Source organism: Odontesthes bonariensis, chromosome 6, assembly GCF_027942865.1.
Source record: "Odontesthes bonariensis isolate fOdoBon6 chromosome 6, fOdoBon6.hap1, whole genome shotgun sequence".
Taxonomy (NCBI): Eukaryota; Metazoa; Chordata; class Actinopteri; order Atheriniformes; family Atherinopsidae; genus Odontesthes; species Odontesthes bonariensis.
The window spans coordinates 37,290,362-37,345,022 of NC_134511.1; the positions used below are offsets into that span (position 1 = coordinate 37,290,362).

The 54,661-nt window shown below is 40.6% G+C and overlaps 2 protein-coding genes across 7 annotated transcripts; both read left to right on the forward strand.

Moving 5' to 3' along the window:
* Window positions 1-3,763: 3,763 nt before the first annotated feature.
* Window positions 3,764-19,619, forward strand: kansl3 (KAT8 regulatory NSL complex subunit 3). Of its 5 annotated transcripts, none has more exons than XM_075468663.1 (20): window positions 3,764-3,955; window positions 4,642-4,914; window positions 5,060-5,230; window positions 5,349-5,439; window positions 6,149-6,334; window positions 6,453-6,581; window positions 6,701-6,817; window positions 6,922-7,020; window positions 7,984-8,055; window positions 8,165-8,239; window positions 8,365-8,522; window positions 8,625-8,688; window positions 8,807-8,995; window positions 12,909-13,065; window positions 13,358-13,435; window positions 13,777-13,950; window positions 16,612-16,699; window positions 16,918-17,045; window positions 17,436-17,542; window positions 18,781-19,619. In XM_075468663.1, the coding sequence occupies exons 2-20, from the start codon at window positions 4,706-4,708 to the stop codon at window positions 19,015-19,017; spliced, it is 2,529 nt and encodes an 842-aa protein (XP_075324778.1). In that variant the 5' UTR covers window positions 3,764-3,955; window positions 4,642-4,705; the 3' UTR covers window positions 19,018-19,619. The 5 variants fall into 5 exon arrangements, with proteins under 5 accessions (XP_075324778.1, XP_075324779.1, XP_075324781.1 ...); XM_075468664.1 differs by having other exon boundaries at window positions 4,647-4,914; XM_075468666.1 differs by having other exon boundaries at window positions 16,959-17,045; window positions 18,781-18,869.
* A 3,967-nt stretch (window positions 19,620-23,586) lies between these two features.
* bmp1a (bone morphogenetic protein 1a) lies at window positions 23,587-53,817 on the forward strand. Of its 2 annotated transcripts, XM_075468668.1 has the most exons (20): window positions 23,590-23,853; window positions 31,524-31,637; window positions 35,677-35,802; window positions 36,935-37,052; window positions 38,336-38,514; window positions 38,812-38,917; window positions 43,240-43,364; window positions 45,027-45,142; window positions 46,168-46,270; window positions 46,619-46,735; window positions 47,099-47,244; window positions 47,349-47,544; window positions 47,766-47,891; window positions 48,856-49,016; window positions 49,182-49,362; window positions 49,465-49,590; window positions 49,767-49,894; window positions 50,291-50,504; window positions 50,700-50,950; window positions 52,342-53,817. In XM_075468668.1, exons 1-20 carry the CDS (start codon window positions 23,709-23,711, stop codon window positions 52,474-52,476), a joined length of 2,913 nt encoding a protein of 970 aa, XP_075324783.1. In that variant the 5' UTR covers window positions 23,590-23,708; the 3' UTR covers window positions 52,477-53,817. The 2 variants fall into 2 exon arrangements, with proteins under 2 accessions (XP_075324785.1, XP_075324783.1); XM_075468670.1 differs by having other exon boundaries at window positions 23,587-23,853; window positions 49,182-49,590.
* Window positions 53,818-54,661: the final 844 nt, after the last annotated feature.

Sequence of the window (54,661 nt, forward strand, 5' to 3'; positions counted from 1 at the left end):
TTTGATCACTGTACAACACAAGAATATGCATTTTGTTTGGCTGAACTCTGTTGTGGTTTACACTGACCTTCATCAGATTCAAATTTCAACAATGAGTAATAATTTAACCCTCCTGTTATGATGCGGGTCAAATTGACCCATTTTAAAGTTAAAATACCTATCAAAAAAAAAAAATTGTTGAAAGTATTTTTTTCTGTATGAAACTTCTTCTGCTTGGCTTAATAAGTATAATCAACATACAAAATGAAAATGGTTCATTTCATATATTTGCAGCCCCCCTTATTCAAGATTCAGAGAACCCATGACAATGACTCCATCACTTCAATACTCCTTTAGACAGAGCTCAGATGGGTTATTTTTCTTGTGCACAATGTATTCGCATGCCTTCGAGTCAAACACCGACACACAGTCGCTAGGGAAGCTCTGTGGAGTGCTGTACCTGCGGTCACACAGTAAACACATACAATAGAAGATGTCAAAGCAAAGAAATAAGGCTCTTTTTTCATATTGACATTGTAATGTAGTGATCCGTCTACTTACGCAATACAGCATCCCTCGCAACTACAATCCATACAGGCACTGTTTCTCTATGTAGACCCCACTGCATGCCATGTGTTATCCACGTCGTCGTGGCAATGGGTCTGGCCTGTAGGTACAACAAAAAAAAAAGGCCCAGTAACCCATTCTTCCAACAAAAGACTTCCAGTTATGACAGATTCTTGGATGGGCATTAATCATCTAAATTTCAGACTACTGTAGGTTTGAGGAGTACTTTTATGCATGAATCAAACAGAACTTTATACCATGGTTGGCACAAAAATGATTATTCAAGAGTCACATTCGATTACCAATGACACTAGATTTTTGAGGGCCCAGTGGGGGAAGGATTTATGGCTGGCACATGGCTCTGAACGCTCCGCTGGTGTTGCTACTTTAAAACACTCATTTTCTGGAACTGTTCTACAATCTGTCTATAATAAAGCAGGTTATTTTTGTTTTACAAGTCATTAATTCTGATGATGTCAATATAATAATTACCACTATATATGGGTATCTCCAGTTTTGAGAACGATAATCTTCATGAAATGTTAGAGAATCAGATTCAACACACTCTTAATAACTTTCCAAATTCGGGGATAGTAATAGGTGGGAATTTCAATATGGTTTTAGACCATAACCTAGATTGTTGGCCTCCAAGAGAACCCACTTCGATAAATGAAAACTTAAAGATATTTATGCAAAAATTGAACTTAATTGATATATGCCGGTATGAAAACCCTAACGTAAATGCCTTCACCTGGCGCAATAGAAATGCCTCCAGACAGTCTGACATAGACTTTTGGCAAGTTTCTCAACATATGAACATTGACTTGATATCAGTTAATATTATAACAACACCCTTAACAGACCATAGGGCAGTCTCTGTTTCCATGTGCTTACTAGAAGCTAAAAAGCTCTCTGCTACAGCTTAAAACTGTCAAAACAGGTATCAGAAAATAAATTATGCAATGTTGGAATAAAGCAGAAGCTGAAAATTCATTTTGCAGCAACTGAGAATTACTCAAATTTGAAGTTGGTCAATACCTGAGGGCACATGGCAGTAACAAGCTCGTAGAACTGAAGAAGAGATTTCTGGTATACTAGCTTTGCTGCAAAAGAAAAAAACTGCAAATATGTCAGATGAGGATAAACTAGAATTGAATACAGAACAACTGAAGCTAAATGAAATATATTTAAATAAAGCAAAAGGTGCCTTTTGTGAGATCATGTAAAAGATGGATTGAAGAAGGTGAATAAAATTTGACCTACTTCTTCAACTTAGAAACATATCATGGCAAAATTACTTTAATCCAACAACTGAATGTTAATGGCATCATGACTGATGATCCCAAAAAAATAGCTGAATATTGCTCTAACTTCTATAACTTCTGTACAACTCAAAATACTGTCAGTTATCAACAACTTTCCTGAACTCCCTTAACAAAGTTACACAGATTGATCAATCTGACAAGGAACTATGTGATGGAACTTTTACATGGAAGAAGTCGTTTATACCATTGAACATTTAAAAGTTAACAAGTCCCCTGGAGTTGATGGCCTCACAGCAGAATTTCACCAGACCTTTATTAAGTACTTAGCTCCGTTTCTGTTTCAAGTTTTTCTAGAAAGTATTGAAAAAGACCATCTTCCCCCTTCACAAGGTTTGATTACTTTAATTCCAAAACCCCAAAAGGGTCTTCTTCTTATTGATAATTGGAGGCCTATCTCTCTTTTGAATAATAATTATAAAATGTTTGCCTCCATAATTGCTAAACATAATTAAAACGGTTCTGGATCCAATTATTGACAAAGTTCAGTCAGGTTTCATGAGAAACAGACATATAATATCAGGCTTATTTTAGATTTGATTGATTATTCATTCTTATGCCCTGATGATGGCCTCATCATGTTTCTGGATTTTTCTAAAGCATTCGATACGGTAGAACACAATTAAAAAATTAAAAAATGAACTTGGCTCATGTCTTTAACATCCCGATTCGCCACAGTTATGAGAGCTGTTCCCTCTGGAATTTTGTCCCTATTAAAGAAGGCATCAGGACGAATATCTTTACCAAATCTAGACCCTAAACAAACCTCAGTAGGTGATGTTTGTCTGACTACCTCTTCAAGAGACAATCGTGATATACGATCCTTGTTTCAAAATGATATTACCACTAGTCATTTGTGTTTCCTATTGGTGGAGGTTTGTTGATTAACTGAACTGGAAAGAGGCCTTCTTACCAATAAAGTAAGGGAAGGTTCTTTTAAAATCTTACATAAATTTTATCCTGCAAGTCATTACCTTCTTAAGTTTAAAAAAAGACACATGTGTAGATTGCTCCTTCTGTAACATGTCTCCTGAAACGATGGTACACCTATTTTGGCAATGCCCCTACACTAACAAATTCTGGAAAGATGTGTCCCGATATATAATTGATAATATTGACTGTTTTTTCTCTGTGTTGGAAAAATGTATTGTTTGGTTTCACTGATGACAATAGTAACAAAGCTAAACAACTGTGTGCGATTAATTTGATAATTATAATAGCAAAATTCCACATTCACAAAGCCAAATATAGTCAGTCTAAACCGTTATTCTTGATTTTTGATGATGAAGCCAAGCATAAATTGCTGACTCAAAAAACAAAAAAGTAGCTAAAATGATTGAGTTTTTTTTTTAAAATTTTATTTGGTATTATCAGTTAAAGGAAATCCCCCTGGCTATCTTTTTGTTGTATGTAGTATGTATTGATAACTGCTTTTCTCTGCGATTTTTCTGTACTTGTTGAGAAGTATTAATAAAAAATAATTAAGATAATTAAAAAAGCTTGTTTCCACTCAGTGAAGGCAGTTGAATTCAGTATTGGATCAACTGAACTGAACTGTCTTTTTAACAGAAGCTCAATTTTAATTGTCTTTCCTTCCACAGCAAGGCAAGGTGCCTTTAAACGAGTTTGATTTTTATCTGAACCAAGGGTGCTATTCATACGCTAAATGACCATTTTAAAGACAGTAACGACGATTACTTTTCGGGAGTAATTTTATGTATAGATCACGGACTAAAAAAAAAAGAAGACACGGTATAATACATAAATGCCTATGGGCGCATGATCCAGACTGCGCGAATCCAGTCCATATTTTGTATATCTCGCTGAGGCGCCACAAACAGGGTTGCCAGTTTAGTTGAAATAAAGCCCTTACTCTCTTTCTTGTTTTTATTCCACGAAAAGCGGGTGCTTTGAGCATGACATGGCAACAAATCACACAACAAAAGGAAGTGTGGCTTAACTCATAAATACATCTATGTTTTATATAGCCTTCAGAACCTAGAAGTAAATACCTTCTACTTTGGGTTTTATATTGCTTTCGGAGAAGAGCTGGCGTTGCGATGAACACTGAGTAATCAAGAGAAGAGGTAATCAGCACAAAACAGCGATAACGCCATTCGTGTAGCTCGTAGCTTGCTGTGCTAGCATTAGCATGCTAGGCCAGCCCACAGCCCTCATTCGTTTTAAAACACGTATCGTTTCTTTCGATACCAAATGTTGGACTTCAACAGGCTATAAAGATCAATTGATATGCTCGTGTTTGGTATAAGGTTAAAGACAACCAAAAACTGCCATATGGTTATTACAGTGTTTCTCTAAAATCCCGTCAAAGTACTTCGGTGTGCAGACGTATCTGTGGGTGCAACTTAACATGTTTTTCTTTGTTTCTTATTTTTTTATCTGTTTTCGTGATGCGTATTTTCTGAACAAAATGAGTAGGCTTTTAGTCTGTGTGTGTGTGTGTTTTTTGTTTTGTTTTTTTTAAGTAGCGAAAACGAACATGGTCTGGTGATCTCAATCCACCGAGACCGAGGGAACATACGCACTAAATATATAGCCTACACAGACAACCGGACTAAACATCTTATCCTATTTAACGACACTATCTCCTTGTAAACATGTAACAAACACACCAGCAAACAATTTTGCCATGAGAGAAGTAGATATGATAAGTATATTGATCCTCATTGATAAGCTGATTATCAGCTTCGCTGTTTGACCATTAAGGTTCCTGGTATATCTCTTGAAAATTCCCCCTTTTTTTCTTTGACAGTTTAGATCAAATCAACACAAGCTGCTGAGTCCTTCCCGTGGGCCCTTTGGGGCCCAGGAAGACGATGCACCGTGGGGAAAAGGACTTGCAGACATTGGCACGCAAGATGGGTACATCCTTGCTTTTCCAGCTGTCAGCTCACGAGAGAGAGCTAGATTTGGTATTTCTGGACCACAGTTATGCCAAACCGTGGAATGCTCATCCAGATGCCAGCAGCGCTCGACCCACCAGGACGCTGTTTGTCACCCCCCGCCGCCAGCCCGAAGCCAAGTCGTGAGTTTAAAAGATTCCGAAGTAGATATCGGAACACTTAAAATGTGGTGTTTCTGCTCTTTAGCAAACTAATCTTATCGTACTTGGTTTAATCACCAAACATTTTTTTTTTTTTATGTTTCATTGTTGTTTTCTCTGCTTGCAGAGACTCTGATTCTCTAATCGACGTGGAAACAGTCACACCAACACCTGTGCCTCTATATGATAACCAGAAAGCTCTTAGTGTGATGAAGGAGTGTGAGCGACATGTCTTGTTTGCTCGGACAGTTGCTGAGAGCCCCCCACCCCCCGATGACTGGGAGGAACATATAAACAAGTAACCTAAGACACTGACTGATCCACTTATATAATGGGCTGTACTTGTTATTAATCCTGAATACAAGGAATAAGTCAAGTGTCACAGTTGTTTTGACATTATTTTTGTTCTGTTTCAGGGTGGGATGGTCAGTGGCTCAGAACAAATTGTTCAACAAAGTCCTGAAAGCTCTACAGGCTGAAAGACTAGCCCGTCTGGCCAATGAAAATGTAATGTGTTTTATTCACTTTCATTTTATTAAAGGTTGTTTTTGATATACACTGTGTAGGTTCTGTATGGACATGTATAACTCTAGAATCACATTGTTACTTCACATGGAAAAGCTAAATGTAGATTTATACAATAATGCGAGTGCTTTTCCCCACTGATTAATAATATCCTAAATCAAAATGTACTGTTTGTCAAAGTGAAAGCATTGTGTTGGGATTTGGCCTTTTTCACAACTGCCTCGATTACGGCTCAGTACTGACACACGAGACGTGGCTTTCTAATTTGACACGTTTCACCAAAAAACTAAGAAAAACCTGCTTCCCACTTGGTTAAAAAGGGCCGTCACTGTTGTTGGCAGTTAATTTGTGCACACGCATGCTTGCATCTCAGCCATGCAGCAATGGAAGAGTCTCAGAAACAGCTAGAGCACCGTCTGTGTATTATCCCAGCTGCACACTGTATACATGTCTGTTCTATTCTATTATTTTTGAAGAAATCTGTTTTGGAAAGCATTGATTAATCAGGATTTAGCATAATTTAAATAAGCATCTGTTTCTCTTTCTTTTTTCTTTTTTTTCCAACATTGTAGACAAAGTATTAGTGAAGCAATTTGTCTAGTTGTGTTCTTTGAGGCTAAATTACAGCATGGCTGTTAATACTCTTGAATGAGTTTAGAAATGATTGCTGCTGTGATCTTCTTCCTCTCAGGCTTCCAATGAGCCAATTTTGCGGAGGATAGCCGTTGACAAGTGTGCCAGGAAAGTGCGACATGCGCTTGCTAGTGTGAACTGGGACATCAAACTGACGCAGTGGTTACACATCACCATGATAGAATCTTTAAGTCTCGCCATGCTTGCTGCTTACCTAGATGTGCTGCAGACTCTTAAGAGCAAGGTATGATCTTAGAGATTAAGTGAACGGCAACATCTTGTGGACATATTTTCTTTGCCAGATACCTGTTCAAGATCTTTAATTCTTAATTCATTATTACCCCCTATCTGTGTCTGGCTAGCTTCCCACGCTAATCGACAGAATGCTACTGCCGTCTGCAAAGACTGGAGCTCCAAGTGCAGAGGCTCTGTCGCTGCTGCTGAAACGCCCTTGGGATCCAGCTGTTGGGGTTTTGTCTCAAAATAAACCGGTAAAAGCCTTTACCTGTAGTTGCTAATGGAAAAGCCTTTTTATGCAACTTGTCTGGAGCTCTACAAGATCTGTTACTTGCAAACACCGGTTTCCATTCTGTGTTCTTGCATCTTTCAGAGCAAGCTTCCTGGATCCCCCCTCATCCTTATTGCACCATCAAGCCCAACCAATCCCACGCTCTCCACTTCACGGCGAATGAGATTCTGGCAGTCGCAGCTCTCCTGTTTGGGAAAGGTCTAAAATTTCTCACAATAGAATATTATTGTAATGAAGGTTTTTTTTATTATTATTATTTTTAGCCCTCAGAAAAGAGCTTTTAACAACTATTTTTACATCAGGTCATCCCAGTGCACACTCATGTGAACAGCGGGGCCAATATTGGCATCACACAGTGTTTGGAGCACATGCTGGGAACGGTCAGGGCCAAGGTCATGGAGGTAGGATGTTCTGTTTTTTATGTGGTGCTTATGTCGCAGTAATTGTTATGTTGATTGTGATATTTATGTGGTTGAATGCAGCTGCTTTGTTTTATAAATGTGCATTTAAAAACAAAGTTGACCACATAAATTGTGGACGTAGACAATGACTGTGGTCATACTTGGAAGCAGCGCTCTTTTCCTGGTTGCAGATTTTTGTTGGCCTCTTTTAATCAGTTTCTTCTTTTCACCAACTATGTATACTACTCAATCAGTGGGGTTACATGGCACTGAAATGATCAGATAATTGGCTAAATTACAATAAGACTGAGTTATTAAATTCATGTATACACCTTAATCTGACAAGAAACTGGATCGGATCGAGTTACTCGCGATCGGATTAAGATCCCGAGATAACTCGGTTGAAAGTCAAATTAAACATGTTTGCAGACGGGTGAAGCACGTGGTGAATTAAACTTTGCGTTCTGCACATGCTCAAGATTTTTTCCCGGGGTCGTGAACCGGAAGTCGGAAGAGACGTTATTACTGTTGTCGCCGCCGTCGGAAAGAAACAAATACTGCGATGGAGAATTCTCCGTTGTGCATCGTGTTTGTGCATAAGCAGCTCATCACAGACCAAATGTAGAGGGACGTAGCTTCATCTTGCTCTTCATTCGCCATTTTCTCGAATGCCTGCGTTTGGTGTTGAAGCGGTCAACCGGAAGTGGCTCTATTAGCAATAGTTGAAATGGGTACAGCACCACCTATCGTACCGGGGTGTGACATGCTTTGTGCCTCTGATCCGATTCATTCACCGTCATATATCCAAGGCTAATTAACCTTGCTCAACTCAGTCTTATTGTAATTTAGCCAGTTATCTGATCCTTTCAGTGCCATGTAATTGTTGAGTGTTATGCTTGATTTATTTTTTTTATACTCCTGTTTGCAGCTTTATTAATCATGTATTGTGAATTTTGCCTACAGGTTCACAGTCACTTCCCTCACAAGCCCATTATCCTGGTCGGCTGGAACGCTGGGGCTCTTATCGCTTGTCATGTAAGACTTTTAAACACTTTTATAATCTGTCACGGTTATCTAATGTGAGGCTGCGTATGTTATGACTCATGAGAGCTACAAAAGGCTGTAAAATTCCATTTAATTATAGGTATCCCTTATGGAGTATCTCACTGCTGTGGTGTGTCTTGGCTTCCCCCTGCTAACAGTCAACGGGCCGAGAGGGGTAAGGGTTGTTCTCCTTCCATACTCTATTTCCAGGGTGTTAAAATCTGTTGTTTCATTATTTCTTTATAGAACCTGAACTTCAGCTTGTAGTCGGTTTCTATGATGATTGTCGGTGGTTTTCAGGATGTGGATGACCCACTGCTGGACATGAAGACTCCCGTGTTGTTTGTGGTTGGACATAATGCTCTCCAATGTAGCACAGAAGGAATGGAGGAGTTCAGAGAGAAGCTGAGGGCCGACAACAGCATGGTGGTCGTGGGAGGGGCAGACGACAACCTCAGGTTTGTCAGCACTTCAAGGGGCGAGAAGTTCTATAAAATGCATTATATAGCCAAGTTTTTTTTTTTTTATTATTGTCAACACAAAAATCAATCCCTCGACAGAATCAATTCGGCAAAGATGAAATGTGAAGGGCTGACTCAGACGATGGTGGACCGCTGCGTTCAGGTTGGTCTTCAGAACTTGAAACGGTTTGCTGAAAATTGACTTTCTTATCTGCCACTGTACATTTTGAAAACGTTTATTTATTTATTTTTTTAAGCATTCCTTCTTTGCTGGTTTACAGGATGAGATAGCCGACTTCCTGTCAGGTGTCCTTGCGCGGGCAGAGGGCCACAGTCATGGCTCAGGGGAGATGAGGGACTTGGACACAGAGAAGAAAAAAAGGCCTCGACGGGAGCTTCCCTTTGACATGGAGAGAGGACGACCTTCCTCCCCCGCGCTTAGAGTTCCCATCTCGCCATCAGGTTCTGAGGTTAGAAACCTCTTTATTTTCATGCTATGAACCACATTCATTTACTGTAAGAACCGTTTCTTATATTATATTTCTAATGTTGCTGTTGGATGTCTTTTTGAAATGCCCATAAATTCATTAAATCAGAGAGATTAGTTATCACTGTATTACATATTGTCTTTACTATCACGTATAACACTGACACCAACATAGTTAGTCCTGGTTGTGTGTGACACACTATGCTCAGCATTCCTTTGTAAAAAAAAAACAAAAAACAGGAATACATCAAACTCTAGTAAAATCAACGATGGTGAATCATTTACCCATATAATATCAAATTCTGTAATATTTCCAAAATGTGAGTCTCTTAAGACAAGCCTCGCTTGTTGGTGCTAACTTGCTTCAAGTCTTTCGACTAATAGCACATCAAAGAAAAATAGAGAGATTTTTAACTTGACTTCAACGAGGTCTTTATTTCCATATATGAAAAACTGAACATGGCGAACAATATTTAGATGAAATTTATCCTGCAACTTGGCCATCTCTGGACACCGAATGACTGAGTAATCTAATCACCCCTCACAATGACATTTCTCAACTGCAGCCAGGTTGTGCTCTGCTGTGTCCATCTGCTCTTTTCCATCCCTTCCTTCTTACGACAGACATAGACTCGTCATATTTCTCAAATTTGTGCCTCTTTCCTTCATTGTCCTGTATGTGACCTGTGATCTTTACGGATGACTTAATTTCTAAAATCCCCTCTACAAAGAAGCGCTAATAAGAGAAGAAGTTTGCTGGCGCGAAGACACACGTGCGTATCGTTGCATTTGTGATGTCTAAAGTGGACACAACATGATAATACTACATTGTAAAATATGTTTAAAGAACATTATTACACTATCATTTATACCTTTTCATTCTCATCTGAGAAAAGATGTAATACCTTGGTAGGCTGTCACAAATCATTGGACAGATATTGCAGCTGTGTCACATGTCACATCTCATTGACACTGGTTTGAAAATGACAGCTGCAAAGAAAGGAAGTCTCATTTTGTTAAACATATGTTACCTTGACTCCTCTCTCCTTGTGTCTCTTGCTTGGATCCTGCACTCGCATCTCGTGGAGCAGACTCAGATATGAAGAGTTTAAAAGAAAAGGGTTCGTCACCCCCAGAGTTTTTAAAGACTACGTCTGTAATAGTAAATTAGTGTTAAACAAACCATCTGTTGGCTTGAATCACAAAATTACGTTTGTGATTTATTTGCCGTTGACCACTCGGAGTGCCACGAACAGGACTTACTTTAATTACTTGACAGCCCTTGTTTGTAAATTTCACGTAAAAGTCGAACACAACTGAATACAGTTCAATCACATGTAATGTTTACTTTACATGTTACGCATGTCAAGAATCTGTTTATGTATTTAGAGTCTCTTATACGGCAATGATGATGCGTCTCCTTGCTTGGTCATCAGTGTCTAGACAAACAAAATAGCACCAAGATTTTGTCCAATCACCTGTGCAAAAAGATAAAACAGAAGGGGGCTGTAGTACATATGTTATAAGATAAGAGAAACTTAGAAACTACTCTAAAGCAGCAGGGGGGCTGTCTGTACCACGAAGCAGGATCAGTGATGTAACTTTAGGTCCAGCTCTGAATTTCAGTATCACAAAGCTGGTTCTCCTCTTACCGACCATAGTATAGCTTGAGATGGTAGATGAACACATGCAAGCACATGTAAAAGCACCGCCTCCTCACCTGTAAATTCTCTCAGACACACGGAGACAAAAGAAAAAACTAAACAAGGCATCGTTTCATGGACTCTCCAAATCAGAGTAAAAGAACCACAACAAGGTTTTTACTGAGAAGCATCTTGGTGAGATACGTATGGGAATGTTTATGTAGCTTTAAACAGAGGCCGATTAGTTTAAAGCTCTTTACTGCTGGCTTTTAAAGATGGTTATGAATTCTAATTAACACTGAATTGTCATCATCATCATCATCATCATCATCATCAACTTTATTATATAGCCTTTTAACACAGCTGTGGCTGAAACAAAATGCTGTACAACACAAAATAAAAGAAGGCTTTAAACACAAGAACAATGTAAAAACAACAATAAACAACAACAATATTAAAATAATAAAAACAATAAAACAATACTAGAAACAGGGTTAAAAGCCAGGGAATAAAAATGGGTCTTAAGACGGGTTTTAAAAATGGGCAGTGAAGGGGCCTGTCTGATGTGAAACGGGAGGTCATTCCAGTTTCGGACCGGCAGTGGAAAAGGCTCTGTCTCCTCTGAGCTTCCGCTTGGCCCTCGGTACCTCCAGGAGCAGCTGATCAGCTGACCTGAGGCACCGGGCAGGAGCATAAGCATGGAGCAGCTCAGAGAGGTAAGGCGGGGCGAGTCCATTTAAAGATTTAAAAACAAATAAAAGAATCTTAAAATGGACTCTAAAATGCACAGGCAGCCAGTGGAGGGAGGCTAAAATGGGAGTGATGTGCTCCCTCTTACGTGTTCCAGTTAGGAGGCGAGCGGCAGCGTTTTGGACCAACTGGAGACGTGTGAGGGAGGACTGGCTGACTCCAAGATAAAGTGCAGTGCAGTAATCCAGCCGAGATGTGATGAAGGCGTGGATTACTGTCTCAAAGTGCGTGCGTGCGAGGAAGGGCTTCACCTTTGCCAGCTGCCTGAGATAAAAAAAGCTGGACTTCACTACTGCACAAATTTGCCGGTCCAATTTAAAATCACTGTCCATCTTAAAACCCAAGTCCTCACATCGGCAGGCTACCAAGTAGCTAGCAGGCTTGCACTAAAAAATGGTTAGTCTCAGGAACAAACACGTTTTATTTGGTCTTCATTGACCATGGCTTTCAGTCCACCTTTCGTGTAGAACTACAGACACGTTCACTTTTCCATGTGGGGGTTTAAAAATGACTGTATACTATGCTGAGACTGCTGTATGGACAACCGTTTCAGTGAGGAGTATTCGCCGTCATTCTGGTTATCCTTACGTGAGCTAAAGGTTTGCGTCGTTACACAGATCAAATGGACCATTTTCACTAGTTGTATACACTAATAAAGACGTTGTGGTGCTGTGCTTTTGCAACGTTGGTGTGTTTGTGACTTATTGCAGGGGATAAGGCTTCATATATGCTTACCTTGAAGGGAGTTTGTTCTCTCTGCTTCCAGTAGTACTGCCACCACCGCGGCCCCACTTGCAGCCGCCTTGAAACCGCTCACAGCATTCAGTAGCCACCCCGCCCCCAACTTCCGCCACGGCCGCCTTGAAACCGTTCGCAGCCTTGCGTGTTGATTGGTTGTATTCCGTGTGCCAAACAAATCAGATGCTGTGACGGACGGGGCAATGCTCATGAACTCAAGTGGCGAGAGCAGAAGACACGTTCAGAACGAAACGGCTGCAAAATTGGTTGTGAAAATGATATAAACTTATCGGTGGAAATTTATGGAAAGAATGGCCGATGCCGATATCCACAAAATGCTAAATATCGGCCCGATATATCGGTCGGGCCTTAGTATGAAGGTTGTGTCTGTATGTTCATAGTCTGCTTTTCTTTCTTTCTTTTTTGTCAGCTTTTCTCATCATGTGTCAGTGATGGCACTTTGCTTTCAGTCAGGCTTTCATTTGAAGAATTAAGGATTAATTGACCTTTTTTTTTTTTTCTTTTTTTTTTTTTTTTTAAATGAGAATTTTGTATGTATATACCTGTCTTTCATATGTTTCTGCAATACCACTTTTCTATCACTGAAACTGTTTTGAGGCTCCGGGAGCTTATTTGAGAGAATGAGTTTTGAGTTCAAAGTGCATTGAAGCATTTCAATTAACATACTTTGTTACAGTCATTTGAAAACACTGATGGAATAGTGAATCATACCTCATCAGGTATTATTCATGACTGTCTTCTCAGGATCTGTCCAGTGTGTGTAGCAGTCCCACATCGAGTCCCAAACCCAAGACTTCTGGCCTTTCTCCAGCACAGAAGTCCAGTCTCATCACAGCTACGCAGCTCCTCAAAACTCACATGCAACGCTCTGGCACCGTGCTCACTCACAAACAGGCTCAAGGTTAGTGAACCGCATTCCTGTATAGTTCCCGTATTTTGCCCCTATTTGTTTGTTTAAACAATGAGTCATTCACCTCAACTTCTGCTGAGTTTTGGCCAAGCTGTGGAAGCTGAGCAGACGTGGTGGTATGTGAGATGTGAAAATGATTGTACATCTTTTCTTAAGAGCTTATCACGTCACGACATCTGACTGGGTGAGATGGAAGGTGACTGAAATACTCTCCTCTCATCCTCTTGTCTCTCTTCTCCTTCTACAACTTTCCTTTCTGGCTTCTTTTTCCAATTCATTCCAGCTCAGTTTGCTGCTTTTATGAAACAAAACATGCTTGTGAGGAAAAATCTTCCTCCTGGCACCCCTCCTTGTATTTTTGGTAAGTGTCTATCCCTCTTCCTTTCTTTCTTTCCTCTATCTCTGTCTCTCTTATGTCTTTGTTGCCACTGCTTTAATGCCATGTGAATGCTGCGTATTAAATGTCTGCCCTGCACTTAAACACCCACTGTCATGCTTGAATCCAGACTTTCTTCATAAATTGTGTATATCGGACCAAGAAAGGTTACATTACAGACAACAGAAAGTTTGGTACAAATGTTGCACACAATCTGAATGGTAGGTCACATAAGTATAAACCCATTGAAGACCACATGACACTTAAATACTTCTTTCATCGTGTGTTTGTGTGTGTGATTGTCTGTATTTGTCTATGTGGTGCAGTGCCAGTGACCAGTGATCAGATGGAAGGCCTGGACAGAGATGAACTGCGGCCTCATGGCAAGAGGAGGCAGACACCCAGTCCCACACCAAGTAAAGCTTCCAAAAGGGCAAAGATCAAGGTCACCATTGTGTCCCAGAGTGAGTCATCAGGTAGCGCCATCAACCCTGCTGAAGGTACAAAACCTCGTCATCTAATATACTTAACCACGAAATGGTAGAAGTTGGTTTTCACTGCTTTAACATATCATTTCTTAATTTTTTTTTTGTTTATTTTAATAAAGCCAGACTCATACTAATAGACTCCCTTAATAATCTCTCTGAGGATATTTAAACAAAAGTTTAATGTTTAATGGAAATATTCTGAATATTGAATGTTTTATTCGATTCATTTCAACTGGTGTAAACTGTGTTTATGTGATTCTGCTTCACTTCACCATCAGCGTTGCAGAGAAAGCTTTCTTACAAGCCAAAGGAATACTTTAGCAACACAGTTCAATGGAACATCCAGCTGTAATTGTTGTCAGAGCTACTTTTCCCTTAAGGATGTGACAGTGAAATTACATATGTTTATTCCATTCACGCAGCTGGTTGTGTCCTTCCCGGGTTTGGCTGCAGAAACCGTCCTGCATTTAATCTGGCTTAAAGGAGAAGTTCCTTATTTCTGGCACAAAATACGTTTATCTACTCACCGATAACAGTTTGGTGAAAGTCTGTGTCCTTCTGAAGACCTTCTGAACACCAAACTGTTTTTATGCCAGAAATAAGGTCCAGGTTTAAAAAAGCCGAACTTCTCCTTTAAATCATCGAAGCAGAACTTGGTAACCTGTAGATGAAGGTGGATTTGGTTCTCTGTGCTTCAGCTCTGCCGCCCAGTACGCAATACCCCTCAGAGCAGAGGAAGCTGGCATGCAGACACAGGCTAGTAACCATGGCAACTGCAGAGCCAGAAGTGATTGACACCAGTGAAACTTCTTATTGCTCTCTCTGTTTGCCACTCGGGCGCATTGATTGATTGATTGATTGATTAACAGGCTGTCTAATGCATCGCTTTGAGAGCACAGCAACAGTTTTATTAAACATGACAAAAAGTTAGTTTTTGTTCAGTTTACTGAGTCCCTCTTGTGGGAGATATCTGGCTTCAGATTGATGTTATTGATCGGTGCCAACACCGCCTCCTTTTTACATTTGACGCACTCCCAGCCAGAGTCAGAAAACCAGTGTTAACATAGGGAGTCGGTAACACGCAGTGTGTTATCGCCTAGCGTGATTGTGGCTTTGTGAAGCCAAATAATGAAGAAACATCCTTTGTATGTAGAACACGCTTTTTACTTCTTCTACAAGTTTTTATTTGGACAAATTGAAATAACTTGTTTTGAGTGTTGTTTGAAGTGATTCATCCTTCAATTGAAAATGTTCTGAAACCTTGTATGCTTATTGGCTTTTGGTTGTATACAGCTTGTTCTGCTTGATGGAAGCATTACATCATTTCTGGAGGCTTTTGTTTGACATCAGTTGCATTAGAACTGTTGCTACATCAGTCCAGATGATGATGTTGTTCTTGTTGAGTTTATCCAGTACTGACAGGATTTACAGTGATCCCTTTGGTACATCATGTACCATGGGGAAAATATGTATTTGACCCAAGTCTGTATCAACCAAAGGATGGCTGATACAGACTTTGGATGGTTCTTCCAGCACTGAGAAAACATGCCCGAGTTATTTATTTGGTTAGTGTGATCAAAGTAAACTGATAATGTCGTTTGTGGACTGTTAAAATCACCAGTTTGAAGACGCGAGGTTTGAGCACCGTATCGTCATTCACGTCTCCAGTTAGAATGATAAGGTGGGGGGTGTGTTTTAGCTTGGTATACAATACTGAAAAAGTGAAAATGGGACTTATCTAAGACAATAATTACTAGGGGTGGGAATCTTTTGACACCTCACGATTCGATTACGATTCACGGGCTATGATTCGCTAATTTATGTATATTGATGCACTTTTTCACAAGATTTCTTTTTGTCTCACTGAATAAGCATTAATAACTTGCTGATACGTTTCAATTCTAATCAGTGATTGTGCTTCCATCGGCTCCGTCACAGCTGCGGCGCTCCGGAACCTCCGCAGCAGATATAGAGCTTCTATTTTTGCCCAACGCCTAAGCACAACACAGCAGCACAGGGCAGATCGTGCGGGACAGGAAGTCGCCCGCAGAAACAAGATGAAAGACAACGTGTTCATGGAGGATCATATTTCCCTGCACTACACCTTGAAAACGTCATAATAACGTGGCTCTTGTTCAGTTCGCTTCCGCCGCTGACATCTTTTGCCTACCGATGTTGAACGCACTTATTGTAAGTCGCTTTGGTTAAAAGCGTCTGCAAAATGACCGTAATGACGTTGTGGAAGCCGAAGTGTTTCCAAACGTCTGCTTTTCAGTTAGAAAGAGCTGTTAGGATCTCACAGCGAGATGGGTAGCTGCGGTCAGCCATGTTTGTTTTCCTCCGTGCGGGCGTGTCCGCTCCTGGTGCGCTCCCCATATTGTCCCGGAGACGACCCGTACCGCGCTTCTTGGTTTCACATTTTAGAACCGATAATCAAAATTTGGACGTTTGTGAATCGATTCAGAATCGTCCACGTCCGAATAGAGATGCATCTGAGAATCGGAAATTTCTCCCCACCCCTACTAGTTACTCGGACCACATTGTATTGTGTCGTGCAATGCAAGACTGCCCATGTGTTGGCCTCTTTCCAGAAGTAACCATTTTAAGTTATTTTATTTATTCATTTCTATTTAACCCTCATTTTGAATAAATCACTGTACTCTTTTCATACAGTGGGTGTCTCAGGGAAACCCTTAACTGTGGCAGTGGGTCAGACTGTGGCTGGTGCCAAAGAGCTGTCTGGACTTCTGACAGGCCAGCGGTAAGCTTGCCAGCACTGCTACACACAGGCTCATTGAGAGTAGATTGCTCCTATACATACCTACACTCATGTCCACAGCCTTACTAATGGGCAATAATGTGTCTGGAGCAGAGGGATTTCTGAGCGGTGGTACTCTGAGTTTGGGAGCAGAGTGATGGCCAAACAGCACTTGCTGGGGTAGCTCCTGAGTAGATTGGTGGTTATGTGTGTCACTGCAGGTCTGGTAGTCTCTCAGAGGTGTCTGGTGCCCTGTCCCCAGGCTCCAGCTCATTCAACAGCGTGCAGCCTTGCATGGTGTCAGGGTCCTCCACACCAGCCCAGGTGCAAGCTCCAGCTGCTGCCCAAGGTATCTCTGTCTTGTCCTGCTTTGCAAGCTTTTTGTGCACTGTGCAGATAATCTCAGCACAATAGCTTCAACACACAGCAGTTCTGTTGGCCTTACTAAGATTCAAGTTCTGAACTCTGAATTAGAACAGTGTGTGAGGACAAAATATTTTGCGCAAGCATCATCATTGATCACCTCTTGCACCGTTGCTGCTTGTCAGCGATCCAGACCTTATCTTTTGGACAAGACTTGTTTTGTGTTTTTGTATTGGGCGGGGGGGTCCATTTACTTTAGGAATGGGACGAATGAACAGTTTGCAACGGTACAGGTTTAAGGCTCATGTTTGCTTGACATTGATGTTACCAAATTTCACCTTCATTGATTTGTTGGCTTTTTGTTTTTTTTGTGCAGCACCTTCCGCCAGCAGTCTTCTACAAGGCCTAAGTTTCAGTCTTCAGGAGATCGTCACCAAAGCTCCTAACTTGCCCTCTGCAGCAGCAAACACAGTCAGCACAAAGGTACCCAGGTTTGCAGTATGTTTGAAAGACACAATGATTTTTAATGGTACATTTTTTTTTTTTTTATAAAGTGTATAGGTGTAAACCTCTTGTAGCTGGTGAAACACACCATGGAAGAACACTGATATGAGCCTGTATTTAATTTGTATGGTAGTGTGAATACATTGCAGCAGCAGTTGTTCACTTTAGGGGTGCTTCAAGAGGTGGAATGATAAAAGTTCAAATTAAACTGAAAGCAGAAAGCTACAAGCTCTACACACTTTTTTTTATCTGTAAATATAGAATTGGGGCAGGCCTCCCCTCTCTGGTAAAGCCCAGTCTGCTCTGGCATAAAGCAACACTTTGCTTTCTGATTTGATTTTATCAAAAAACTGCAGCATTCATGGTTTCATACTAGGGCTGCTCGATAATGGGAAAAATCAATATCACGATATTTTCAGTCAATATTGATATCACGATATTTTAAACGATATATATATGGGTTTTTTTTGCCAGCGGCAAAAAATAACCCATGGGCTGCCCTCTGCTGGCCTAGGTCTACCTCTACTAGAGCTACACCTTGTTGAGTGCTAAGCACATACAGTATAATTATTATAGGCTTCAGTAGTACCTTTTTGTTAACACTGTATATTTTGTATTATGAGTCATAATTATGACTATATTTTATTCTTTTCCAAACGACCCCTACTAAAACACCTAGACATATCCATACAGAAAAGGGTGTATAAGCTCACATTTTGAAACACACACTTATATCTTTTTCTTCAAATCTAAAGTGGTCCCAGATCACCGAACTTTTTCTCCCTTTTTTCTCAATTAACTGAGCCTGCCCTATATCTTCCATTTCCAGTGTTGTTGTTGCTCATCTCTCTTCAGCGGTATTTAAAAAAAATATATATATATATATATTTTTTTTTTATAAATAATATCGTTTATATTCGATATTATTAATTTTGAGATCGTTTGACACCAATATCGTTATCGCGATCGAAATTCGATATATTGCACAGCCCTATTTCATACCGATCTCTGCTCTTGACTTTTATTTAAAGTTAAGCTATTTATTTTTAGAATTAAGATTGTTATTTTTTATTGTTTTGAGAAACTGGGGTGTGTTACATTGGTAGATCCGAACTATGTCATAAAGGTTGCCTTATGGGTGTGAAAGGTGAAATTCATCCACAGTTTGCGCTTGTACATGTCTATGAGTACATATTTCTCTTCTTCTCCACCCTCAGGTGGTTTGCACCAAGTCCCAGGGTCCGGTCCTGAGCTCCGTCGGTACCAGTGGCAGCACTCTGCTCCGGGCAGTGCCTGTGGTCACTACAGGAGGAGTGGCTAAAAACACCGCCATCCATCAGCTGCTCACCAATGGTGGGCTGGCCAAACTGGCAAGCAGTCTGCCCGGCTTGGCACACATCACCAATCAGACCACTGGTATGTGTCGAACTGCCAAAACACGACGGCCACGTTGAATGCCGAGGGTTCGTTCATCCTTTGTTTTGGAAACAGTAGTTCAGGACATCTGTAGGCCAGGGAGGATTACTGCATTAGAGGACAGCTCTGTGGACCTGTGTGGAGATAGTTTGCTGGGAAGAATGGGACTGATGTAAGGTTTGCAGTCAGATGAGCAGCTGTATGGCATCTGAGGGCAGATCAGTGGCACACAAGTTGGGTTTTTGTGTTCATCAAGAGCCACATAGCAAATGTAAAGTCACAAATTTGAAACCTCATCATAGTTAGAGACATTTTTACGTGGAAACAAATTTGATTTGAGACTATTGTTAATTAAGTTATAATGGATGTTGGAAACATTGACCAAATCTGAAGAAACTCAGATGTTTAGTCCTGCCTGCTTTCTGTCAGTTATTTTTGTTATTACTGTCATTACTTGTTTGTTTGTTTGCCTCTTCATCTTGTAACATGCTGTAAACCCTTTCATTAAATCACCTGCTAATAATATCCATGAATGGGAATGCTGACCTCTTGGAGACTTGTTAGAAAGACAGTAACATTGACACATTGCATTATCCAAGCTCTACTCCTGTTGTTACAATAAAGACTGGAATCAAACTCATGTTTTCATTGTTCTTGGTTGTTTTTGCCCCCACCCCTACCTCCCCTTATTTTCTCTTTCTTTTGGTGCGAATTGAATTTCTGGTTTTCCATGTTTTTCCTCAACCTCCAGATATTCATATTCACCATTCAACACCCGGGTTTTATTGGACTCTGACGTCAACGCTCAAATTCATTTTAGTATATCCTGAGGGCTAGTGTGTCTGACTTGTTATAGTTGAGCATTTTTGTGTGTTGTCAGGAGGGCAGAAAGCACCAACTTCTATAACAGTGACCCTACGAGGAGCACAGCCGAGTAGAGCGGGATCTCTCAGCCAAGCTGGTGAAATTGTGACAGCGGCTCGTACACATGAGTCCAAGGTGTGTCACTTTAGCGCCCAATAGACACATTTTACCTGGAGCTTTTTGTTTGGTAGCTTGTCTCATACGCGATGGCACATATTGGCTTCTGTATCATCTCTTTTTATTGCACTCGTCCAAACAACATGGAAACGTCTCTTGTGTAGCACAAGAGTATTGTTGCTGTGGTAACCACCCTTTTTAATTTGTTCACTGGCTGTGAGTTAGTGTGGAGACCGTCAACAATCAATTCCATGATCAGCAACACAACTTTTACCCCAAATTTTTGGGTGTCATGTAGAATAATGTGCATTTTAGGTATGCAAATAAGGCTTTTAAGTACTTACCCGAAACCAAATTGCTTCATAAAGATTTTTGTATTTTATTCTACTTTAATCTACTTTAAATTATATAGGCAAATTGCATAAAATCTTTCCATAACCACAAAAGTGTTCTGTTAGTGAAGCGAAACACAAGGCCCTGTCTTGCTTTCATTAGTCTAATATGGCTGAAAATATTCTCACATCCACCCTAAAGTTTGTTGGCAATCACTTCACTAGTCAAACTAGTAAAGGTTTAGTTGCGCTTAAAGATTGAATAAGAATAGGGTTATCATTTAATTAATCTCACTGTGCCCTTTTACAGCAGTGAAAGTCTGTGGCTCACTTCCCATGTGGGGATGCACCTGATGCAAGATGGTGCTGTGTTCGAATAATCTTGATGCGACAGCCAGCAGAAGAGACTACCCCTGTAGTGACTGACACTATGCCACATGCAGAGAAGCTGCTTCACATCCTCCAGAGGGCTCCGCTGTGGGGAAGGTGGAAAAAGTCTGCTCGTTGCTGACACCCCAGTCCTGGTCTTCATCTTACAGCTGCAGCTATCTTTAAGGTGCAAACCCAATGGCAAGAAAAACAAAATGATCGTGTATTTTCCTCTATAAAGGAAGTTATTTTGGGAGGTGAAACCTATTACCTGGACTATGATAAAGCAGCTCTGGCAAAGCCAATAACAGAGCAAACGTGCAACATATGGAGCTACGTCACAACCTCCATCACAACTAAAGGAAAAAAAAAAGCTATTTCTGAGTATATTTTCTATGTTGAGTTTGATTTCTTCTGTCATCATCTCTGATGTAGGATTTTTCATAGGCCTACATTAGTGTGGTAAACAGGAATGCTGCCAGCTTGTGCGCTGAACCATTCATGAACATGTCTGTCACATTTCTAAATTTAAGTGAGTAATGGTTTTAGTATTATTCATTACAGCACAGCATTCATTCACATCAATACAACAAGTCATTATGATTTTAACAAAAACGCACCACTCAGATTAACTAATGTGCACTGTACTCTCATGTAGCTCAAAGATCGGAGGCATTCCATAGTCTAAACCAATGTTTAGAGCAATATCTCCAAACTGTACTGTGTCATTGTATATATTGTAGATGGGCTTTTTGTTTAAAGTACACTAATTTGCCTGTGGACGCTTGCTTTGCTTTACTTTACTAATCCAAACATTTGTTTCTCGTGTATCCAGCACTCGCAGCAAGCTGAGAAACTCCTTCTAAATATTGCGAGACAGCTTATTCATGGAAGATAGTTACATTGTTGTGTTTATAGTGGCAGAATAAATACAGCCCACTCGTTGCAGCAGACTTCCTGGCTTAAATTCCATGCAGCAGAGAAGAGTGTGTCTCTTCCTTGTTATGTAAGCCTTTGTGTGTATTAGACAGGGGCAGGAAAACTGATGTCTGCTGGCCAGAGAGCACAAGAGATGCTGGCATTTCCTCTCATCACCAGCACCAGTGGATATTCAAGCAATCCTCAACACGTCAGGTTTTTATTATTCTTGGAAATAAGATTGATGTGTGAAGTCTAGTGACAAACGAGGAGGTCCTTGGTGACATGAAAATCATTCAAACTGGATCTTTCTCTGACAAAAGAATAACGAGACCCTATGTCGCTTAGATTTGTGGAAATGCAGATATTTTATTAACAATTAGCAGCGCAGAAAGTATAAAAACCAGTTGGTTAGTAATGTGGCAGATATAATGAACAGTGTGCTCAGTCTAGATATTTAAAGGAGCTGATATAGGTAAGAGGTTTTTTTTTGTCAAATACAAATGATAAAAGATTCCCCAGCCGGTTATTTCAATGAAAGATTATCAAGTTTTGGGTTTTTTGTTTTTGTAGTTTTATGCAAATAAGGTATTATCCTTAAAAATATACCAGGACCTCATTTGAATAAATTTAGTCTATTTAAAAGGTTTAAATAGCCACAGCGTAGGAGAGGATGCTGGCCACCACAGACTGGTAAAACATCCACAGGAGATTCTTGCAGATGTTAAAGGATCGCAGTCTCCTCAGAAAATACAGTCTGCTCTGGGCCTTCTTATACAGCTGCCTTGTGTTGCTTGCCCTGTCCAGCTTGTTTTCCATCCCCAGCCCAAAGTATTTATAGGTCTCCACGACCTTCATGCTAAGAATGTGATATTCACATCCACCTCTGTAATACCCGGAATATAGGCGGGAATAGAACTGGAAACTGTTGTCAAATGCATCTTAACCGTAGATTTCCGAGTAAGTGCATGAAAAACATTATATCAATATATTTAATTCAAGTAATCAAATGTAAAATTCCAAACATTATAACTTGAAAATGTCACTAATAGGTGTCACCATGAAGCCTGGCCAACTTTATTTTTTTTTTTTTTTAAACTTCTCTCGTAATGTGTAATCATATATCTGCATAAATGCCCAACAAATCAAACAAACTCCAAGGTTTTAAACAAATAAATAAACAAGGGATTAATAAATAAACAGATCAAATTTGATGTTTATTTGAAAGAATCTCGTCGTGTAATGCTCAGCAAGCACCAACAGGGGGCGCGCAAATCGCATCGGTTTGCTCGTAACTCTTCAATTAAAGCCTGGAAGGTCAAGCTGTCTGCGCGCGTGCGTGTGATGGCACGAGTGGGCGATGGTTGGAGCCCACTGCGCACGTGTGAATAATCGTATGCGTGTGCAAATAGTGCGCGTGTTCTCCAGACAGTGTCGTGAGCTCGTGCGCCGAAGTAAACAAGGGAAATTGAAGGGGATCGTTTGCCTTCAACTTCAGTTAAAGTTTGAAGAAAAGAAAAACAAAAGATGGAAAATTTGATGAAAAATAGTTTTACACACTTTTTAATGAGCAATATAAGATCCAAAGCTGAAGCTTTTTTCAGTTGATGGCTTTACTTAAGTTGATTTCTACTGACCGCTTGTACAAACAGAGGTTTGTGCAGGCAGCAGAGAGGAGCCACCAACGCAATGTCAATTATTCATCAAGCGATAAATACAAATTACAGCCCTTTGAGCGCTCTTCAGGGATCCCTGATGGGACCGACAAGGGAGCGGTAAAAAACACACACGGGCATCAGCGGCTGAAAGGGCATTTTCCCCGCTTCAGTGGCGCTTCCATGTCATCAAAGTTTCTGGGGCAGTAACCTCCTCTGCACTCGCCTGGAGCTCCAGCTGGAGGAGAGAAATCACTGCCCCCAGAGCCAGGAAGACACCGGAGAGAGGCTGGATTTAAAACCCGCCCTCCAGCGGGTTCTCGTTCCCCCCTCAAAAAAAAAAAAAAAAAAAACCTCCCATTTTTCTACCTCACTGTTTCTCTTTCTCACTCACTCTTCTTCTCTGTCTTTCCCTCTGTCTCTCTTCCTTTACCTTTATCCCTCGCCTTTCGCCATCTCCCCCCCACTACAAACATGGATCTCTCGGCGAGGTGTTTGCTTCTTCTATCATGTCTTGGCGTGATATTGGCGATCGATTTGGAAGCAATTGATCCAGGCTACTATGTGGAGCCCACTGCCACATCAGAGACAATCGACTACAAGGATCCCTGTAAAGCTGGTGAGATTTCTCTCCCCCCCTCCCTTGTTTTTGTAGTACGCTGTGTGATTTACCTCATTTTTGTGGAGACACAAACATGCCACGAATCCGTGCGTCTCGCGCAGATCGACCGGGGAAACGCTTTTAGAGAGATGACAGCAGTGGATGTAGTTTCCAAAAGGCTCGAGAGAACACTGTGTGCAGTTGTTTTATAAGTGACATAGTTTCTGCAGTTTGAAACATTTGAAGCACACACGGTCGCCTGGGAGAATCCTGCTGCAGGGATGAAAAGACGAGGATGAAAAAGGCTTCAGCACACATTTCTGGGAACCTGAAAAGTTTTGGTTTCAGGGCTAGTTGAGAAGTTTCTGCCTGTTTACACTTATCTTTCAAAATATGCACTTCCTGCCGCGTGTTTTGTGTGTAACATTAAAAAAGGAATAAAACAACGGAGCTATTGCAAAAGTAAAAATATTTCTGCAGTTTATGTTAAAACTTCTCCTCCCTCTCCTTTTTTTCCCCCTTTTTGCTTTTTGTTACTGCACAAATAGTCTCTTTTTCTTTTCTTTTTCCACCGACTGTTCACAGGCCACTAAAACAAAGTGGAGGAGGGGAAGAGAAGAGAGTACAGTGGAGAAATTATGCACACATAATTCTGTGGACTGATGTGGGTCAGCTTTATAAATGTCTGTTTCTTTTCTGCTGCGGTGAGACCTGCATAATTTCCCGTCATTTGGCCAAAGGCTGTTTGAGTTGTCATTGTAAGCTTTAATCTGAACTCACTGTCTTGCCAAATCCCTTTGGGGGACTTTGAACAGATTGCATTTTCCATCTGGTAAAAGTATTCAGGTTACAGATACATAGAGCTGGCTTGAATCAGAATGACCTCTAAAGTCCTGGAAGTGCTTCCCAGTTGGGAATTTTTTCGGATGCGTCGGCCTATCGTGGAGCACAGCTCACTGCCCTAACTGTGTTACCAGACTGACTCTTTTCCTCATCTTTCCCAGAGTGATTGCTGAAGACATAAAGCTTTAGTTGTGTTGTGACAGTGCGTAAACACCACAAAGGTCAGCTTGTGTCTCATGTACAAGTCATTGAGAAGTTGCTTCCTGTTTTTGCTGTCCTGTTTATGGTGACTCATTTAAGTGTTCATTGCACATCTCTAAAATGGATTTACAGGACACTGGTGACTGATTTTATACTGAATCTGACAAATGGTTCATGACGCTGGGTGTTGAAGGGGATTTTCTGACGTGGCTCTCATGAAAATGGTTGATGTTCCCGCTGCAGTGTCTGCAGGGACGTTTCCATTTGATAATCAGCAGACATGACTGGTGTTTATCTTGGCGAGGATGTTATCATTATTAGTAGTCAAGTTTGTCCAAACTGCCTTTTCAGCAAAGTGCGGCGTGGTTCACCGTTTCCTCTGGCACGTCTGCAGACAGGTGGTTGGAAGATGGTCACAACTCCCACAGCCCATCTCTTCTGACACTCACCTGCTTTTCTCCTTCTTACTGAGCAGCAAAATGTCCAGTCTGCCAGCTCTCCCTTATCCTCCTCACTCCAGCTCCACTCAGGATGAGACGATCTTTTTCACTGGAGTCACCTTCAGACCAGTGTGTGCAGGGACTGCTTTAGAGTTGATGATTCTTGAATTATTGATTTATTTATTTTTTATTTTTTTTATTTTTTTCCTTATTTGTCAGGCATATCAGTGCACACGGTCTATTTGATCGCTTTCTGTGGCTAGAGGTCAGCATTTTTATGCCATGCTGCTTCTGCCCATAAAGCGCTTATAGCCTTATGAAGGCTAATGCAATGATGCTCTGTGAAGTGGTATTTTATGCTTGTCCTCTGTCAGTCTGCCCCGGTTTAACACAATTCTCCAATATCTGGAATTTGATGTATACATGTTTAATTGTGTAACTGTTGTCCTCTGGGAAGTGACCGTAATGGCTCCCATTCAGGTGTTTTTTATAAAGCAAAAAAGAGACTTGAAAGTATTGCTATACTGATTTGTGATGGCTGCTTACCTTACAACAAGCTTTGACTAATTCACTTAATTACCTTGTATTGTTTTAAGTGCATTAGTTAAATTCTTAATTGTGTAAATGCTCTCTAGAATAAAAGAAATGAGTATTTGCATTTACCAAGATTAAAACAAATGATTCGTCACTCCACCAGGTATGAAAGATGCACGCTGGTTGAAGCAAGCGGTGCGATAAGACTGAACTAATTCAGACTATTTAGGACATAACCAGTGGAAAATTCCTCAGTTCGCACAACCCCAAACTTGGCAGCATCCCAGGAAGCCATTTAAGACTCTAAAAAGCCTCTAAGATTAAATCCACTCATTTTCACAATAAAAAATGGATGAGAACCAGAGACGCTCATTGTCCCCTCTGCTCAGACGATAATCACTAAAGTCGTCACTGGTTTGACTTTTGCCTTCATTCAAGGCACATACATCAGAATCTACTTAAGACTCATGTGTCGGCGTTGGCTGACTATGCCGTGCACTATGTGCATGTTAAAGCTTTGAATATACACATCTACATTGGAGCGTCTGTGGCCTCGGTTACAGACAGGTCAACCTGTGAACCCCTCTGTTCTGTGGTCCTCTCTTATGCGACTGATTTCTCCACGAGCCCCCAGTTTTTTTTTTTCCACTGACAGCTTCAAACACACTCGGTCATTCACCTTGTGCCAAGGAAATGCTCGGCTAGAAGATCTGGAGCAGGCTCTCTCCCACGCCAGCTCAGGTGAGGTGAGTGCAGGCCATTCATGAGGGAGCCTCCTCGGTTAGCCACTGGCTGTGTGCTGCCTCCCTGTCAACAGGGAGTTATGTCATGCATGTCACCACTCACTGCTGGTCATTTACTGTGATTTGGTTATTCGTGGATATTTTTGAAAACCTTTATATTACTGAACAGCTCACCCACTACATTATAATTACTCACCAGATCTTGCAACCATGCATGTGTTAAGTGAAGTTTTCAGTTCATCGTGACATCTGCTATAAAGATGTAAAACAGCTCTGTCCTGAAGAATCTACTTGAGGCTTTTTGTAACAACTTGAATTATGTGCTATTGTCAGATCAGTGGGTAATGTTGACGTCCTGCTTCAAAGTCTTACTTTTTTTTTATTTAGATCTCCGATAATGGCAGCCAGAAACCATGCCACTCATTATCCAGCTCCATTATCAGTTCTTCTCTCACAATGTGATGGGGCTGTGTGTTGAACTTCAGGAATGGGCCTTTAAGCGACACTTAAGCAGACACTTTTCTTTTATCATGGAATTAAGACTGTGTAGCCGAGCCCACACTGGGTGTTTTTTTTACATTACAGGACCCCTGCCAGTTCTCTCTCAGCAGGGTTCAGGTGATTAGGGAGCTGATCTACTGGCATGATATCAGTTTAGTTATCTTTAGTTAGAGCTATATGTTTGCAGCCTGAGCTAAGTTTTAACTAAGCTTGCATTGCTTAATACCTAGTCTAGGTGCAGAGCTGAAGAGAAAACAACTGTTTTGGGAGGGTTCAATGAAATGATTCAGAGAGTGCCCTGTTAGTTTGCTGTAATCAGCAGTTTAACAGTATTTTTTTCAGTGTGTGTGATTCATCTGTTCTATGCTGCTCCACGTGGAAGATTTTTTACCTTTTTTTTTTTTTTTTTTTTTTTCTCCACCCTTAGTAAATATTTAGGGTGTTTCCTTCAATGGTTATTTATGGATTTGAAGATTACTTCCAGATTCATACCTCACATCGGACATCTGTTTGGAGAAAGTTCTTTACTCACATCAGACTTTGCAAATATGTGTTAGTCTGCTTTTTTTTTTAACCGGAAATGGTTTGTAAATGGTGACAGTCCTTACAGTGTGATGCTGAATTCTTCATCTATGGAAAAAAAACTCAGATACTGTGCAACATTAGAAGAAAAAGACAAATGTTTGGTGAGCTGATGAATCATTAGAGGGAGTTTGACTGGCAGTAGGATATATCAGTAGTCAACGGCAGGGATGAGCTGGGAAATCCAATCTGCTAATGGTCTTGATGGAGTGTGAAATGTTAAAGGTGAGGCAGTCTCTTGCTGTGTGCCCTTTGCAGCTGAAGCTGCACTGTGGTGGCAGCAAAGCGCTCTTGATCCCAGCTGTGGGTGATGAGATGTCAGGCTTTTATTAGAGAATAATTACTTCACTCTCAAGCTGTTGTTTTTGACTTTGTCAGAACCTCTCTTCTAATTATACTATAACTACGTTTTTAAGATGAGCAGATATGCAGACTTTTTTCCCCCTCCCGCCTCGGGCTTAAATTGCAGTGTTAGGAAATGTCAAGGTAAGCATTTGCTGAAAAAATACCAGCTGGTGTTGTTTTTACAAAGGAGAATGGTACCATATTAACACGACAACGGCCGTGCATAATGCAATTCATCATTCCTAAATTAGAATTATGCTTCCATGCTTCAAGAAAGTTTGTCTTGATATTCTTGCTGCACAGTCTTTGCTGCTGTACTAATTCAGGACAATTCTGAACAATGTCTAGAGGGTCTGTGGCTGCACTGACCTGTCTGAAAGACTTGTGCCCCATGAAAACCTGAAAAGTGATACTTACACTGTAATCAGATGGTAATTACCTTAATGCAATAAACTATTGGCCTCTATAGGAATTCAAATTGCAGCGTTTGTTGCCAAACACAGGCTGTGAAAGCCGGTGCCAGGGTATTGTGATGCATTTCATGATTCCATAGCGGCCCGGCTTTTCTATCTCTCATTATTAGGTCGTGTATGGGGAAGGCTGTCTAAATGTCTCTATAAGCACAGCAAAGAGTAAACTGTGGCCGCCCAGTGGAGCTGGCCTCATAAATATAGGCTGATATTAGTGTCTATATAGGCTTAGTATTGATGTTGGTGCAGGTTTCAGTGGCAGATGTCATGGCCTGGGATTCACTGAAGGAGATTTATTGGGATGGTGCAGAAATATTTGAGACCGCAGAGGTCGAGGCTAGGACATCACACAAATCAATGGGATTAATAGGACTGTGGTCTCATGTGTAATCTGACTGGTTATGGTGGTTGACAGGGGTCAGACTGAGATGATAAGGATTACAATGGGTTAGATTAACTAAAAAAAAAAGAGAGATAAGCGGTGGGGGAGGCTGGACTTAAGCGGAACAGTTTTTCAATTCAGAATTTCAACAAATCTCAATGTTATACAGAATATTTTAGGAAAGGGGCATGGATTTTAGAAAAAATACGCACACAGTTAAATGCAAACTATTGTGCTTTTATTTAGTTAGTTTTTCTGTCTAAATAGTGACAAGCCAACTAGAATTTAGACCTTTCTGCTGTTGCCTCATATTCTGCACAGACAGTATTATCAGACCTGCAGCTGTTGTCATTTAGGAGATGAATAATGTTTGGAAAGAGATACAGCACTGCACTCTGTGGTGATCACTTGCCATCTGCCACATTCACCGGGCTGTAATCTACTGTACGACACACGTCACTATGTTTGCTATTCGTGATATTGCAGCACTCTGTATCTAGTTTATCACTTTTCTCCATAGCCTGGCCTCAATCCCAGCCGTGAGTTGTATACGAAAGGTTCTTAAAACCTTGTGTGTGTGTGTGTGTGTGTGTGTGTGTGTGTGTGTGGATAATTAAAGCCAGGAGACAAGGGGATTAATTCAAAATCCCTGTGAGTCTTTCCATAAACCTGCTACAGTGTCTCCAGGACGACTGCTGTGCCTGGGGGAAATGGGTCCTAATGCCACCGGGTAGTGCATTTGCTCACTTCAATCTCCACTCTTGTCTGAGAACAATGACTCTGCGGATTAACCAGCTTCCCTGCAGAACAGTGGTGGATGTTAGGAATCAGAAGTTGTGGACTTCGTGGGGATGGAAGAAAGCCTGCACATCATTATTTGGTCACAGCTTGTGCATATTATTCCTGATAGGCAGAAACAGTAACAAACATCCTTTAGTTTTTTTTCATTTCCAGCAGTTAACATTCAGGGATTTATTTATTTTTTTTCAACGGACTGCTTGAAATTTAAGACTTTTCCTCAGTACTTATCGTACAAGTGCGGTCTGTTCTTTTCACCACTTCTTGGAATCCAAAAAAAAAAGAAGATAAAAGTAAAAAATGTCATTCCGTAGTCAGTTCATCCATTCTAAACAGAGCAACATCTGGTAGTTCCTCCATATCTGTAATGTTTTTGCCAATTGCTGTCAGTATGAGTGCTGACTGTAAGCACTCTGTTTTGTGTCTCATACTTGGTCAGAGTCAGATGTTTTGCAAGAACAAATTAGAGGATCCCTTTGACCTCTGGAATTCACACCTTTCCTCTTTGCATGTCCTGTCTTGCCAGCACTGATACACACATTTCCTCATTGCTACCATTAGCCTTTAATCCAGTCATTCTGCTGTGCATCCTCTGCACCCTGCGGGGTGTGAAACTGGCCTGATTTTACCAGAGCCACCTCCAGATTTAATCATTTTTTAATTTTTTTTTTCTTTTTAGCTTTGTTTTTATTGTGTGCTTTTCATCCTTTTCTTTCTTATCTTGGACCTCCGTAAAACTTTTATACATGTGCCAGTGCTTCTTTTTGTCGTGTTGAAACTGAATAATTCCGTGCATGTTTTGCAGTAAGTTTATGTCGAATTGACACCTTGAAAATGATGAACACAGATACTGTAAAGCATCTCATTATCCCACATTATAGTGGCTCCCCCAGCTTCTTGGTCAGCCCTCTGTCCACCACACCAACCTACCAAGCACGCATGCAGAGCACTGTCATTTTCTCTCTGCCTTCCCTATTCAGAGCTGTGATATGGGCAGAGGGGATATGTATCCTTCCTCTCTCCGCTTCTCTGGTTGTCATCTCCTATTAAAGATGAATTACTGTATCACTCCTTTGCCCCACCCCCATTCTACCCATTTCTCCAGGAACACCCCCACCTTCTGAAACTCCTCCATACAAGCTGAGCCATAAATTCTGGAAACCTGCTGGTGTTAAAAGCTTGTAAAAGTGAGCACCCCTCTCTGTGGAGAGGACTTCTAGCAAAGGGGCATTTAGTCTGAAATCTAATAAAGTACATTCCTCATAAATGGGACTATTTGGTTATTTTCCATCTCCTTGGCCTCATTTAAGGGCTATTACTCGTTCAAGGTGCCCCACATTACTCAATGTAGTCAGTGTCAGCATCTCATTGTATCATATCTGATAGTTCTCATTTATCTAAAAGTGTCAAAGGACATAATGTGAGTATTGTTATTGGTTAATGTGTGGACTAAGCTGAATTTAATCATGGCAACAGTTTGCTCAGTTTATATACCATCTGCACTGCATAGATCTTTACAAGCCATGTGTAATGTGTTGTTTTGTTTTTTTTCTATCTTGTAACTGAATTGAGACAAGGTTGACCTGTAAACCAAATCAACATACTTCTGCCCCAGAACACAAATTTTTATTTCACTGCAAGGAAAGGGCAAACAGAGAAGGAGCATATATACTTTTCACAAGTGTTTTACACACTATAGACCTGCCTCGAGTGCTTCAACTGGGCCTCCATGCAGCCTACTCAGTCTGAGCAGTAGGAAAAGCTTGAGGCTACGGCACAGTGCAAACCGATTCTTTGTAATGTGGAACTCTCGTGTCTTACATGTGCCATTTCTGTTTGTCTCTTTCAGTTGCCTTTTGGGGAGACATTGCTCTGGATGAGGAGGATATGCAATCTTTTAAAGTGGACAGAATAATAGATTTGTCGCAGAGAACCGTCCACACCGTTAATCGCACAGATACAGGTAACAGCAACAGAAACAACAACTGCTCTAAAAGTGCCAACTTGAGGTAACAATTTGTCATTGCAGCACAAGGACAAGGTGTTTTTGATTGTCGCACGAGAATAAAATTTCAGCAAAGACCTACAACAACATTATGTAAAACCACTCCCATCCTCTCCATCTGGGAGTCGGATGGCAGCTGTGTGTTTTTTTTTTTTTTTTTTCATGAGACCACTTTAATGCGAGTGCCTGCAACTATGTAATCAGTACACATTACTGCACCTGTAACACCATGTTTGAGAATAATTGCTGGGCTTTGTCTGGCTGAATGTTACTCTCAAATTGAAAACCGTTGTTTGAGCAGCAGCTGTGAGTCAGCAGGGCCGAGTAGCCTCACAATCCTCGAAACTATAGGTGAGCAGGAACCAACAAGCAAGTGCACGTTTCTGTTTGTTCTTGAGCAGTGACAGTTTTCTGGCTTTTCTTTTCTTTACTCAGTAAGCACATACAAGGAAAGATACATTGTGGAGGATTAAAAACACATTCCAGCTGCTTAAAACATCCACTGTGTATTGATTTTCAGACTAAATGGGGATCTCTCAGGTAAACGACTGCAACGGAGACAGACTGTGTGTGTTCATTCTCACCTTTGAATATTTTAATATCAATTTATCCACTTCAGTGAGTTAGTCATTGCACATGTAATTGTTAGGTTGCATGAAAGCTGCTCTAGCGTTCAAAATCAACACCACCTTAACGGTGGTATTGCATAAGACACATATAAAACACATCAAGCCTGTTTCCACAGGGATGTTTTGTTCCCCAGGGGTGTTAAAAGTAATACTCTCTAAAAATCTCAAGTGCAGGAAAGAAGACTCAGGTTTTTAATTTACTACAGGATAAAATTAGATGTGGACTGAAAACCTTTGAAACATACAACGAGTGTGACAGCTTCCCTCTTTGGAATGTGAATTTTCTCAATTATAACCACAGTAGCCGCAGCTGAGGGCATATCTCTACATTCATCCCACAGCATTACATAAATGAAATTTCAGGGACCTTTGGCTCAATATTGTTGAGAAAGTCTAAAATTTAAAACAATATATATAACAAAATCTCTATCTACAAGAGAATGTGGTGTATTTAATCATAGCATAATTAACACATATTCTGAGTTTAGTCTCTCCAGCACTTCTTATCAGTTAACTGTGCAGATTTGGCTGTTATCAGCATTTTTCCACAACACATGAACAAGTGTACGTGTGAATTGTTCTCGCAAGGCTGCTAATATTTACTCCTGCAGACTAATCTTCAACAGAACACATTACCCCAGCAAATTTGATCCCTTTCTGCAAACAGCGCATGCTAATGAAATTTAGTACAAGTAATCATTATAAAAAGAGCTTCTAAGTATTGTCATGATGTTGATATTTTTCGTCATCTTCAGACAAGTTTCTCCTCCCCATACATCTTAAAAGTAGTCGAAGTGGTGCCAGAAACCCCCACTTTATTGTTCTTACGGCAAACATAGTGCACAGAAATCAGAAAAAATATTAGAAAAAAAGGGGCACGGGGGAGAGAAATAGCAATAGTAAAACTTAAGTTGATGACATTTTCCTGCCGCCCCTTTGAATTCACATGCTGCAGAGATGTCAGGGTCTTTCTCAGCAATTTTTCAGTCTTGTTCACCAGACTGCTGAAGTTTTGCCTCCTACGCAGATTTACTGATAGCCCTTATAAGGCAAGTATTCACTTCTGCTATCTCAACAGTATATTTGTGTCTTATGTTGCAATGGAGTGTAAGTCATTCAGAGTCAACATTTACGATTTATTCATTCAAAATTCTCAGAACCACAATTATATCATATCCCAATCTGTTAAAATTTCAACATGTTACACATGAATAATTTCCTCAAGTAAAACAGTCATCGTCAAACTAGACATTTTATTGTTACGGGAAAACTGTCAGCCAATCTTGATTATGATGGCAGCAACGTGTCTCAAAAAAGACGGGGACAATGAAAGGCTGGAAAAGTAAGCAGTGCTAAAAGAAACGGGTGAGGCAATGTGTTTCAAGTAATTAGTTTAATTGGTTAGATTAAAAAAAGAGCACCTAAAGATGCAGAGTCTCATCTGTACAGGTGGTTACAGATAGTTTTTCATGTTTCATAATGTTATATTACCTATAGTATATAATATCCTCAAAAGATTCAAAGAATCTTTGAGTACAAGGGACACAGCAAAAAAATCAGTACTGGATGTCCATTGCATATGGTCCCTCAGGCAACGTTGCATTAAAATCAGACAAATCACTGCATTGGCTCAGGAACATTTCCAGCAATCATTATCTGTGAACACAGTTCACCGTGCCATCCACAAATGTAGGTTAAAACATTGTCATGCCAAGAAGAAGCCATGTGTAAATGTAATCCAGAAAAGCTGTGGAAAACTGTTCTGGAAAATTCTTCTGTTTTGGGGGTTCAGGTTGTTATCAGACCTCAGTTCAAAAGCCTGCACCTCTGATGGTATGGGCTGTCTGTGGAACAGGCAACTTGTTCACCTGGAGAGACACCATTAATTCTGTAAGATATATATATATATATATAGGTTTTAGAGAAACGTAGGTTCCCATCCATATGTATTTCCAGGGATGGTCTTCCATATTTCAGCAAGACCGTGCTGGGTGCTGGACTGGCCTGCCTGCAGTCCAGACCTTCCACCAATTGAAAACATTTGGTGCAACACAGACGACTCAGGAGTGTTGAGCAGGTAGAATTCTCTATCAGACAAGAAGGGGGCAACATTCTCCTCCTAAATGTCTGAGATGTTTAGACAATTGCTATTAAATTTAAGAGGATCTTTTTATTTTTCACAAAATATTAATCTCATTTAATCATTTAATGTGTTTCCATGCCTTACCCAATTTTCTCTGTGAATATGATATTGGTTTAGGAGATTTCCAAATAATTTCAATCTGTTTTTAGTTACATTTTACACTGTGTCCCAACATTTTTTAACTTGGGTTGTAGACTAGAAATATATAGTAAAGTAAGAGTCCTCGTGGGTACTGTATTCCCACCTACGCAGAAATGTACGTAATTATCAGACACATTCACACACACACACACACACACACACACACACACACACACACACACCAGTGGCATCCCTCATAAGACAAATTGATGCACCTACAGGGACACACACATATACCCTAAAGACAAATCAAATTAGATAACAGGGTTCTTTTTTGCTCAAGTTTTGCAACTTTATTCAGTCAGCAGAGCCTCATAAATTCTGCTCCATGTGTTGTAGAAGTATTTGTCTTTGTTCCTTTGATGATGATTATTCCTCACTTTAAAGCTTGTTTATATTCTGTTGAAAAGGGATGTTGCTGCGGGAAATAATTTTTTTGCCTGATTTAAAAACCGGCTCATAATTGGCACCTCTTGATATTTTTATCGGTTTAATTCTTATTCTAAAACACAACATAGGTTTCCATTTTTTTTCTTACTTCAAATAAAAACTTTGCATTTGTTTTCCATGTAGCTGAATAATTTACTAAATCAATTTATTATGATGAGAAGCAAAAATCCAATCATTTACAATACCAGACACTAATTACTTTCTACTGTTTTAGAACCAAAATCAAGCACAGCCAACATATGAATGTTTCTTCTTTTTGTCACCAGGTTCAGGTGGGGGCTTAATCTTCATGGTAACATTTATGCATGATTGAGTGACAGTAAAATGCTGAAATGAATTTGCAAGAAGAAAGTGCTCATCATCTATAAAATCCTTTCAAAAAGAAAAGAGAAGAACAATGTAGTTTGAAGAAAGTTCCCTTTGAGGGAGTAAATGCAATAACTCAAATGAGAAATGTGATTTATAAATGTTTGAATGACATCAGAAGACTCTTAAAGACTCATTTGACATCCAATTAACTATCTAGAGCTATTGTCTCTGCTTGCAAATATGGGAGAAACAGTTCTTCTGTTGTTAAGAAATGAACAGAATCATTCATGTTGTCTTTGTTTCCTTGCTTTGTTGAAATTTTCAGGATCTGCCAATCGCAGATATCAAAATAGGCAAGGTTCACAGCGCGGGAAAAGGGCTGCCACCTCCAGACCAGAGCGTGTTTGGCCCGAAGGCGTTATTCCCTATGTCATCAGTGGTAACTTCAGTGGTAGGTAACAGCAATTTACTATGACAGAATATGACATATGCAATCAAATAGTTTAATGTATTCCTTCTGGAGGTCACTAACGTTTCCCCAGCATTTAACTAATGAAGATAATTCCTGGTTTTATATGGTCGCTTGAGTTTTTGTTCTGCTTTCTTGTTTCAAAGAATGATTGATGCGCATAAGGGGGTATGGAAACACCTTTGCAAATCTCATCTGACTTGGAAAAGATTCATATGATGTTACTCACAAGGTGTTTCTGGTCTGAGGCAGCATACAACTGCCATGACTGAGTGGCATCTTCCCAGATTCAACAAAATATCCCAAACATTCATACAGATTAAGATAATTGCTAGAGAAGAGCTCTCTACATCTTCCGCTTTTTCGGATGTCCACCGCAGTTGTTTTTTTTTCCTCTTCGAGATTTGTTCCGGGTTAGGACAACAACTTCTACTTACAGCCACTTCTACTTACAGCCACAACAACATAGCCTATACAACCTATACACACTCTGGCAACAGTGCGCAGCCTATTTTATTTGCTACAAACTACTCAATGGAAATGTGTCTAATTCACATTTTTATTTTGGGGCTTCAAAAGATCACCTCAGATTTGCTTTCGCAGTGAATAGAAATCTATTGACTATTGACTAAGAATATTCCCATTTTTTGAAATAAAAACAAATACTGTTCTTATGTATGGTCTAGTTATTACATCTTTCTTATTTCAGAAGAAGTGATATGTGATTATTAAAAAGAAAAGTTATCTAATACTATATATATATATATATATATATATATATATATAGTATTAATATATATATATATGTGTATATATATGTGTGTATATATATATATATATATATATAGTATTAAGACATATATATATATATGTGTATATATATATATATATATATATATATATATATATATATATATATATATGAAAAATAAAAGAATCTTGAAAAGTTTATTCACAATTTTTTCCATTCTGGGTGTTTATGAGAAAAAGCTTCATTCAAATAGCTCTTAATCCAAGAGCAACATCTTTTGTCAGCTGTGCATTTCTCTATTCATCTTGTTCTTTCTATGAAGTTCTGTGGGTGTTTTCTTGCCCTCTCTGAAAACCCATTTAGGCAGCCAGCGGGCTATATTCCGCCAAGCCATGCGGCACTGGGAGAAGCACACCTGTGTGACCTTTATAGAGAGGACCCAGGAGGAGAGCTATATTGTCTTCACTTACCGACCATGTGGGTAAGTCAGTGGGGTTTTTAGCTCCAACATTTAAGAACTGAATAATGGTCAGCCTCTGTTGAGCCTTCTTTATCCACAGCTAATTATTTAGTGCTTGAGTACTCTTCCTAGTCTTGTGCTCAGCAGCCTTTTCACCATTGTTCATCCATTCTGTTCGCAGTCTCTGAGATGAGTCAGTGCAGTCAGGGAGGTGCTACTTAACCCAGTTTACCCAGTTTTGAAAGAGGCTTCCTTTCAGTGGACTGGAATTTTCTGTGCCTCATCCTTTCACTGCATCAGTCACTGAGATCCTGTGTCATGCATGGCATACAGGGCAGCACACAAGGGGGAGACTTCCCCAGCCTCTCCACAACCTTGTTTACCGCACTCCACTGAAGTTAGGCTCAGTGTCCACTCAGCATTTCTCTTTAAACATATTCTCAGGGGAAGCGCTGTTTGAGGCTCTTGTTGTTGCTAAGCGACTGTTGACAATCTTTTTGGACATGTAGTGTCCTTTTTTTAAAATTTCATGATGAAATATTTTTAATTAAAACATTTGGTGCTCTTGGAAACACAAACCAAAGCAACCTATTAATTTGAGTTTTTGAGATGAGATCAAAACTGTAGCTGAGATATTGGAGATATTTCCAGACAACACACCAACCTCACACAGATTTAGCCTCACACAAACCAGATACCATTTCACAATTGACCTCTTAAACGGATTTGTGTCATTGAAGACAAATGGCCTAACAAGAATTGGCTGAAACTCACGAAACTGAACTTTTAGCAGTCGACTATTAATAGCCATTTTTAGCCTGTTAACTGACCTGTAGAGCAACAAGGATGACATTATCCACAGGCAACGGTGGTTAGCAGTGGGAAAGCTTGACTCTGCTGCATATTCAGCAGGCCCCCATCTGTCCTGTGCAAAGTTCAAGGCGTGTCTCAAGAGAGCCTGAGTTGGCTCGCAGTAATTAGAGAGCGGCTGTCTGGCCCACAGGGCCATTATGTGTATGCCCGTCTTACAGACTCCCACACTGAACCTTTCATACCACATGGAGGTTGGGCGCTGCAGCCAGCTTCCAGCATCACTCTCAGGATTTGCACTGGCATACAGATGAATGAATGTCAATCCTGGGTGTGTGGATGATAGGCCGCCTCAAATGACTCTCATGAAACAGAACAGAGGCTGCTGGTATTGATATTTTTGTTATAATCTTTTTTCCACTGAGTTCTTAGTAATTTATTCACCACTACTGCTTTCTGTGTTTCCACACATGTGCACGGCTGCTGATTCATAGGTGTTGTTCCTATGTGGGTCGCCGCGGAGGGGGCCCCCAGGCCATATCCATCGGCAAAAATTGTGACAAATTTGGCATTGTGGTGCACGAGTTGGGTCATGTGATTGGCTTCTGGCACGAACACACGCGACCTGATCGAGATGAGCATGTCAGCATTATCAGGGACAACATTCAACCAGGTAAGATCACAGGGCTAGCAGCAATCCCTCAGCAATAATGTGTGAGAAATACAGTGTACATGGAGAGACAAAATTTTATTTGCACATAGATTCTGGGTAAGATTGAAGAAACGGGAGAGAAAAAAAACACCCGGAGGACATAAACTCGTCTCCAGCCTTCACTGAAGTGTTTTTAGATCTCTTGAACCACATAAAGTTAATCATGACCATCGGTATTCACCTTTAACACACATAAGGTTTCACAGTATGACTCAGTTTCATATTTCAATTGTGATTTCCCCTTTTTCTGCCCCTCAGGACAGGAGTATAACTTTCTAAAGATGGAGCCGGGGGAGGTGGACTCTTTGGGAGAAGTCTATGATTTTGATAGTATCATGCACTATGCCAGGAATACATTCTCCAGGTACGCACCAGGCCAAGAGAACATCTATAAGCCTCAAATATGAATGATAATCCTACATTAGGTCAGACCGAGGCGTTTCCCCTCACTGTTGAGACCTTTTTGACCCATCACCTTGTTTTTCATTTCTGCTCATAATGTGAATGTCTAGATCTGTATTGCACAAGGACTGTTTCAGCAAGCTACTGATGAGTAAAATGGCTCAAATCCCAAATCTTGGTAAAAGCAAAGAATGGAACTCAGAGTTCTTCCCTACTAATAAATCACTTGAAGACTGTTGCCTGAGGTAATCAGGTTTTAAAATTCCATGCTGTTAGTCTGATTTTACTCTGAATAGTTTTCTTACTGTTTGACTTTAGGTGCGAAGAGGCGCAAAGTGGCTTACTGGGAGCAGAAGGGTCTTAGGTGGATCATCAAACTACTAAAGCTTTCATTCCTGAACAAGGATCTCTCTTGCTTTTTCTGACTTTATTTTGGCAGGGCTGCTTTTTATTGCAACACTCAGTCTTAACATTGAATAGACAATGGGGGAAAGTGAAGAGGCAGAATGTAATTTATGTCATATTTGAACAAGATTAAGTTTCCTATTGCTGTTTTGGAATTTCTGAGGGTCAAACGATAATATACTTGGTGTATGAAGTAAGTTTTAACTAGAAATTGGATGTGTCTGGATCTAGTTAGCCTCTTCCTGTCAGACCCTAAATGGATGTCTCTAAATTGATCTGCTGTCTTTGTTTAAGTAGTTTTACTTGTGGTATTGCCTAAAATGGCTCAGCAATATCCTTTTACACTTTGTAAGATTAGCATTAAAAGAAAAAAAGTCAAATTGTTTGTCTGGGTTGTACTAGCTCCTTCCCACATCATGTTCAAATTAAGACTCCTCACCTCAGGCCCTGCTGCAGCAGCAGCAGCAGCTGTTCCAGTAAAGCAGTGTTCCTTCCATGTTGCTGAGCTAGCCCAGAAACAGTAGCCCTGCTTAATCATAAGAAAAAATATTTTGTGCCACTTTCAAGGCTCTGGGAAGTTTCTTGTAAAAGTTGTGCCATAAACCACCTCGTTATGGTCCTGTAAAGCTCTTTGAAGAGGCTTCTGTGATGAGTTGATGTCACCCTGGGCTACTGCAAGGACTTTCTTGTGAGTTATTTCTTGCGAAGCATTTTTGCACCCTCATATGCTCAGGTCTTGTAATAAATGTGTTGCTGCTAATTGTGTTTTGTACACCATGCACAATTTATTGCATTTTTACATGCCTAAAGGGTAAATTGGTTCACATTATTGTTCTGACACAAACTGTTGGATACTGATAACATGTTGCTTAGAAAACCTCTGCTTGTACAAGCAGAACTGTTTGTGTCATACTTCAGATAGCACAGCCTCATTCACTACTCCCTGATGGATGCTACAGGAAGCCCTGCCCAACGTGGTGCTGTCATTCAGCACCGTATAGGGGTGTTATGCTGTTAGATGATGGACCTTACTAGAAAAATCCACATAAAAAGCAACAGACAGGGCGCCTGACTCTAGTAATATAAAAGTGTGGTTATTTGCCAGCTGGGTGACTGCAAAGCCTAAATAAAACTCTGGAGAGATGTTGACTCTTGATTTGTAATTACAAAAGCTTCACTGCAATCACGGTAAAGTGGACTCTTGGCAGCTTGGCCACATACAAGCTGTGATAACTGCACTTCAAATGATTATTAGGGTTGCCTGCTGATGTTACATTCAAAACTTAAGTTTTGTTTATGAAAACTGCATTTTTGCTCCTGGCTTTGTTGGTTGAATTAGCAGTAGCAGCTGCAGGAACAGTCGCTCCAAATTTGCACTGTTCTGCCTATGGCAGTTACGCTGTGACAGCACTCAGTAAGTCAGAGCTGGTGTAATGTGATCTCTGGGCACACAAACGTCGAAGCAAAAAAACAAGTAAGCCCAGACTATGATCATTACTACCTCAGTCTGATATAGGAACCAGCTGTTTGCTGTTCCAACTCGGCCTTCTTTGTCAGCTGAATATATATATATTCCACACCACTGGTTCTCCTGGTTTACCCTCTCAGTGTTGTGGCCTCTTCCCAGATCTACTGCGACGTCTGGTGGCAAAAAGATTCTGGGAAGCAGAGAGGGAATCTTTGTGTAAAAGGAGTCTGAGGCTGGATGTAGGCCAAAGCACAGAAATTCCTGTCTGGCCCCGTGTATCTAAACTGCAGGTTGAGAATGCAGTTCACGCAGAATAGAGCCAAAATAATCCTCGCTTTTCACAGAGTTTGATTTTGTTTAATTTTAGTGTTGATTTCTGCACAGGAAAATGAAAGAACAGGGCTGTAGGAACATCTGGTGTATATATAGACCACGAAACATTATACTCCGCTGCAACTGATCATTGTTGTTTTAAGGAGTGTTGTAGAGAAAGATTTTAGCTCATATTGGATTTCACTCAGTTCAGCCCATGTAGTGTTGCCTGTCATAGGCCACGATCTGGACTTAACCTTTTAATCTTTTTGGTTTTCACTATGCTTTACAGCTTGCTGCACAATAGGGCAGTCCGGTCTTTTTTGTTATCCACCCTGCTCTGTTTTCAGTCCAGCTCTGTTCCTATCCTAATTTGTGGAACTGTACTGATCAATACGACTGCTTAGAAATAGAAGAATGGCCGCCACTGTTGGAGAATGTTTCACACAGCTGTATTAGCAGACGTGGGGCTCCTGTTAGCTTTTCTCAAGTCACTCCAAGCACTTTTTCTCTAGCGCTGATTGGCTGATTTACCTGTGCCAATGTCACTCTTTGTTGCGCCGTTGTTAGTCAGGGTATTTGCTCTGTGTTTTACAGTAAATCACCGTGGGAAGCAAGGGCCTTTGCCGCGGGTGTTGTTCGGAAGATTTCATGGCTTGTCTTGATGTTGTGCTGTCTCCTGGGGACGCGCAGGATTGATCCCATGCGTTTTGTCTGGCTTGTGTTACCAAACTCACAGCTCAGCCTGCCCCCCCCCCCCCCCCCCCAAGATTTTTTTTTGGGACGGGTGCATGGAGCATTGCCAACTCAAATAGAGACTTGCCAGTGGATCCTTTGTTTGTTCTGACACCGTCTTGAGTGGCATTTTTTATTTTTTTTTTCTTCCAGCATCCACCATACAGGCTCCTGGAGGCTCACAGACATACAGGCAGGCAGAGTCTGAACTGTTAGCTCAGGCTGCTCTGTTTGCACATGCTTGGAGTTGATAGGCATGTCACCATGGGAACAGCCAGGGAGCCAGGTCATTTCTCTCTGATACTTTGAAAAATGAAGATGATAAACTGGCAAAGTGCCAAATGAGGCAGCGCTAAGGAGCAGAGACTTTTGACTATTTTATAGCCATCAGATTTTTAACCCATCACTTACCTAGTTTTCATTTTGAGCAATAATGTTGCCAGTGTTCACAGATCATGCAATTTGTTTTGATCGCTCAGTAACTTTGGAGAAGGACTCTTAGTTCAAGTCCACGTGTCTTGCAAACGTGTGAGTGAAGAACGATCACTCTCAAATCAACCATGTGACCTCAAAGGAAGATTGTGAGAGACCACAACTATCTGCCAGATGTGCAGATTTAAAAGAATATCAAAATAGACATTAAATGAAAATGATTATGTATGATACATTATGAGATTCCCAGTTTACACACACAAATTTAAAATATTATCAAACTTCATTTGATTTAAATTATAATGAAACTTTGTAGAGAATTAGAGGTGATAGGTGGAAAAGTGTATCAAGCATATTTTTACTGGCTACACACATTACCAGAAGTTTATTGCAAGAAAAGAGTTTTCTGGGTGTTGTTAGATTACGAGCAGCTGGGTTTGTGTCCTTAGCACGCATTTATCCAGATGTGCATTATAGAAGAAGCTAGATGACGTACCTTTTGTTTCCTTGGTATTGATATCAGAAGTTTCACACGTATAGTATTTAGACTTTGTAATTGCAAATGTGTATTGGTGTTCTGGAGCTTTGTTTAGATGCCAATCCAAAGACAATATGAGTGTGCGCTTTCTGTGTCTCTCTCGTGTGGTTGTTGCATTGACTGAATTTTTCTACAGACCACATTTTTTTTTGCTTTTTCATAATGGACGTTGTTCTTTTGAATCTTGGTATTTAGAAACCTTAATCCTTAAGAAACAGTTGATACTGGTGAAGATTACTGTGATTTATTGCACTAATTGATGGTATAATAAGTTAATCCCTTAGCACACGTGTTTTGCATCATGTGTGCATGTTGGAATGTCTTGCAGGATTGTGAGCATGCAGTCTGGTTTTCATGCAGTATTAACACCTATCTCTCTCTCTCTGAATAACAGAGGCATTTTCCTGGACACCATCCTGCCACGTTACGACGTGAACGGAGTGCGCCCATCCATTGGCCAGAGAACCAGGCTTAGCAAAGGGGATATTGCACAGGCGCGCAAACTCTACAAATGCTCCAGTAAGACCAAAATGACAGATCCTGTCTGCTATGGGTTTTCCTGTCTATTTTTGCAATTGTGCACAACATAACCCTGAGAGAGGTCCATAGCTCCTCCTGCCTTCCCCAGATGCGGCTCACACTGTTTGCATCTACTATTGATGTGGTGTGGTTCCTTGGCTACAGCGTCCGAGTCTCCCAAGCTGGGAGGAGTGTAAACACAACCCAAGGACAGGAAGTTTTCATCACTCTTTCCCAGATAAATGCAAAAGAACAGCTTGTCTTGTGAATGCAATGGTTAAAGGAATTTCTATTGAGACGGCAGTCATGTCTACAAATCATTGTTTGTACAATGTAAACTGTGTAGCCATGCTCACAGCCTGATGCTTTTCTGGATCACACAGTTTGTTTTTGCTTTCAGAGAGGAGGGGGGGATTAAATGCTGATGAGATAAACAGAATATCTGATATCAACAGATGCACATTAAAGAATAGCCTCCTTCCTAATACATCTGATGTCAGACAGTTGATTTCAAGTTGAGTCACAGTAGCTGAGCCGCCAGCCTCATATAAAACACAACAAATAAACTGTGGCATGTCACCAAAGATAGACCAGTAAGTATGCTTTTAGAGTAGAACTTAAATTTTTTTACTGTAAATAGATACGTGTGTGTCAGTGCCAGGGTTCTGTCTTTTTAATCACAGCTATCTTAGCCTCCTGGGGAAGAGTGGATGATGTGGCGCACGTTGTGTGGGATGAGGTAGTGAGTTTCTCCACGTATTGTAGGAAAAAAAGATCCTTAAAGAGCCACAGATCTCCTATTCAAGCAGCACTCCTGGGAGCTTTTGTCATACCTGTTGTGTGCCTGTGTGCTGGATATTGGTTTAAGATTGTCAGATCTCTGCCAAGCATTATCACACACTGCTGGTAGCTCAGGGCTCCTTGCTTTGTTGCTTACACACAATCCTAAAGAGAAACAATTAATCCAAACGGGCCACAAGATGTTTTCGTAACTCCTGCTAAATGCAGCCCAAGGTAAAAATAGCCCAGAGGTAATTGTGAATGCATAAACGGTTCTGAAGAATGACAACTGAAGCTACCCGAGTCGTTTCTGTTATTTCCTCTGTGACTTAATTAAACACATCTTTCCCCCACTTGGCAGGAGCCTCCCTCTATCCCTCTTTGAGGCAGTGTATTTGTGTTTGGATCCTCACACACTTGAACACTTAAGTTTTCCAGTCATACTAAGGGCTTTTTTCTTCTTTTTTTTCATTCTTTTTTTTCTTTTTCTCTGACAACTCATACATAATGCATCACATCATCAAGGGGGCTGGGTTATTTATAGAGGGCCAGGTTTATTTTCAGAGGACGCTCGGAGATCGTGTCTCGCACTCTATTCCATTTTGTGTGATCATCATCTGGAGTTGGTGGGGGAGGGGATGTTGAGATGCAGGGTTGTGGGTAATAATATCAGCAGATGTGCCTTTGAACATAGAAGAGCTGCCCTTTGTTTCACATCCAGTGTTATAATTCCAGCATCCAACATCTGTGTCTGTAGCGAGCTTTTATGGAGTTCAGTTCAGAGCTTGAAAAGTTGTTTTCTGGAAGAGACTGATTGGCAGTGTGTCGCACTGATGGCTCAGGCCTGACATGCTGCTCTGTGTGTGTTGTGTCCGTGGATAGGATGTGGGGACAGTCTCCAGGACAGCAGTGGGAACTTCTCCTCTCCTGGCTTCCCTAACGGATACTCAGCCTACATGCACTGCATCTGGAGAATATCAGTCACACCAGGGGAAAAGGTACGAGCATATGGAAAGTGGCAGATCAGCTTTGAGATTCTTGAAAGCAACAACCACTGACTGCCTATGTGGCCTAATTTCTCTTACTAGACATTACAGGAAAGTTTCAGGAAGAAAAAAAAAACTTCAATCCTAAAATTCCTCTACAAATACTGTACTTCTTTAGTTATCATATTTTAAAGTTTTGCAATAAGAGAAGAAATTTATTATTTTTATCATTTTTTTCCAAAACGGATTGGATTATTTTATGAATAATTATGATTACAATGAATTGAATTCCAATTGGCTTGAATTGGACTTTATTTTCTAAGTGCCTTGATATGACATTTGTTGTATTTGGCGCTATATAAATAAAAATGAATTGAATTGAATTGAATTGAATTTTTCCAAGCATCCTCAATATCTGATGTCTTGCTGGATATTTTATCAATGCATATTCCTTCGGCTTTTGTGTTTTACTGCAGTTGAGTAAAATTTGTCTTCTCTCGACCATTTCTAAAAAGATCACGTGTCCACCAGTTTTCATTTACTTGCAACAAAACTTTGATTACGTATTATTCTTCTAAATCTATTTTGCCCACCACAAGGAAATTACATCATAAAATACATGTTACAAAATATAGCTGAATTTCCCCTTTTTTTTTTATGGCATTCAATTAATTGAAATGATTTCAAAGTGAAAATTATTTTTATGGAAAAGTGTGGCTCTTTTCTTTGTCTCTCTTTGTCTGCTATAAATAGCAACACTTTTTTTATTTCAAGGAATTATGAAATTTCTTTTTTATTTTACATACATTCAAAAACAATAATAATAGGAGAGCATAACATCTAGTTTTGAGCTATACTAATACTACATAGACCAAACGGTTATGGAGAATAACTTTTTTTTTTTTATCATTATTTTTCGTTGAGTTCTGCATTGTGGCCAAGTTGGCGTGGAACAACTGTAATATTTATCTGAACATCTCTCGTATATGACTTTTGGCCCTTACTGTGTCAGTAATCACGTTTTCTTCCTTTTTAAGATCATTTTGAACTTCACCTCCATGGATTTGTACAGGAGTCACTTGTGTTGGTATGACCATGTGGAGATCCGAGATGGATACTGGAGGAAGGCGCCTCTTAAAGGTCAGTTTAACTGCAGACGGATACCCCCCTCATACACTTTGTCATACAAGGACTGACAGTATTGACAGGGGAAGAAGGGTTTATGTATATTTGATAAGTGTACAGAGCAGCACTTTGATCTCGGGTTTTCACTCTAAATCATATAATCTATTAATTTCACAATCATTAAATCAGAATACATTGTACATTGTACATTTAGTTCTTGTCTTTTTTTAATACTATTGAGCACGGCTTCTCACTTCCTGTTTCATCATCGCATAATACGTTTCTGTGAGCATTTAGAGCTATTGCAGGTGTCATGATGATCTAATCTTTGATTACGTTTGTGTGTCCTCACCTGTGACCCAGGCCGTTTCTGTGGTGATAAGCTGCCTGAGCCAATCATCTCCACTGACAGTCGACTGTGGATTGAGTTCCGCAGCAGCAGTAACTGGGTGGGAAAAGGTTTCTCCGCCGTTTATGAGGGTAAGCACCCATACACTACTCTCCCTGCACCCAGTCCCAGCATGTTACTCAGCTGACTGAATTCATAACCAGTCACACATCCAGCAATGTGCCTAGGCGCTGAAGCAATATGCACAGTTTTTGGCTCTTGTGCTGCCGCTGTGTCAGGCGCTTTACGCTGCATTAATCAGGTTTTGGCTGGCCCTCACATTCAGCCCCATTGTTTCCAGACCAAGCAAGGAATGATGTGTATATATGTGTGCAGGCATTTGCGTAAATCAATGAATCAGCTGTAAGGGCGATTTCTTTCACAGGCGTGTACTGATGATATTGCTCTCGAAGGAGCTCAGTGTTGGTTTTTATTGTTTTTACTGTCTCATGCAGCCATCTGTGGCGGGGAGGTGAAGAGGGATAATGGCCAGATTCAGTCCCCCAACTATCCCGATGACTACAGACCCAATAAAGTGTGCATATGGAAGATTTCTGTCACACAGGGCTACCATGTGGGCCTCACCTTCCAGTCTTTCGAGGCACGAAAATATCATGTCTTATTTACTGAAATAACATTTGTTTCTTCTTTTGTGGATTTTTCATCTTTATTTTTTTAAATTCCAAACACTCTTCCTTTCTTTAGATTGAGAGACATGACAGCTGTGCTTATGACTACTTGGAGGTGCGTGATGGGATGTCTGAAAACAGTCCTCTGCTGGGTCGCTTCTGTGGCTACGACAAGCCGGATGACATTAAAACCAGCTCCAACCATCTGTGGATGAAATTTGTTTCAGATGGATCTGTCAACAAGGCTGGCTTTGCAGCCAACTTCTTCAAAGGTGAGGGGCCAAAGGGAGCAAACGTTTCAGAAAAAATGTCAACATCTGTATATGTGACATGTTCCGGGAAGCCCTCTGCCATACATTTGTTCTGCTTGCACCTTTTGCTTCTGTGCAACAAGTTTTTCCTGGCTCTGCTGTTGCTTTGGAGGGTTTCTCTTGTAAGCTATTGAACCAGGGGGGCCAACTGAAAGGGCCCTAACATATCTTTGTGTTTCCAGAGACGGATGAGTGCTCCAAACCGGACAACGGTCGCTGTGAGCAACGCTGTGTCAACACACTAGGCAGCTACAAGTGTGCCTGTGACCCAGGCTATGAGCTGGCTGCTGACAAGCGCAGCTGTGAGGGTAAGTACAGGGAGGACAGTCAGCAGCCCTGCTCACCATGTCATTTACATCCTAAAGCACTTTACACTGTTAGCCACCCAAATACAATAAGTACAGTCATTCACAAATGCCTGAAAAAATGCCAGCAGAGATGGCTGTGCTGGCTGGGCATGGTCTTTTGGAGATTTGTGATAGAACAACGCAAGCTTTATTTTTGTCTCAAATTATAGGTTGTTATTTCAGAGCTAAGTGCTAGTTTACAACCTGGGCCATATTACCACTTATCCCATTTCTGCCCCTAGAGGAAGTCAGACATAACTTCAACTTTGATGTACGTATGAGTTTAAAAAATGTAACCATTAACGTTGTCCCAAAAAAAGATTTAAAAAGAAAAGTTGAATAAAGTTCTGTTCTCTTTGTTAAAATGGAATAATAATGATAATAAATAGGAGATGCACTCACATGCTACCATTATGCAAGGATATGGTATCAGTAAAGCATAAATAATGCTTATTAACAATATGTATGTATTTTTTTTATATATATATAGGGTCCTATATACATATATATATATATATATATATATATATATAGAACTGAAACTATGTTTATATGCTGTAAAAATAAATAGGTCTGGATGTAATGCCCTTACATCTATAGGTAGATATTGTTTATTGTGCATATGGAAATCCTCATAATCCACGTGTCTACACAGCTTTTGTTGCAGCCACAAAGGTGTGCGTTGCATAACTGATACAAAGCTTTCTTGGCAGGAAGGTCAGGCTGTCATCAGGGTAAATTAAAAAAAAAAAAAACAGTATTAACAGAATACTGAAAATATATTTCAAAGGGAAATGTAACATTTGGGATGTACTACTAAAACATGGTCATTTCATGTATCTTTTAGTCGGCACATCTGCATCTCTCTCTGTTACATCTCTAACTGTTTGTCCTCGTCTCCTCCCTTTTTGTGTGTTCTACCCAGCTGCCTGTGGAGGCTTCATTACGAAGCTGAATGGCTCGATCACCAGTCCAGGGTGGCCCAGAGAGTACCCTCCAAACAAGAACTGCATCTGGCAGTTGGTTGCCCCCACACAGTATCGCATCACTCTGCTCTTTGACGTCTTCGAGACTGAGGGCAATGACGTGAGCAATTGGGTTATTATGAATCGACACGGGGTGGGTTTGTTCTGTTTTCTTCCTCATTGCCCCACATCTCTTCTCTGTCAAATATTTTCCACTCCTGTGTTTCATAATTAAAAACCAAACAAAATGTCCCAGCCTTCTCACATGCTCCGTTTCCATGCACAGGTTTGTAAGTACGACTATGTAGAGGTGCGCAGCGGACTCTCAGCCGACTCAAGGCTACATGGGAAGTTCTGTGGGACAGAGAAACCAGAAGCTATCACTTCTCAGTACAACAACATGCGCATTGAGTTCAAATCAGACAATACAGTGTCCAAAAAGGGCTTCAAAGCCCAGTTCTTTTCAGGTGAGTTCTCTTGCAGTGTTTTTATTTTTCTCTCACGTCACTTTGACAGAGCTGCGACTGTCAAAGTGAAGAGCCACAAATGTGTCCTCTGTTCTTCCTCAGACAAAGATGAGTGCTCTAAGGAGAACGGGGGCTGTCAGCATGAGTGTGTCAACACCTTTGGGAGCTACAGCTGTCAGTGTAGGAGTGGTTTTGTGCTGCATGAGAACAAGCACGACTGTAAAGAAGGTATTTCACCACAGATTTCCATCTGTTTGATGCGCTGACACTTTTACCTGTATGGTTAGTGAGGGTATGCTGAAATTTGAGCTCAGTCTAAATGTTTGGCTGTTCTGTATTAGCTGCAGAGTTGTGTTCAATCAGTGATGTATTTCTTTTTCTTTCTTTTGTTTTTTTTTTTACAGCCGGCTGTGATCACACTGTGAATAGTGTAAGTGGTATCATTACCAGTCCCAATTGGCCGGATAAATATCCCAGCAAGAAAGCATGCACCTGGGCACTCACCACAACTCCAGGCCACCGCATCAAAATCGTATGTGCCACTTCCTCCTGCTCTCGTTGATAATTTCACTTACCACTTGTGTTTATTTATGTGTGCCTTATCAGATATATTGTACTGTTAAATTTACTAGGGACATCTGTGTTTACTGTTAGAAACTGTTACAGTAATTACATGATGATATGTGGCTCCCCCTTCTGTTACTGCCTGCACTTTTGTTCACTGTGCTGCAAATGAAGAGTACAGATCATAGAATTACAAACAAGTGCTACAAGTATCTGTTTTTAAATGACTTCAGTCCTCCACTCAGAATTTTCTTATGCAGCATATAATTCATTGCTATAAAACTATTATCTAAAAAAAAAAGAAAAGTCTAGAATATGTCAGTGTCCATTGCTTAATCTCATTCATCATCTTGTTCTCTGATAGGCTTTTAATGAGCTTGACCTGGAGGCCCACCTGGAATGTGCTTATGATCACATTGAGATTTACGACGGGCGAGATACAAAAGCAAGCTCCCTCGGCCGCTTCTGTGGCACCAAGAAACCCTCACCCATCACATCTAGCAGCAACAAATTGTTTATTCGTTTTTTCTCTGATAACTCTGTGCAGAAAAAAGGCTTTGAAGCTTCCCATTCTGCAGGTAAGAATGTTATGACAGAAATCAGTTTGACTTCTAGACTTAATGCGTCAGTTTAATGCATTAATAGCTTAGCAGGAATTGAGTAAATTTACTAAACTTCGTATAGCATGTTCAAGGATCCTTTGTATACGTTTGAGTCTAGACTAAAAATCTTTTTTTTTCTTCTTATAAACTTGACTACACTTAACTGTCCAGAGTGTGGAGGTCGTCTAAAGGCTGAAGTCAAAACCAAGGACCTGTTCTCCCATGCCCAGTTTGGGGATAATAATTATCCCGGAGCCTCTGACTGTCAGTGGGTGATTTCGGCTGAGAAAGGCTACGGCGTGGAGCTCATCTTCCAGACCTTTGAGATTGAGGAGGAGGCTGACTGCGGCTACGACTACATGGAGCTCTTTGATGGAGCTGACACAAAGTCTCCACGGCTGGGACGTTACTGTGGCTCAGGGGTAAACAAAAAACTAAAGTCTATTAATCTCTCCTCTCTGAATGTCTTGTTAGAAAAACATTTTAGCCCTTTATTTTGTTTAAAAGTGTAACAGGAGTGTTCAGATGAGTGTTTTGGGATTACATCTGCTCTTGAATTACTTATTTTGGTTGTCTGTAATTGTGTGACTTTTTGAACCACCCAAGAATTTTTGATTCCAGTCCATCCGACAGTTAAATCGCTTAAAGATCCTCTGAGTTTGGGAGTGTTGCTGTGGAGGTGGTTGTAGGTCAACACAAGCAGTAACTCTCTTGGTGTTGAAAGGTCATCAGAGATTCCAGCATTGGATTAGAATTGCAAAACAATCGTTTAATGCTGATATTGCTTTTAGAGTGTGGAGCAATGAGGCCAACAGGGATTAGAAACACAAGAATCTTCAGGTCAGAGAGCAGTTTGATTCAATTTACATGCTTCATTAATAAGATCCGGCCTCTTATTCCTCCATTTTCCTATGAATCATCTGCTTGAGGGGACATTGCACCCTCAGTACCTTTGGGAGCAGCTCAATCAAGTTTCCTTTTATAAAACAGGTTGAAATAAACTGACATCGTTCAGTCCAAAGTAGGGTGAAAACTCATTTATGGTGCGGGGAGACTTTCTTTTAGCCCCAGGCTTTTTCTCAGCAGAGGCAGACCTTATCTGGGTGTACAATAAAAATGGTTGGCTGCTTTCGTCTTGCGTTTTAAATCCTCTTTGCCGAGAGTTATGTGCCATTGTAGATACAGTATATTTTTAATGTTGACTGGCAGCTTTAATCAGCGGTCTGGTGTTTTTACAGTCTGGTGCCGCAGCTGTGGCTGCTCTCATTTTGCATCACTTGTCTTTGTCAGAGCCACAAAGCGGCTCACTGAGGACCTTAAACAACTAATTATTTTTTCAAAGTGATGTTTTAAATTAATTTTCATATGGTATTCTGACAAAGCAAGGTTAAGTTGGATACTTTCTTTTTTTTTTGCTCACATAAAACAATTAACTTCCCTTTTGCTTTACTGGAAACAGTTTTGCTGGAGTTATACTGAAGACAGTGTTGAAATATATGAAGTGCTTTGTGTTGTGTGGCTCTAATCGGAGCTCTCTGCAGTGACACACCTGGCCCTAATCATCAGGGTGTTTTTATATCCTTGATTATCAGCCAAATCCTGAGTCAGAGTAAAGCTGCAAGGGGTCGGTCTGAACCCTAACCCCTACACACCTCTGGCTGTGACAGAACAAGCAGTCAGAGGCTGGTCTTCACTGTCACCGGTTTGACCTCAGTTTCAGCATGTGAGAGGACTTAAGTTTTTATTGGAGCGCAGTCAAACGAGCAGAAAGCCACAACCACTAATGACTATTTTGCTTTGTCCCTCCCTACAGCCTCCAGAGGAGATCTACTCAGCCGGTGACTCCATTGTGATCAAGTTTCGCTCTGATGATACAATCAACAAAAAAGGTTTTCATGTCCGCTACACCAGCACCAAGTTCCAGGACACACTCCACTCTCGCAAGTGACCAGTGGGGGCCGGAAGGGGCCGTGCAGGGCAAAGAGGCAAACGGAGGGGCCCCCAGGGGAGGCGCCAGCCCGATGCTCGGAAACCTTCGGCCACCAAGATCAGTCGGGCACGACACAACAGCCGCAAGTCCACCAACCGCACCTCAGCTCCTAGGGGCTCTAGCTCCCCCCACAGACTGTGAGGAGTAAAGCCATTCTGCAGTACACCTTGTTTTTACCTTTTTATGGTTAGGTTTGGGGTGGGAGGGTGAACGACCGCTTTAGGCAGACAACAGGGGAAGATTTATGACCCAGTCCCCTCCAGATGTTTTTTTTTTTTTTTTTTTTTTTGATTGATTCTATTTCTTTCCTTTTTTTTTTTTTTTAAAACATGCCTCCCAATGAGAGGCACAAAGGAAAACAGTGATATCTCAGGACCTGTTGGAAGGCAGGCATCAGCTGGACAGATCCCTGCTTTTGTCGGGCCAGACCACCACATCCAGGGGGAGGAGAGGAAGAGAAGGGGGAGTATGGGAACATATCCTGCACTTCTCAATAATTGCTCTCCTCTCCACACTCTCTCATCTATTCGGTTCAAGGATTCCTGTCCTTAAGAGGATTGAAAGGACTCTACTTGAGATTTTGATACTGTATGTCAGTCAGTTGCATGTAATCACAAGCCGAGAAGGAAAATTGTACAGTGACAACACCAGCATTTGTAATTGGTATTGTCCTGGCAACCAGTGACAAGATTCTCGTTGTTACCATTAACAAGGAAATTAAGGAAGCAGTTATCTTATTAAAGGACTAATAAATGAAATGTGGTCCATGTTTTCTGGTTGGTAATCGCTTGCCTGATGACTGGCTTTTACTGTACCTCCATGTATAAAGTAATGTGTTTGATCTTTCAAAGGGAACATGTGCTTTTCTCAGCTCGAACCAGTTAGCACTTTACAGTGAATTGTTCCAAAATCATGAGCTTGAAATGCAATGCCAGTTCATTCATTTTTAAATGCATTTTATCTCCTATTCTCTTTTTTCTTTTTTTATTGCTCCATCTAGTTCCTCAGGCATACTTGAACATTGTGTGTGCCCTGTAACGTGGGGTAAAATAAAATATGACTTATGTTTCAGTGTCGATTTACAGTTCTGATGTAAAGTAATTTCTCTCCAGAGAAAATGCCTTTTCTTGGTACAATTAAGTATTTCTCAAGAACCAAATGAGCCTGGCTATTTATTGTTATAGTGATTACATAAACAGTATAATGTAAAGGTGGAAAGATGCTGTTGAAGTTGGCTCCATCATTGCCTTCTCATGTATAGCCACTGGTCTATGTTGAATATACTTTGTTGTTCACTCACTCTTTCTCTCCATTTATTTGTCATTCGACACCATGTCGTATGAACTTTCAGTTTGAAACATTTATTTGATGTCTAACCTTTATTCACAGGATTAATTCGGACCTGCACACCAGTTTTGTGACATTGTAGGGATACCATCTTCTGGAAGTGTACTGACTTGCTAACTGAGTGCATTCAAGGACACGCGTGAAGGTAACAGAACTTAGACGGTAATGTAACCACCACTAAACACGGGAAAACAATTCTAAAGTGTGAATTAGTATCACTTAGACTATCTGGGAATTATTGTTTATAGACAGAGCTTGTGATTTCTGACTACAGTTGGAGTGCACTTCCTTAACCACTCTAAGGATTAATTCCTTTACATGTAACCACTCTCTTCCTCATTAATTATTCTGCGGTTGTGCATTTTCATAAAAAAACAGAGCAGCACAGACAACTGCCGAAACGGCTGAGTTTGGGACCCCAACTCATTGTACTGCAAAAAAACTGCTGTAACAAGGCTGCAGCCTGGGTGAGATAGTTTGAGTGAATTTGCTTTAAAAGGATTTTAGACATATTTCATGTTCCTAAATAATCAATGAGGATTCCTGAAAAATGCAGGTACGTTGCCATTTTCTTTACACAAAAGCTATATGTACTATTGTTTTTTGTTTTTTAAGTCTATACAGGAAGCAATACTGTTTCAAAAAAGTACTCAATTTATTCGAATAATCATCTGAAATACTAACTGTCACTTAATCACTTCTTTTTCTGCTGCAGTACAATCCTATTGCTTCAGGTTGTTTAATGACAATACTCCGCCAAGGGGTTTCTCACAGTTTCCATTATTATGAGCAGAAA

Excerpts from the sequence above, each read along its gene's own strand:
- kansl3 (XM_075468663.1), top strand. The coding sequence starts at position 4,706 with ATGCACCGTGGGGAAAAGGACTTGCAGACATTGGCACGCAAGATGGGT. Across the intron at positions 6,818-6,921 it reads AGCTCTCCTGTTTGGGAAAG|GTCATCCCAGTGCACACTCA; the intron begins GTCTAAAATTTC and ends TTTTTACATCAG. Across the intron at positions 13,436-13,776 it reads CACCCCTCCTTGTATTTTTG|TGCCAGTGACCAGTGATCAG; the intron begins GTAAGTGTCTAT and ends TATGTGGTGCAG.
- bmp1a (XM_075468670.1), top strand. The coding sequence starts at position 23,709 with ATGGATCTCTCGGCGAGGTGTTTGCTTCTTCTATCATGTCTTGGCGTG. Across the intron at positions 35,803-36,934 it reads CATCAGTGGTAACTTCAGTG|GCAGCCAGCGGGCTATATTC; the intron begins GTAGGTAACAGC and ends AAACCCATTTAG. Across the intron at positions 38,515-38,811 it reads CAGGGACAACATTCAACCAG|GACAGGAGTATAACTTTCTA; the intron begins GTAAGATCACAG and ends TCTGCCCCTCAG.